General features: G+C 35.7%; 2 protein-coding genes across 24 annotated transcripts in view; both read right to left on the bottom strand.

Annotated features, from left to right (window-relative positions):
- Window positions 1-7,138, bottom strand: part of LOC125670876 (cell death-inducing p53-target protein 1-like) — a 37,820-nt gene extending 30,682 nt beyond the window's left edge. For 4 of the 23 annotated variants that reach the window (XM_048906313.2, XM_048906319.2, XM_048906317.2 and 1 more), the window contains exons 1-2: window positions 7,005-7,129; window positions 3-74 (exon numbers count right to left, since the gene is read on the bottom strand). In XM_048906313.2, coding sequence (XP_048762270.1) covers window positions 3-54 — 52 coding nt within the window. In that variant the 5' untranslated portion in view covers window positions 55-74; window positions 7,005-7,129. Of the gene's footprint in view, window positions 1-2; window positions 75-4,607; window positions 5,975-7,000 lie in introns of those variants that run through there. The other 19 variants (XM_048906316.2, XM_056163518.1, XM_056163515.1 and 16 more) reach the window with 8 other exon arrangements.
- A 20,718-nt stretch (window positions 7,139-27,856) lies between these two features.
- Window positions 27,857-68,733, bottom strand: LOC125669113 (pre-mRNA-splicing factor ISY1 homolog). Its single transcript, XM_056161437.1, has 9 exons — window positions 68,385-68,733; window positions 39,060-39,175; window positions 32,878-32,900; window positions 32,367-32,421; window positions 31,566-31,671; window positions 31,063-31,175; window positions 30,299-30,416; window positions 28,236-28,358; window positions 27,857-28,068 (listed from the first exon to the last, which is right to left on the bottom strand). Exons 1-9 carry the CDS (start codon window positions 68,731-68,733, stop codon window positions 27,857-27,859), a joined length of 1,215 nt encoding a protein of 404 aa, XP_056017412.1.
- Between the last annotated feature and the right edge of the window lie 3,356 nt (window positions 68,734-72,089).

Genomic DNA, 72,089 nt, shown 5'->3' with positions numbered 1-72,089 from the left:
ACCTGGTCCTTTTGTGGGGTTTCCAGGGTAGGGTGGAGGTGGTGCATCAGTCATGTTGATTTTGAACTGTTAACCTGAAATAGAAATTCTCAAAATGCATATATGATTATCACAAAACATTTTATTGTTATTGACTGATAAACAATGTTCAGTTACTGGTAAGATTAAGGCCTTATGTGGCCCCATTTTGAAAAGTCTGCATGGACAAAACTGAAATCATTACTTAGGCCAAGATAAATAGTGTGTTTCCTATTCCAGCCTGAAAAAAAATAGGGTAGGTACTGTATATACTCGCCTATAAGTCGGACTTTTGGGAGTCAATTTTTGGTCCAAAACTCTATGTCCGACTTATAGGCGCGTCCTAAGAAGATTGGTATTTTTCTAGGTGGCGTAATGTAGTGGGTTTTTTTTAAAACAACTCCGACGATTATCATGGACTACCACACAAATGATTATTGTTTACAAATATCTAGACATATTGTATTGTTTATGTATTTTAAAATTATGTATAAAGTACAAGTATTTACATATTTTTATCTTGTTTAAAATTATTTACATACCGGTAACTAATTACTGTCTTCCTTGGAAGACGGTATTCAGAGTTGAAGTGTTTTACAGTCTTCGGACTTTGCACTTCCTCTCTTTTTTCATTGGTAGAAAGTGCATGAAGTGAAAATTTTCAATTATTTCATTGGTTGAAATGCTCTTCAAGGCAAGGGAGATAATTTTCTGGTGTTCTAATTTTCGTACGACTTAACAATTTTTCAAGATTTTCAATCTTAAAAAAATCGACAAAACGAACAAAAGAAAAATGCAATTCATGAAATTGACACATTACTTTTTTAAAAGCAACTAATACAAAGCATTTCTATGGTTACTTCATTTACAGCAATGTTTTCATTTTTGCATACAAACAGAAAAACTCGCCGTTTTTTGTTTTGATTGCTTGTGTTTTGGGATAATTTTAATTGACAATCAGTGATTCCAATGCAACCATTTTTGTTTGTATTATCAGTGGCATTTGAGAACTTTGCTAATCTTAAGAAGGAATAGGATAGTAACATTTCATTACATATTATGTTGCTTAAAATTACCCCTGCTGTAAGTTTAGACTGTCTGTATCAGGTAAACTTAAAGTTTTTGTTTTTTTCAACACATCTGTTCTAAAACTATCCTATTCCTTCAGAATATTTTTTTTCCTTACAATTGCTCAAATTTGAATAACAATTATTAATCTTTTCCATCAAACTCTATGTATTTTATGATATAATTTTTGACAAAACTATTACAATATTCTCAGGTCTTTATCCTGGTTAATTTCTAAAGCAGTTGTACTGTACAATATGCAAGAATAATTTTTATGCAAATTTGAGTAATTTAAATCTTTTTAGTTTGTTTTGTTTCATAACTTTGTTAAAAAATAAATATTTTGATATACACACTGAAAATCTCAGTTTCATTTGATATAGAGGCTTTAATCAGTGCTAATACAGGGAACAGTGATTTTGATTTCCAGTACATATACCCTTCATAAATTTATACAAACTTTTATAATGGGAGTCAGGACACAGCTTTGTAGGCATGATGTCCGTGAGATTATTTATTTTAGCTCAAGTCAATAATGAAGACAAGGGAAATAATTCAACTTCGCTCTATAGAGTTGCTGCTAAAGACTGCAAGCTTTTTTAAAAAAGCTTTACTTGTACTTTCAATTCAACTAATCTATCGTTTATCGGTAAACTTGAATTACGAACCCGATTTAATATTGAAATATTCATATGTATACCGGCTGAAATATATTTCATAAAAGATTGAATATTGTTAACAGATAATTTAGATCATCACTCTTGACTCTTAAAAACTCTATTGTTGATACATTGAATTATACTGGAACCCCACAATAACCACTAAGTAAACACGGTGTCAGGTACTGGTAATTAGGAGACCATCATTGCATAGGTAATCAAGGGATCATTGTCCATAATAGATCAAGGGTTGCATTTAAACCCCAAACAGATATGGCTTGGATATTGAGCACCTCATAATTATTAATTTCTCAAAATATTTTTTGAAACATAGGTAAAAACACTAGAGCATTGACTTGAATTTGTCAACCGATTCTGACAAAAATTTGTACCGACTTATAAGCGGGTCAAAGGCAAATTCCTACAAAATAACCTTAAAAAATACAACCGACTTATAGGCGAGTATATACGGTACATGTAGGTAGGGTAAACATTTTATTTTATTTGAACATTTTATTGTTTAAAATTCAACTTTGACAATATGACATTTTATATTAGGATTAAAGCATATTGTGTACATGTAAAACCAGTCTTCGACTTTAACTGGTGGCCCGATGCCCGAGGCCAGTAAAATCGGGATCGGGCTTCTAAAAATATTTAACCCAGGAGTCCGGCGGGCCTGTAAATGTTTTATTGTCTGTGTTGTATATATTACAAATAAAGCGTGAGATTGACTCAGACTTTCGCATCGAAAAACGATCAACCATACTGCCTTTTCTGAAGTATAGGGAGGCACAGGCACTGGAAGTTAATGTAAATTTACATTAACTTCCAGTGCCCGTGTAGGGAGGCCCCGGGGCTTGTCCGTGAAATTCAAAACCTCACAAGCGTATTTCGCAATCACAACCATCAGATCCAAATAAAAAAAAACGGTCGTACAAGGAGAAAAGAGAACGAAAATCCATGCCCCATTGGACTGAGGGTGGGTCTTTGCTAAGATTTAATTCTGGAGAAAACAAAATGTTTTGTACGTGGTACAAAACAAAGTAGATTCTGAACATGAGCTGCTGATGTCATCTGCGAGATTAATATGTTGAAAAATAAAATAAGATATGTAATCTTTTTAATGTCAGTGGAATTTTCCTACAGTAGAACATACATGTATCTATAGTGTAGAATCAGCATGCCACACCTTGCAAATGCCAAGTGGTCAAATTAGAAAAAAAATATTTTGGGCCATTAAAATATTGTTCGGGCTTGCAAAATTATTATACTGGGAAGCCCGAAGGGCCTGTGCTTCACAAAGTTTTTCGTGAAGACTGTAAAACTATTTTGAGAAATGCATATTACACCGACATAGTTATGCAAAAGCTACCTGAACATTTTTTTTCTTAATATTGAAATGTTCGTCCTTTCGACATTAAAACCTAGAAGGCATCAATAGCTTTTGTGGTCGCCGATTCAGCTGCCACTAACAACCCTGCGTCTAATGTAGGGTCAACGTCGGTTCACATATAAACTCTAAATATTTCATTTCAAATCCAGCTAAATCACCAACAGAAATACTGCCCTGAACTTCATACGGCTCTGTGTTTTTGGAATGCGATTTATTTGGCTAACATAATATTGTAGTTTTGTAGTGTTTTGGCCAATCAGATGGCCCTTCATGATGCTTCTCAAAAATACTAAACAATGATTCATTGTTTTTACCGTTACTAGTCATAAAGTTTTTTCCCCTCTTGATGTTAGCATTGGGAAGTATATCGGTGTATAAATTTTCAGGGTCGGCTCATATATTTTAGGGACAATATATTATTTGCCTAGGACTTTATAGTATACCAGATCATGTCTACCTAAAAATGAATATCATTTCCCCTGACCAAACTGACCAGGTGGAAAATCAACAAGACTGAAGATTAAACATGATCATGATAAAAATCTTTCAATGGACTGAATTCCAAAGATTTTACTTTGATTTCAGAGAATAATAATAAAGAAAAAACACACATAGTATTTGAAATGATGATTAAAGTTTTCATGATTCATATGAGGAAAACATTGTTACCAATTATTCTGGAGACGGATGCTACCTTCTTTTGGTAAAATTCGACTAGGACAATGCCATTGAGAAATTGAAGTTCGCTTGAATCAGTAGACAGATTAATTGTTTGTGATAAACATAAGTGGTTTCCCAAAATCTATATGTCAATGTTTTTCCCAAAACAGATGGTCCTGGCCTTTAAATCAAAGATTTAAAAAATTCCTTGTTGACTGTGTTATATTTTCTGCTTTAAATGAATAAGTGGATTAAATGCCTAGACTTAAAGCCATATTGCAAGATGTAAAATACATTTTGGTCATCCGTATGCTAATTAATATGTTATCTCAAACTGTAACATCACATGCCTTAGCATTCCCCACCCACCCCCTGTCTCAAGTGGACCCTTTTCCAGTTCCATATGAAAGCCAACACATTACTGGGCATTTACCACCAAAGAAATTTCATAAATAATAGATACTATAATTAAGAGAATATTTCCATTTCTAATTTACCGTACTTTACTGAACATGATAATCACTTGGCAGGGATTTTTTTAGGGTCTGTAGAGGGCCGAAATAAGGCCCCATTCCCAATGCTAAAAAGCAGGTATTTTTCTCAATTTTTGCTTTGAAATTCCCAAACAATGAAAACTAAGCAAGCAGGGTAGTCTAATCAATTGTTCATAAATCCTCTTCACAGGCCCACAGAATACAATTTTTGCTTCAAAATTGTTAATGAAACTGAATTTTTTTGGCCCCTGCTTATCTGAATGAGGTATTAAGCTTTGATCAAATTGAAAGTCAAAAGGAGTCCAATTATACCTTAATGCACTCTGGATTGGTTTTCTCCCTATTTCTTTGTATGAAACATTTCTCCAATTTCAAGCAAATGTCACTGTTTTTCCCAATGGAAAAGGTCCAGGTCCTTGAAATCAAGACCTTAAAAAAACCTGCTTGAGACACGACAATGACCATTCATTTCATGTTTCCCTTGGTCCAACAGTCACATCGTTATAACATACATGTATATTAATCACATTAAATCAAAATGACAATAAGCCCAAAACTATGGAAACTGAACAAATTCATTTATTTTCCTTCAGACTAAAATGTCGCTTTTTCATTAATCTGATTGTACCACATGGTTGCCGTCCATATCACTGTGCCTGGCCGGTAAAACTTATAGTCGGCAATGTGGAGGAATAATAACCGAATCAAACATGTTTTTATCAATCATTTATGTTGTAAATCATACAGATCCCTGTTGAGGACCTCATCTACTCAGTACTGTTATAGAAAGTTAGTTTTAGATTAGAGTAGCAGCCCTTAGTGTGATGTCAAATTAGTTAACGTTTGTGTAAAATGTCTCGCTCGAGAAAACAATAGAAAGTGAACACAAAAATGCCGCAAGAATTTTTAAAAGACTAGGCCTACTCAACAGTAAAAGGCTAGATAGCAGATTTTGAAGAAATTTTATATCAATTGTGTGGACAAAATGATGGGACAATGACTTTTATATAATAAACAAAGAATTTACGAAACGTAGCTCAACGATGGATAGCGTTGAAAATTAATTTGCTTTTCACAGAAAATTTTAAATTGTGAAAGATAAAAGAATATGTGTGTACTGGCAGTAACAAATCATCACATGTTTACAGTTTGAAGGCTATTTTCAGCTGCAGAATGACGAGGGGGGCCATCAATCTTTTTATATCGGACACTGAAATATTGAAATTTCAATTTTTAGAATTTTTATCCATTTTCAACATGTCTCCTGTCCCGGGTTTACGTTAACTGGTCTTGGGAGCTGTCACAATAGGGGGCCAGTTAAGAGAAAAGCAGGCTTACGTAATCAGAGTTGTGATTTAAACCCGGGACAGGGGCATGTTGAAATTGATTAAAAGCAAGTAAGTTTTGATTTCCTTGTGACGGTTTTGTGCATTGCTGCTAAATGTTTGAAAAAAACTTGTCTATTGCGTAAATCCAGGCACATCTGAGTCGAAACGTCAGTCGAAGTACAAACCATCACCGACTCCAGCATTTACACGTTTTCCAGAATCAAAACATGAACGCTTTCGAAGAGAAGTCGATGAAGGTTATGCCTCTCGACTTCTCTAAAGAGAATACTATTATTACCAACAATACAATGTATTCGTTGCAGGTGTCTGTTTATTTTTAAGGCGTGACGTAATACCGAGCGAAGCTCAGACGGGCCGAAGGCCCGTCCGCGAAGCAAGGCTCTAAAGGTAACACGTATGTAAAAGAAAAAAGTCAAAATCAGCAAAAGAAAGAGATAATCTCTATATACGTTCACTGAAAATTTCGTGATCCATATGGGCGCCGCCATTTATTTTTTCATTACCTGCTTCAACAGTTATTCATGTTTTATTTTGAATGCCAATAATAGAAGACTCTGACGTGCAATTCGTAATTTAAACAGTCAGTTTGTTCAATGTGAATAGTACAAATATCATTGTAACAAGTTTTAGCAAATAAATACATATAAAACCGTAATACGACTAAATAGATGAACGAGTTCATGAGTTTCTTTAAATAAGAATATACGATAAAATTACGGTTACTTTTTTACCATTTTGAATTTATTGGTTAATTTTGTTTAGTTTTAACGGCCTTTTTCATTGCATACGGAATGTATTATTGTTGTTTATAATTGTTTGCTTTGAAAAAAAGAAAAAAGTCGAGGCTAAATGTGATGTCACAATGCACAGTTTACGTCGCCTTGCGTTTTATTTCCCGCGTTCAATGAATAGGCGGATCATGTAAAACTGCTGTCCCCATATAAACTCCTTTAATGAGATGTTACTGGGTGTTTAGCGCAAGGAAATTTCATTCAAATATGTATTTTTAAATGAATCATAATCACGGAATTATGATTACCACTCGGGAAACGGAGTTACGTACATGCTTCGCTCGGTCCAACGGTCACACCGTATACATATTACTTTATTTATCTGATAGGCCTAGTATACAGCAATTGCTATAAAATTCTACCAAATATCATTCTGAATACTTTTTTCATATACTGTTATTATATCATCACATGTAGGCCTACATGTCTCATGCTTGTGACGCAATGGCATTTAAATGTTCCGGGATTTCCATTCCGTAATTTCAGTTTTCGCTATGTGGGCTACAAAATTACAAACTAACAAACCGATTACACTATAGGCAGTTTGAAAACAAAAATAGTATACCTACAAATCGTTAGTGACGATCAAGTGTCCAAACTGTTTACCTCTGAAGCTGTCGAGATAAATACCGATTCCTAGTAGAAATTACTTCCGTTTTCGAGCCGTGTGCAAATTATTGACGTCATATTCTAAAGTTGCCAGTAGGCGGATCAAACGAAATTTTATAGTCGTGAGAGAGATAGCTGCAGAACTGTAGCTCTCTGGAAAAATATTTTGACATAACAGAGAGAGAGAGAGAGAGAGAGAGAGAGAGAGAGAGAGAGAGAGAGAGATCCTTTGTATGAAGATAACGATTGCTCTTACGAAAAATAATAATTAGGCTATTGACAATTTTAAAAGGTGTCCTTGCGACGATGAAAAGTGACGTGTATGATGAAAATGCGTATGGATATCAAATTAATGACAGCAAACTGATACGCTCATATCATTCATTTGGAAAAGAAAGGTCACATGAAATATCATCCAAATCATGACGCATCTTTTAAGATGTAGTAGTGTGCATAGCGACTCCACCTTCGTGTGACTTATCAATATTAATGGTTGACAGTAGAAAAACCGTATTAATTTAATCAATATTCAAAGAAAATGTGTATGTTGCCACCTATTTTAAAATAGTATCTATATACAACAGATTGATAAAAATAGATAAAAACTTGTTACAGTCAACAGTTTAGAAAAACTGCTTATTTATAAATATTTATAAATTAGATTGTGAATATTAGGGAAAACATTGTATCGTCGACTGACCAGTTTCGGTGACCTTAGTGATAAACCGCGATTTTCTCATTAATCACTTGGATTAAATAAATAAATAATACTCCTACCATTAAAGTAATTAAATTACTTTACTTTCATCCAAAAATTCCAACTCCTTTGGTACGTTAATTGAATATATTTTCGTAACAAAAAACATGTCACTTTGTGATCCTAAAACGGTGACGTCACCTATTTCGGTGACCATTGTTGATATAAGTTTGCCAAAAGTTTTTAACTGTTATTAAAACGTATATACAGGAGGAATGTGCAACTAAACGTCAATGAATAAAATAGCATAGAGTAGAATTCTAGACTTTTGGTATAGCCTACTTTATATCAATTTGAAGGTTTGCTTGAAAAAAGTAGTAAGTAAATGGGCTTATTTTGGGGTGCTTGTGTTGATTGTTTGCATACTCTCCTTCTAATGGTTCATTTTCGGGGGGGGGGGGGGGGGATTGAAGACGTACTATATATATGTTTGCAAACACTACGGCGAAATTGATGGTGCAATCTACACCCGGAAATGACAACGCGAACACGTAAACAAAAGGTCACCGATTCTGGTCAGTCACCGAAATAGGGCAGTCGACGATATATATATATATATATATATATATATATATATATATATAGACATATAGTTGAAGGAATACCAGTATAGGACTGATTTATTGCCCCTGACAACATTTTTTTAACATAAAAAGAAATAAACTTTTTTACGCTCATTAGATTACCATTAACTCCCACTTTATCCAGTGAATAAAATTCCTCTGAAAGATATATTTATATCATACGTAAAGTTTAATTTGATGAAGTTTTTGCAAAACCCTATGACATCACACGAGGATCGATCTACCTTAAAACATATTATCTAGACTATATACACATGTAAAAATTTATACAGAATGAGATACTGAGTAGCTGTGCTGAGATACTGTGGGCGTTGTTAAACAAAAGAAGAAAAAGAGAAAACATGATCACTCATCCGGGAAATGTACGTTTACGTCAGATGCAACATCCGGAAGTTTCAGTGAACCATGCATATGTAAATTTAGGGTAAATATATGGCATCTTAAACTGGATCTTTACCTTGTAAATACCACAGCATTCAGTAGGAGGGCTAAGCTGATACTAGTGTGTGACCTGTGGCTGTCACTGATACTAGAGTGTGACCTGTGGGTGTTACTGATACTAGAGTGTGATGTCACTGATACTAGAGTGTGACCTGTGGGTATCGCTGATACTAGTGTGACATGTGGGTGTCGCTGATACTAGTGTGACATGTGGGTGTCGCTGATACTAGTGTGACATGTGGGTGTCGCTGATACTAGTGTGACATGTGGGTGTCGCTGATACTAGAGTGTGATCCATGGATGTCCTTGATACTAGTGTGACCAGTGGGCGTCGCTGGTATTAGAGTGTGACCTGTGGGTGTCTCTGATACCAGTGTGACCTGTGGGTGTCGCTGATACTAGAGTCCAATTTGTGGGTGTCGCTAGTATTAGAGTGTGTCACTGATACTAAAGTGTGACCTGTGGGTGTCACTGATACTAGAGTCCGACCTGTGGGTGTTACTGATACTAAAGTGTGACCTGTGGGTGTCACTGATACTAGAGTGTGACCTGTGGGTGTCGCTGATACTAGTGTGACGTGTGGGTGTCACTGATACTAGTGTGACGTGTGGGTGTCGCTGATACTAGTGTGACCTGTGGGTGTCGCTGATACTAGTGTGACGTGTGGGTGTCGCTGATACTAGTGTGACGTGTGGGTGTCGCTGATACTAGTGTGACCTGTGGGTGTCGCTGATACTAGTGTGACCTGTGGGTGTCACTGATACTAGTGTGACGTGTGGGTGTTGCTGATACTAGTGTGACGTGTGGGTGTCGCTGATACTAGTGTGACGTGTGGGTGTCGCTGATACTAATGTGACGTGTGGGTGTCGCTGATACTAGTGTGACGTGTGGGTGTCGCTGATACTAGTGTGTGACGTGTGGGTGTTACTGATACTAGAGTGTGACCTGTGGGTGTCACTGATACTAGAGTGTGACATGTGGGTGTCGCTGATACTAGTGTGACGTGTGGGTGTCGCTGATACTAGAGTCCGACCTGTGGGTGTCACTGATACTAGAGTGTGACATGTGGGTGTCGCTGATACTAGAGAGGGTTTCAAACTCCCTTTGAATTTTTTTTTTGATCTGTCTCTGCAATGGGTTCTGCTAGGGTGGCTAGCAACTGTCAGTCTTAGAGATGTAGAGGAAGTGAAACTGGGGGGGGGGGGGGGGGGGGTGACTGACACCATTTTGCGAATGAATGATAATAAAAAAAAATTGAGTCGCTCATTCCCAGTTCTAGAGATTAAAGTTCACAAAAGACATTTAATGCCCATACTATTCTGAGTTTAAAAATAGAGAACTTTGTCTTAGATTGCACACTAGCACAATTGAAGTCCATATGGTTAAAGGACCAATTCGAGATTGAATTAATCTAAGGACTAATCACGAAAGATTAAACGAGATTAAAGTCCAAAACTATTTCTCTTTCACCCATGGAAAATCGAATAAAACAACTTGAAACATGCTTGAAAGCAACATTAAAGTTATCATATTGTGTTGAAGACAAACCATTCCATTTCATATATCATTACCTAGCTGAGTAACTCAGCAGGTTAGCACGTCGATTGATAAAAGAGAAAAATTAAACACGTCGATTGCTGAGCTGTAGATCGCGGGTTCCAGTCCAGCAATGGTTTCTAATATTTTTTCAGATTGCTTTCTACTAAAACTGCATTTTTTGTTGACTAAAAAAAATGAAATTTGAAAGTTTTCAATTTCAAAATATTGTTGTACATATCCTCCACTTTTCATCCATATCTGGTGTAGCATTTACTCCTTAAAACAAAAATGAGTACCATCTATCCTTCTGTGTTTAGTAAACCAGAAGGGATAAAAGAATTAGATAGATTACATGAGAAAATTGTTTTGGTTCCAGGTGACAAAGCTTGTAACAACATTTTCTTTGTTGTTATGGCTCATTATTACAACTGTATTACAGAAGAACTTGGCTTTAAATCAACATCTGGTAATCCAACTTATACTTAGAGTTCCCTTTCCAAAGACGGGATATCTTCAAAATCTTTAAAATTATGGAAAGACAAAGGGTTCAATATTCTATCTTTGTAATTATGTATTTGTTCTTCCTAAATGCGCCATCGGTTCAATGTAAATAGAAAAATGTTAATCGTTATCTTGACATTGGTAATGTATAACGGTATATTCGTCATTTGAATTGCGTAAGATGTAAATGTATGTTTGTGTAGATGCGTAACAAGTGAATGCATTATTTATTTAATGTAAATTTGAAATTGGATCTTCGTCATCCGTAGTTGAGCATTTTGCACATTGTAGTTTGTTAAGCCTATGCAAGTTGTGGTAAATGTGTTTTGGTAATCCGTCCGATGTTAGTTCGACATTCGCATTTAATTCAACATTTGTAAATTGCTCTACCATTATGACGACAGAGGGCGCGCGCTACATCGTATCTTTTGGGAAACAGACTATAGAATCATATACTAGGACCAGTTAACACTCGGGACTACTTGGGTGTCTAGCACACTCAACATTAACCGGTTGGCGCTAAAAGTCGTTGAAAATAAATGTGCTGCTGAAATAGTTTGATCAGAGACTTGATGTAAAACATTGTTGTAAGCATCAATATAGATGACTGGACTGATTTTTTCCATGATCCATGAGTTTACTTTAAACAAACAGTGTATGCCATTTAGTAACCATATACCACCAGGGACGTTACATTTATTTGTGCGAGACCAAAAACTCTTGTACATATTTGCTTTGATTGGGATTGATTTTCGTTTTCGCGCCCCTTCCCCACCATTTTTGCATTGCTGTCACTGAAATACGTAATTCACAATATTAAATAGTTAATATGTACATTGGGTAAGAATTCTAAAACACGCAAAAACTATTCTGGTTTAATAGGCGTCGGAAAGGGGGGGGGGGGCTAAACCAACAAAAAAGTTTCTACGTCGTTTGGGGGGGGGGGGGTATTATGTCTATCTTTGCAAAAAAAAGTGGGGGGGGGGAGGCTAAGCCCCTCCCTAGTCCCCCCCTCCCCGGTTCCGACGCCTATGGGTCTTATATTTGTAAACAAAGTGAATCAGTTATCATTTACCAGCTGTTTTCATTAAATGACAGCCAACCTTGAATGTAACATATTTAAAGTTTTTATGTAATAGACCAGTCGGGCTATTTTTCCATAATTTTTACTAGACCAGTAACCTGAGCCATGGCCTAGATTTGAATTTTACATTATTTCCACAAGCACTTGTTTCGTATCTGATCACCCCCTTCTTTTTCTCTCCATAAGATAGCTAACTCAAATTCAGACACCCCAATTTCTAAACTCCTATTTTTGTTAAAAATGTATCATTAATCAACATTACCGGGGGTATTTTGATATAGTTTAATTTGAGATACGTTTCTCTTGTCAAAAAAATTGTTCCAGTTGTCCTCTGTCAAGCCTCTTTATTGTAAACCACTCCTTTTGTCTGTTTAAAGCAGAGAAAGAAACATCTTTTTATTTCATAGTCTAGCTGTTAGAGGTTATTTATAAACCTTGTTGGTCACATATAGAGTCCTTGTACATATATGTAAATATACGCTTCCTAGACTCTAAATATTTAGAGGATGTAGAAGTACATTTGCACTTAATTTTTTACTCAAAGCAAACACGAGAATAGAGGGGAAACAACTGAAAATCCCATGATACAGTTAATTACACTAAAAAAGAGTAACAATCCATTTTTAGTGTAACAATTGCCCTGTTGGGGAATTGTGTCCAACCTTTTAAACAATCGTAGTGATGAACCATCGGAATATTTTTTCATGATTGATTATCAGTATAATCGGACGCACTATAATTGATTAATAATCAATTAATTTCAAGTATTAAATTTGTTCATTATTGAATGAAGAATGAATTGGTAAAAAAAATTTGGGGGTGATTTCTGAAATGCATTTTTGATGTATTTTTTATCATTGGATTCATTTATCAAATTAATACTTATGAATTAGTTACATTCACAGAAAATAAATCAAGAAAGCATGAATATAAATTACTTTAAGTTATATTTTGATTAATCGATTATCAAAAATTTTAATAGATTATCTATAATCGGGGGCCATTTCGATTAGATAATCGAATTATTCTATTAATCAGTACATCGTCGGAGAAGAAACTCTACTTATGATAAACAGAAGGAATGAAACTCATAGTAAAAATATGGTATGAATTTGCTTATCAAAATATCTTCCTTGCACAAATTGAAATAATTTACCTCGGACTTCGAAAGGCCGTGAAAATAATAGCTCCGAGGGAATGTCACATAAACTGGTCCTCCAATATGATTCTATAGTCTGTTTCCCAAAAGATTCGATGTAGCGCGTCATAATGGTAAAACAACGAACAAATGTTGAAATGCAGTGAACGAATGAGCAAATTCGAATATCGAACTATCATCGGACGGATTACCAAAAAATTTACTGTAACTCGCAACTGCAATGTGCAAATGCTCAAATACGGATGACGAAGATCTAATTTCAAATTTACATTGAATAAATAATGCTTTCACTTGTTACGCATCTACACAGACATTACATCCCTTTACATCTCACGCCATTCAAATAACAAATATACCGTTATGTACTACAAATGTCAAGATAACGATTAACATTTTTCTATTTTACATTGAACCAATGGCGCATTTAGTAACAACAAATACATAATTACAAAGATAGAATATTGAACTCTTTGGCTCTCCATATAAAATCACGTTTGAGTTATTTATAAACACATTTAATATGATGATATTTCAGTCAGTGAGTCGTACCTGTATAAATCTACTGGATCCCAACACATCACGAAAATTCTTACAAACACCATTGCAGGATACAGTAACTGTTCTACCAAGCCCCACCTTTATACTCCTCACGAATTTCTTAACTGTTGTGAAGGAGAAACTTCTAGAAACTATATTGTGCCGCAACATTTGTGAGAATCTGTGTAAATCAAATGTGAATTCTAAAGAGAACCCAAGAAATTTTAGTACATTTGAATTAAAAAACTTTTTTTAAAAAATCAACAGCATCAAAACGTACATTTTTTTTTAGACTTTACACTACCATTCCTCATGATGAATTTAAAACTGAATCTATTGACATCACAGACAGCTGCTTTTTCAATAAAACTTGAACTAAAAAATATTCTTATTTTATGATCAGTCACCCAAACAAAACTTACATATAAACACCATCCTTAATCTACAAACTATAGTACTCTGAAGTTGATGTTTAAAAGGTGCTGGAGATCCTCATTGACAATATATTTGGAGATCAGGCCTTCCTACAATCTCTTGGAATTCCTATTGGCACAAATTGCGCCCCTTTATTAGCTGCCCTTTTGGTATTTTTATGAGGCAGCTATTTTTCAAAAGTTTCTTTATGAAAAAATTAAATATTGCAGTGGCTTTCAATACGACATTTTGATACATCCACGATGTTTTGCTGTTAACAATATTCATTTATATGTCGATTATATTCCGATGAATTCGAAACAAAGGATGCCAAGGGGTTATCCACATCTATTTAATATATGAATAATTTACTGAACGTAGAAGTTAACGACAAAATAACAACTCAACTTTATGACAAACGGGATGACTTCAGTTTCTTCATCGTTCAATATTGATGTAGCAGTATTCCATCATCACCTGCTTGTGGTGATTATGTATCTCAAATGATTCGATACGCGATAACAATTTTTTTGTGTATGGTCAGTTTCTAAACCAAGACAGGCTACTGATGAACAAGTTTATGTTACAGGAGTTTTAATAGTTTTCGTTTCGAGTCAGCATTTCGCAATTATGGTCGTCATGCTGATCTTATTTATAGCCTGCCATTAGGTCGAATGCGGTCTGAATGGTTTCATACCAATTCTTTACATGCCGATATTTCCAGAAGTTCGTGTTTGCCCTGCTCTCAGTTTGTTTTGTAATCTTTATCAGATTTTTGAAATTGATTATTATTTGTTATTTTCACGTTTTCCATTGTCAGGGAAGAAAGTTATTCGGTGCTGCTATAGAACAACTGCCAATACACATGCATCTTTCAGTAAAAGTTTTTTATGAGTTTCTCGGGCGTTGAAAGAACAAATTGCGAAACTATTGCAAATAAAATTATTGAAAATTAATTAATTATGGAACTGTAAAGGACAGTATGCGATGGTGGTGAAAATATTGTTGGTTTTTGTCTATTTGACGTCCACATTCCTTCGAGAATTTTTCGTTCTTATTGAGATTTCACCAGCTGTAGCACCACACATCTAGATATACATGTGTACATGTATGAATCTATGTATATATATGCTTGGCGCTAAGGCCGTAAAATTAAGGGGTTTTAACGTGCCAACGCTTGTTGCGCTCCGGGACCTCCATTTTTAAGATCATATCACAAATAGTGTTGGTTCATTCTCACTTGTAAATGTCGAGCAGTCATTTCGTGCTTTTACGTCTTTTAAAAGTAGGTTTGACGCGGCCATGGCACGAGTAGGGATCGAACTCCGCGACAGGTTGAAAAATATGGTTGGCAAGATGTGGTTGTTCAGGCAACATGAAAGCAAGTTGTTCCATTGGAAAAATACGCTTATTGTATGCACGCTGTCTACATCTGAAATTCGAACAATGATTGATGTTATTCAACAGAAAACTATTTTATTCATTTATTCTGCCAATGCCGGAGAGCATTCCGACAATGCTAGAATAGGTATACAATCCCACAGAATAAAAGGCAAGGTAGTAGAAAAGTTATATCTATAGCTACTTGTAACCAGCTAGATCTACTAGTAACTGGCTATTTAAACAGAGAAAAGTTGGCTACCATTAGCTAACTACTAGTAACCAGTTACTTATAATGGGGAAAACTAGCTACTAATATAGCCAGCTACTACAATATTTATTTTATATTAATATTATTTCGGAAAACGGAAGCGTGGTTCCGATTTAATTTGATTGTGGGATAGTGCAATGATAGGACTACTTTAATTCCAAGAGATTTTTAAACATGACACGCCTAATGGTACGATCGCCGACCTTGAGTTGTAGACTAGGAACGGATTTTTGGTTTTGTTTTGTGGTAAAAATAATTAATTCCGTCTTGTACTGGTTCAGTTTCAGTAGGTTCGATATCACCCAAGATCCAATGTTTCCAATGCAGGCTTTAAGTCAAGCAAAGTAGTTTTCCCAATTTTCAGGGGGTCTGTTGGTCATAAAGACCCGTGTATCATCTGTGTAATAGAAATATTTCTATCTTTGCCGTTCACATATACTAGTAAAGTCTTGAGAAAATGCAATGTAACTTGGGTCTCAGAACAGATACTTGAGGAACGCCACGCGGCAAAATGACAGGAATCTGATTACTGAGTTCAATGGTAAATCACTAGTGTCTATTTTATAGGTATAATTTTGTAATGGTTAGGGGTATGTGTGTAAAACGCAATGAAGATCCCATTTAGTGGAATGACCTGACAACCCTTGGTATGGGCTAGCCAAAGAGTACATAAAGCGAAGCTTTGGGGAAGTCAGGGCCCCTACTGGACAGTCTGCACTATAAATCTACACCATCGTCGAAGTCAGTCATTCAGAAGCTAGCCATGCAAGAAGTCGGCGGACGAATCAGGAAGGAAGAAGTCAAAACAGTTATAAGCACCAGTGGCAAGTAATCCTAGGAAATTTATGTTAAGTTCCGGGTGTAGTAAATTTGAAGAAGATTGAGACACCCAGTTCTTCTCTATCAATAGGAACCTAGGGGAGAAACACGGTGCAAGAAGTAGCCCTTACCCAGTCTCAGCCTCTAGATAAGGGAAAAATTTAGTACGGTGTAATTTACCCTCAGATAGAGCGAACTTCATAATCATACCAATCATTAGCTCAGATAGAGTAAGAGGAAAACATCTATATCCCCTGTAAGGACCCGATCATACTCGTTACAATTTGATCCATCCAAAGACATTACACTAAAATCCATAGGATACGCGAAGGGTTTGAAATAATATTTCATGATCAAAGACATCAAAAGCTGTTGATTGCTGATAAGTCAAGAACAAGAACTGCGGATGATCGCTGATCTAATGTTGTTACGATGTCATTGTGGGTTTTCACGAGAGTTTCCGTAGAATGCCGAGCAGTGTATGTTGAGTGGAGTGGATATCTTAAGGAATTTGAGTCAAGATGAAAATCAATCTTGAATGCCAAAACTTTCTCTAAGATCTCGGAAATAAAATGTAAATTGGAAACTGGATGATAGTTTTTCAGTCTTTCTTTGGCGAGTCCAGATTTCTTGAAAAGAGGTTTTACATGCGCCTCCTTAAAGAGAGAAGGATTCACAATTTTGGTTGATCAGAGACAGTATTGGTACAAAGCACCTCTTGAGAACATTGGCGGGAATAGGGTCTTGGTCACATCATGAAAGGTGAAGATAACGAACGATGATCAATCTCATAACTCTTATAAGCAATGCAAAATATAGAGTTGGGCAAACACGGACCCCTGAACACACCAGGTGGGATCAGATGTCTAGGAGGAGTAAGAACCCCTGTTGACCGGTCACACCCGCCGTGAGCCCCACATCTTGAGCAGGTAAACGGAGTTATCCGTAATCTAAATCAGTGTGCCAAGAACGGCCTAACAATTGGTATGAAACACATCAGACAGCATTTGACCCAATGATACATGTGTAAGTTGTATTTGCAAATTAGATTGTTATAACGACCATAGAATTTAATTAATTGGTGCATTCATAATGATTGACCTAGCTTACATCTTTTTCCGTGGGTATGTTGAAAAGAAGTAAAATTCAGTTAGTCGTAACGACCATATGCGTCAAAAGAGTTTTGCTTGTATCAGAATTTGTTTCAGTTTTATCACTGTGTCGATGAACAAGTTCAAAAACAGGTTCGATAAATCCTTATCGGAAGAAGGTGTTGGTAGGGTACTGTATTTGTTTTTCCCTCATCAGAAAATTTGTGATCTTGATGAATTTCTTCAGATTTTTTCCACATTCTTCTAAATGTAACGAATGCACAGAGAAAATATTCCTGCATGATCCTTTCTCTTTGAAAAATAATGCGAATGTCATGCAATTTTTCCCCGCATAGCGTTCTATTATATGTTATATATCAATATAGCGTTTGGTGATTTTTATGTGATAATCGTACAGTCTTTACATGAAAATGTTACATTGAACCGTAGAAAATATGAAGGGGCAACAAATTTTGTATATTTGCAAGTTTGAAACACACAAAACTAATGAATAACATTGTATACAATTGTATAAGTTTCTGTTCTTAATTTTATTTTTTTTTTTTTTTTTTTTTTTTTTTTTTTTTATAATTCTTTATTTTCTTCTATTCTGTAATATCAACACAAGTGGCATATGCATCAATCTTCAAGTTACAGAAAAAAAAATTTATGAGAGAGAGAGAGAGAGAGAGAGAGAGAGAGAGAGAGAGAGAGAGAGAATATATCAAGAGGCTGTTTCAATTGAATAAAAGGTTCCATCCATTCCAGGTTGAGTCAAATTTTGATTTTTCACCATTTTTATAGAAGATGTATTTCAAGGTTCATAGTTCTTTTTCAAATGAGATATCGCTACTAATATACTTAATGTCTTTTCTGTACATCTCATGGTATATATATAGTACTTTAACCACAGAAAAAGTGTGTTTGAATATATTTGTTTGAATCAAGAAAACCCAGCAAAAAGTTTCTTTTTGTAATAGATAACTGTAGATTTGTATTTTCTTCAACATATGTTTCCAAAGTATCTAAAAAAGATTGAACATTTACACATTCCCAGAAGAGGTGTTCCAATGTTTCTTCTTCCAATTTATAAAATGTACAGCTTTTTGTATCCTTTCTCTTAATTTTATGCAGGAAAGTGTTTGTAGCCAAAATTCTATTAATAAGTCTATATTGGAACCATTGAAATTTTGAATTTTTTGTTAACTTAAATGGTAACTTATAAATTGTTCTCCATTCACTTTCTTCAAGTCCAAATAGAGTGTTCCATTTTGTTTTACAGATTGGTTCAGTATCGTTATAGTTCAATATATCATAAATTTTCTATAATGATCCTCTTTCAAATTAATTTGTAATCATAACTTGTCATTGGGTCGAATGCAGTTTGATTTGTTACATTGCCGTTTTTTTATATAATGCTACGTTTACATGATCAAAATAAAAGGTTCACAGCGAATATGACCCGTCAATATAGGGTATGCTTATTCCTCTTAGGCTCTGGCGTGTCTACGAGTCCATGTTTGCCCTACTCTTAATTTTGTATTCTTTATGGGATGAGAGAGATTGATCACTTTTCGTTATCTCCACTTTTTCTGGACACGGGAATATTCATCATCACAAGCCGCGACTGGGTAGGATACGTTTCAGCCCTGACTTGTCACGATGGGGGAATATCTAATAAAATACCTTCAGAACCCTGACGCACAAGGGTATAGCTTGTCAAATATGCAAGAATATTCATATAGTATAGACTATATGACTTTTGGGGATAGGGTGGGACTGCAATAAGGTTATCAAACAGAACAAGCATTTTCATTTAATTTAAATTCGATTGTGTTTAAATTACGACTCTGGGGCTAGAGCGAAACCACATTAGAGGTTCAAGGTTTTACTTAAGAATAGATTTGAAAAATCCATTAAAAATCTTTTCAAGTAGGATAAATGGACAGTGTTATGATATGAAAGACAAAGCGCCGAATTGCCGAGTCGGTGACTTAAGATAATCAATCATATAAAATTATACACATGGCCTAGCATCATAATAGAAACTACTGGAAAGTTCTATTATTTCTTACCAATATGCAAGAGGTTGTATGTCCTTAATCTACTACTACTTCGTACGTTTGATAAATGGATAGCATTTTGTCATTCACAGTAGCGTTTATCAATACCCACTCACAGAATGGGAAAGTCCTTCACTGACAGATGACTTGTTAAAAGCGAGGACGCGAAATGTTCTTAAAAAGGATTTTTTTTTTTTTACAAGTTCTACATGTAAGATGAAAAGAAGTATATATATATATATATATATATATATATATATATATATATATATATATATATTTCTTATAAGTCACAATTCATGATGAATGTACAAACAAATGGAGACCCCCCCCCCCCCAAAAAAAAAGCTAGAGCATTAAGGAAGTCAGCTATACATACTGAAAATATATTTTTTCCAGATGCTTTGTCTGATGTGTTATTCACAATACCAAGAAACCATGCAAGCAAAACACAAATATTGTGCGCGATGCCCGTTCTCCAAATACACCGTAAAGTATAGGGTAACAAAAACCCATACCACAACAAGATAATCAAACGACATTTATTCCTCTTGACCATCAATGGTTTGCACATAAAATTAATTTTTAGATCAGCATCCTGATTTGGAAAAAATGGGTCGGTTTAGTTGATTTCTTTTTTATCATTCTTAAAAATACCGATTGAACACTATACACCAATTGCTTTGTTGATGCGGATATGAGTACACAATCCATGGTTAACATTAAACTTTCTTCTACATTATCGCAATTTGTGTAGAATGTTTCTTTTGTTCAGTTGGTATTTCAATAATAACACTATGTATCTTGTGTTTTTGTTATATATATCCGGGGGCCCGTGTTTGCCCAACTCTCTATTTTGTATTGCTTATAGGAGTTATGAGATTACTAAAGTAGTTAATCATGAAATACTTGAACACATTGTTTGAGAATTTCCCATTTTTTCTATATACAATGTATGATCTTTCTAATAGCTTGGTATTTCGTATTAGCTGAATAATCATCTTCAATTAGTATTGATATTTTCATTTTTCCAATATCACGCCCCGCCCTTATTTTCGGATATTTTGAATTCTTTCAGTGTTCTGTGATCTGACGTTCTTATCCCATTCTATGAGTTCCAAGAATCCTTCTAATTGATACGATTTTAAACTGAATAAACAGATCGTTACTTACAAAGACAAAGTCTATTCTACAGTATCTGATTTGACAAACCATAAATCTTTCATATTTATACAATCTTTTAGAATAATAGCACTTCTATCAGTTGTATTGTTAACATTACAATCAAGATTCCCACATAAAACAATAAGATATTGATGAAGTGCACGTTTTCAATTTTATTCTAAAAAGTGTTTTCTACTCTATTCTTTGTTTGGTGCACAAATATTTACCAAAGTGAGATTTTGTTCGTTAATACTGACATTAACTAGCTGTTAATGGATTTATGGGTATCGCGTATTTCTACATTCAACTTTTTTCAATAAGAATATACACCTCTCCCAAACCTCGTATCTGAAAACGCATGAATAGATTTTTCAGTTCATCCATTATAACTATATCGCATGAAAATACAAGGATAAATTTTTCAGTGCATATATGAAAAGGTGGAGATAACGTCATCAATCTTATAACTCCTATAAATAATACAAAATTAAAGAGTAGGGCAAACACGAAGCCCTGGACATACCTGAGGTGGAATCAGGTGTCTAGGAGAAGTAATCATCCCCTGCCGACCGATCACATCCACCGTAAGCCCTATATCTTGATCAGCTAAATGGAATAATTCGTAGTCAAAATCAGTTTGAAAACAACGGCCTAACAATTGGTATGAAACACGTCAGACAGCATTTGACTCGATGACAAGTTGTATTGGTAAAATAGATTGTTAAAACGACCATACAATTTGATAAATGCCAATTTTAAGCGTAACATCAACTTAATTTATTTGTCAGTAGCCTGTCCATTTTAAAAGCTGGTCATGCGCTAGCTGCAGATCTGTAGCTCTCTGGGAAATTGTTGGGACAGACCAGAGAGCTTATAGAAAACCTTCCATTTATGGCGCAGAAATAAATGCACACTGTTGACCAAATATCGCTGTATTCTTGCATCGCCGTCTAAAATATTTAATGTCAAAAAATTTCTAACATATTTCCCCACTATACTCTTGTCCAACCATATCTTCAAATATTCATTAAAGCCTCCATCTTCGCAAGCCAAGTGTCCGATTCGCTTGCTCTCATCTCCCCTTTGGTGGATTTAGTAGCAACTGAACTTCCATCTAACGAATCGAGCGAGTTATCATTCTTGACGGGAAAAATCTAACCAATCAGATAACGCATTATAATTTCTGTTACATGTGTATGTTTACAAAATGGAGTTGACAGATGAGAACAATAAAAAAAAAATTCTTATTTAAGCGCATACTTGTTGTATGCCTATATCACCTTTGTGTTTAAGGCTTAAATCCAATCGGATCACACGCTCGTCCTTTTCCGTAACCGGTAAGAAGACTCGGACGTGGATCGGCGCAAGAATTGCATCAAATCATTTCTTCGCCGGAAACACGCCTGTGGATGAGGTTTAAAGGCCAGAACCGAATCCCTGTATAACGTGTTATCTCTATTTTCACCACAGATTCAGTTTTGGTATGATTAACGTCTTATTCACCCTAATATATAAACATAAGTGAAAAATGATAGTGGTAGAATACTTAAATATGTATAATATTTTAGATGCATTTGAAAGTTCGCGTTTCATATACTGTAACGTACGACTGTGATGGCAGAGTTACATTTTAGTACGTGTACACATGACAACAGACTCTAATGGCGTCGATCCACATACAAGGTTCATTTATGGTTACGGAAATAGCCGAGTAGTTACGATTGGCTTAAATCATGTATCAAAGAATGCTTTTAAGATTTCAACGTTCCAACTTTTGTTTTGATATCGTATTCAATTTTGCTGATCTGAGTTTGTTCAGTTTATTCCAGCACATACCGTCCTTTATATCATCATTTGGGTAAGGTACATGCTCGAGTATCTCTTGAAGTTGATCGTAAACCCCAAAACTTTCCGAAAATCGTCCGTCTTTGGTTTTTTAAAAGACAAAATACCATGGTAAAGGCTACAACATCGGCTAAACAGAAAGACTGCCATTACTCAAATGAAAATGTATGTATCGCACGATTTGAATGAATGTTTTGGAAAGTCAAAGCGTGATATTTTGAAGGCTTAGAAATGCGACTAAATCCGCCAAGGGGGAGATGAGAGTAAGCGAAGCGGACGCTTGGTTTGCGAAGATGTAAAGCCCCATCCGACCCGAGCTCTCCAATGATTTCGTTTTTTGTTGACGTAGCCATGTTAGTAGACATATTTAATTAATGTGCTTAACAAACCAATTACAAAGACCTTCCCCTAAGATATCATAATCAAATGTATGAGTGCAAAATCAAAATAACCTAAAAATTGAAGATGTAAACATATTCAATTAATGTGCGTAACGAACCAACACGCAACTTCCGAGATATCAGCTCTTCTGTAATAAAGGTACGTTCAGTGCTCTATTGAACGCTTGGGTGCATGGTAATTTGTATCATTGTTGTGAGGTTTTTCCTTTGATGACTAATACACTACAGAAAGTGTGTTCCATCTCAAGGTAAAATTATTATTAGGAGGATGCAGAGAGAGAGAGAGAGAGAGAGAGAGAGAGAGAGAGAGAGAGAGAGAGTTAAACATACTATGTTTATAAAAACTGATGAAAGTTAATACTATATATTTACACTTGCCAACGTACTTCCTTATATGACTGTACTAATGAAATTGACATTCAATTTCTTGTAATAGAAAATTGGTCACGTGATCAGTCTTTTCTTGCGTATGAATACAATCACCGCTTCAAAAGTAAGTTACTGTACTTTTACTTGGCTTCTTGCTTATGCAATGCTGTGGGGGATTTTGACACCCCCCTTTCGCCACGAATTTGAATAATAGAAATAGCGTGAGTAAGATTCCAGATTGGCAACCAAAAAGGTTGAGTATTTTGGCTAATACTTGACTTTCACGCATACTCCTTCGTAAACCCTGGATACGCCACTGCAATGACATCATAACAGAAACAAACGCAGCACATTTCTGTTTTATAAATTGATGAAATCCTTGTAAACAAACAAGGATTTCATCAATTTATAAAACAGAAACATTAAACATACCGTTCTGTTGTTTCATTTTAAACAGTTTTAAATACCGTCTGCAACTATGCCTATTCCTAAATTGCAACTTCTGCATTGTGAATTTATAAAATAAAGTTCTATGATATTGGAAGAGAAAAATATGTAGGCAGATTTATAAGCCTATTTATTTTATGATGATTATAACTTAACCTGTTGTTTCCTTGCAACTGCCATCACGGCTATGACTCTGCATGATCATAAGCGAGGCTGGTTTCGAGGCTCGTAAAATTATGTTCATGTCAGGGTACCGGTGCGAGTTTTCATTAAAATCCTACAACAGAAATCTCTCAAGTGAACAAAAACTCTGTCAGTTCGTTTTTATTTTCTCTTACACATACTGAAGGTAAATAAAAGAAGTAACCTACCTGCACTTCGTCTAAATATGTCCTACTGTCTCGAAGCGTCTCCTGCATGGCTACAACCGCGAGTCCTAACGATGAACATGCCGTTGTTTCTTTCCAAAAACCTGACTAAGAGCTTAGCGTTAACTTGACCCATCATATCCTCCATCACTTCTCTCAGATCCTTTGAATTTCTGTCGAAATCTGTGTTCAAGAATTGCGTTTTCAACTTAGTAGGCTAGCCCAACGGCAATTTCTCCATCGCTGATCGCGACCATCACGGATGTAGTTTACTCCGCTCTTCTTATCTTCATTTCAGTTAACTTTACGCTCTAAATTACCTTTATTTTACACCTGTTTCGTCTTTCTTAACCTTTTTAATTATATATCTATATCTTATATTCTCTTTGATATTGTTCCTAATTTTCTATTTGATAAAACTTTAACGAACTATATTTTGTGTTCTACGATCGTTATTTCGGTCGTCTGCTACATAATCATGGAAGTTAGGTAAGAACAGAGTCTCGATCATCCAGACGCTTGTCTTAATTTATCAGACGAACGAGGCGGTGCGAATTGATGATCAAGACTAGTAAGAACACAAATCAAAATAGAAAATATAAATATAAGAAATAAAATATCATTTTTGAGTGTTATTGGGATATGACATGAAGTTGGTCCGTGATCAAATCTACTATACTATACTAATGATATATACTATACTAATAATATACTACTATACTAAGTCTATTATAATGCCCTTCATAGAATTTGATCATGTGACTAACTTCATGTCATATCCCAATAACATTCAAAAATGATATCTTATTTCTTAGATAATACACTAGTAAACCCTATCCGAATCCTGTGAGCGCCGGGAAAATCCACTTTGACCTTCTTTGCGTGAATATATCAAACACTTTCCTCACATCTTATATCGAAATGCCTGGTGATCTCCTTATGTATTCATATCTCAGGTTAATTAATTGACAAACTTTCACGATACTACATAAAAAGATCCAGTTCACGTGCTGCCCGTGAATAGCTTGATGAAATGACCTCTTATTGAATTTATAGTCCTCTAATCATATAATGCATCGCTATGTAAAGGTTATAGGGAAAAGGTTCTTGACATTATTATAAAATTCACAATGTTGGTTCCCCGTACCCGAGAAATACTCCTTACATTAATTAAATTTGATGAAAAATGGTTATGAACTTTCAGTGATTATGTTTAAATTCCAAAATAAGACCACGGTGACCTACTTTTGGGTCATGATGCACATCCCCCCATCCAAAGATGCATTAATTGACCAAGTCTGATGGTCGTACGCCTCATGGTATGATCCAGACACAATTTGAATATGTATTAGGCAGGCATATAAAAAAAATCACACTGAATCTACTGTTTCCGTGCATTGCTAATGGATGTCTTTCCCTTGATCCTAATTTCATAGTCCATAGAAATAAAAAAGAATTACATTTCAATTATTATGATGATATTGTTTTATTTTCATGCTGAATTTTAATGTACAGTCATGTTATAATACAAAAGTATAGAATGAAAAATATATGACTGATGAGATGTACAGTGACAAAATGAATTGGAATTGTCTCTCATCTTAAAATTTGCATAAAACATCAAAGAAGCAAACATGAAGCATAAAACATCAATGGATCAAAATCAGCATAAAACATCTATATCATATATGACTGATGAGATGTACAGTGACAAAATGAATTGGAATTGTCTCTCATCTTAAAATTTGCATAAAACATCAAAGAAGCAAACATGAAGCATAAAACATCAATGGATCAAAATCAGCATAAAACATCTATATCATACAGTGCAACAATACATTAAATTAAGTTGGACATAAGATTTCACTTTAGAAGTAATCACTGACAAGGTTGTGTATGAAGTGACCACTACGATGAAATAATAAATGTAGCTATGAAGTGACCACTACGATGAAATAATTCAATGTAGCTATGAAGTGACCACTACCGTAGTAATAATGAGAAGCATTTTCCGGTTGTCGTAAATCTCATAATATAATGACGAACCTCATAATGAAAGACACCTTAATGGCATATAATTATGACACATTATATAAATGTTAAACCATTTCATATAAACACAAAACCACTGTATAACGATAAAGAATAGCAGGATATAACAGATCCACAGCACATGATTAAACATCTACACCATATGATATCAGAACTGCTTATAATAACAGATAAACAGCATATGATATCAGAATTGCTTATAATAACAGATAAACACCATATGATATCAGAACTGCTTATAATAACAGATAAACAGCATATGATATCAGAACTGCTTATAATAACAGATAAACAGCATATGATATCAGAACTGCTTATAATAACAGATAAACACCATATGATATCAGAACTGCTTATAATAACAGATAAACACCATATGATATCAGAACTGCCTATAATCACAGATAAACACCATATGATATCAGAACTGCTTATAATAACAGATAAACACCATATGATATCAGAACTGCCTATAATCACAGATAAACACCATATGATATCAGAACTGCTTATAATAACAGATAAACACCATATGATATTAGAACTGCCTATAATCACAGATAAACACCATATGATATCAGAACTGCTTATAATAACAGATAAACACCATATGATATCAGAACTGCCTATAATCACAGATAAACACCATATGATATCAGAACTGCTTATAATAACAGATAAACACCATATGATATCAGAACTGCCTATAATCACAGATAAACACCATATGATATCAGAACTGCCTATAATCACAGATAAACACCATATGATATCAGAACTGCTTATAATAACAGATAAACAGCATATGATATCAGAACTGCCTATAATCACAGATAAACACCATATGATATCAGAACTGCTTATAATAACAGATAAACACCATATGATATCAGAACTGCCTATAATCACAGATAAACAGCATATGATATCAGAACTGCACACAGTACCTGGTAATAGATCCACACACGTAATTAAAAGTCAACGTTATATTATAAAAAAAATCACAGCGCATAATATTGAATATCAACAGCACATAATATTAAAGGCATACATGTAGCATATAACCACAGCAAATAATTATAAAACCACAGCAGATAATTACATGACCACAACACAATTACATGACCACAGCACATAATTATAAAACCACAGCAAATGATTATAAAACCACAGCATATAGATATGAAACCATAATATATACCTCTGAAAACACATCATTTAATTAAATAAATTAACAGCTATGGCGTTCCATAGATAGGAAACTACTCTCACTTAACACTCAGAGGAGAGACATTTCACTCTATGTTCCAAGTGATAGATAAGATTGATAAGTCATCATGTGTGACTTTAAACATAATAGAAAAAAATGAAATAAACAACTTTTAAAACAATTCTTAATCAAGTGATGCTAAAAGCAGGCATATTTATGTGGCTGTGTATGACTACTTTATAATTCCTTTTTTCAGCATCAGAGAGAAGTAGCTTGCAGCTACATGAATACATCTGTACATATCTCTACGCTCACATTAACAAATGCATGCATCCTGATATAATGGTTCCTCCTCCTCCTCCTCCACCTCTTTCACTTCCTCCTCCTCTTTCACTTCCTCCTCCTCTTTCACTTCCTCCTCCTTTTCCTCCACCTCTTCTCCCTCCTCCATTTCTGTGTCCTCAGGGACGTCTCCTCGAGCAATGTCGTCTTCTCTTTCTTCCAATTCTTCACCATTCTGGACCATTACTGAAAAATTCAAACTTAATATTTTTCAAACATCTGCACTTCATACAAATTATCTCCCATGATGTTGCAGATCACAAACAGGTTGAGAGAATTGAATTTCTTTTTTCAAGCTTAACTTGTTGTATATCTTTAGACATAAAATATACCAAGCTCTAATAGAGTATTACCTCTTTCCTCCATCTCTTCTTCCAAGGAAACAATGAGACCATCACCTTCATCCTTGCAACCATAGCAATCAGCATCTACGTCATTCATCAACCTGAGTAGTCTCTTCTTGAGAGGAGGGGGTGCTGCAAAACAGTAAACAAATCAAATGTCATGTAGATATTCTTATAAATATAATTTGTTTTTCTTAAAGACATCTCTTCTTCCAAGGAAACAATGAGATCATCACCTTCATTCCTGCAACCGCAATAATCATCATCCACAAACGTCAACCTGAGTTGTCTCTTCTTGAGAGGAGGTGGTGCTGCAAATAGTAAACAAATCAAATGTCATGCAGATATTCTTATATATATAATTTGTTTTTCTTAAAAACAAATGTCTCCCAAGATCCAATTGAAAGTGCTCCAAATTACACCCCCTCTCCCGTCATGTACGACATGGTATGGAGCAGAAAGTATTTACAGGAACTTAGACATTTTAAACGGTACTTTGTGCATTTAGGAAAAAGAAGGAGAAAAGATTCAACATCGCTCTGACCACATCGTCGGAAACCCACGGTCGGTCGCACTACGTTTACCTCCCGTGGGACACAATGCCGATATTTTCGTATAACTCATTAAAATGGATGACCTTACGTGCCCCATCGAGGAGCAATGGGAATCGCCGTTATTATTCCCAGAACTCAAAGTGTCAGCAGTGATGGTGGCGCCCATGAAAGTGTGTGTGTGTGTAAACTGTGGTTTGTTGTGTGCCACTATCAAAGATATATGGACGAAAACTCCAGATTTGGCACCCAAAATGGCTGATTATGTGGGCTAATACTTCACTTTCACTTTAGCACCCCCTCCCTCTTTTCGAAAATCCTGGATCCGCCACTGGTATGTTTATTATCATCCCTGCTACATAGCCCGTGAATAAAAGCAGTCACGCATGATACAATTTAAAAATTAGATGCAAATTTAAAATATGGCCTTACAATCCCGTTCACATGTCATGTTGTAATTATGATAGGTGAGGCATCGATTTTGTTTACAAGAGAGATATCTAAAGAAGGTAATAATTACTGGTTCAAATTGTGCCGACAGCACAACTGGAACAAATTACGGCAGTAACTTCAACATACCTATAGACCTATAAACCGATGAAATACGAAATCCGTTTAAAAAACACATTGCTCACGTATGATGAATAAAAGTGGCGAGATTACGAGTGTTGAACATGTAAACCTGTACATAGACTACATAGACTCATACGCAGTACTTAGTAAACGCTTGGTAACACAGGCTTTCCCCTCCCCAGACACAAATACCCCATCCGCTTCAATAATATAGATAAAGCATCTCGCTATAAAGCTTTGTAACTTGTCCAACTTAAACGTAGTCAAAATCTTCGCTTCGAAAGCATGTTTTTCTATGCTCCCGAACACTGTAATTAAGGGTCTTTTTCATTGGTTGAATATCGCAATAAGGAATGGTAAAGCGACCAATCGCATATAGAAGCCGAGACACACTTTCCAGCGAAAATATCAGCGTTTTGCCCCACGGGAGGTAAACGTAGTGCGACCGACCGTGGGTTTCCGACGACGCAGTGACCAATGTCATTGTTGTATTTGATTACATATATTGTGTTCACAAGCTATTCTATACCCTCCACCCCTTTCAGATCCACTATAGGAGAACAAGTGGATCATTCTGTTTCGACAATATGCACAATCTGCAAAGTTTCAAGTCTATTGGATAAGCTATATAGGAGAAGTGTTCACAAGCTATTTTACATCCTCCACCCCTCTTAGATCCACTATAACTTTTATGAAAATAATTGGGTCCTTATGATCCAGCAATATGCACATCTACAAATGGGAACGAAGCAATGAAAATTGTTACAAGCCGCCATACAGGAGGAGAACCGTTCACAAGATTTTCTTGGACAGAAAGTACAAAAATAATTACCCCCCCCCCCCCCCGGAAGTGTGAAGACATAATAATGCTGTAAATCCATTCCTTGAAATAATAAAGCAAGGTATGGATATACAGCATTGTGGGTGTTTTCTTTGAGAAATTCTTACCTTCTTGTTGAAATAATTCCCTGACGCTAGGCAGATCTTTAGTGGCACCAAAATATTTATATCCCTTGTTTCCGGGTACTTCTTTCCCTTCATGTTCCATTGTATTGGATCCAATTTCCTAATTAAAAATAAATTCATCATATCAGATTCTTAGAGATATAATTTTTTTCTATCAAAAAGTTCGTTCTCACTTAACATGAATAATACTATAGTTTTTACATCTGCTTTGCACTTAGAAATTCATATCATCTCCCGATTAGTATTATACTCTATTACCAAGGCTGAATATTCACACATTTTCAATCGGTTGGTTGCTTGTTTTACGTTCCGTTGAGGATTTTTCACTTATATTGTGACGTCACTAGTGAAGTACCACACAAGACATGCTTTTCACTTATGGCCGAAGCAGTGCGGCTTCTTTAACGGGCCAACGCTTGCCGCAACACAGGACCAACACTTGTATGGTCATATCCAAAAGGCCCGTGACTCTCACTTTAAAATGCCGAGTGCTTAGTGAAAGAGTAATCAAACTGAATACGTATATCTAACGTCTTAGGTTTGACGCAGTCATGGCCATAAGTTAAACTCGAACCCCCACCCCCAGCCGGTTACCAAACAAACGCTCTAACACTGGTTCATCATGTTAAACTTAGATTTTAATCTTAAAACCTGCATAATGATTGTGAATGACAGTTAAGATATTTTCCACACTAATATCTACGTTTACACATTTTCTATACTTACATAGTAAACAAAAACCTTACCTCGTAGTCAGGTCCCCCCAGAACCTTGATCTGTTCATCCCAATACCCCCTCTCAAGGAGAAGTGTGTTAATCTCATCGTTCAGATCTCTCAGTTTGAATTCTCCAAGACCAGCTAAAAAGTACATCAGAAATTTCACTACAGTGGGCGAACATCTCTATCTAGCCTAATCATGTACATAAAAAGCTACATCCACAATCTCTAAATCCGAGATCGTTAACATGGTAAGCAGGGCCTTCAATAAGGTGTCAATCCTCCAGCACATAAAGCTTGCTCCCTGAGTATGTATTTAGCTGTTTCAAATTTCAATTCATCGCTTAAATGCTTACTTCTTAAAAGCCCTGATTTGACTTTTCAATGACTCGCATTACAATGATTCACAATATTCACATTACAATGTTTCACATTACAACGAGATTCACATTACAATGACTCACAATATTCATATTATAATGTAATATGTTATGGTAAATTGACCATTTTTTAATCTTTTTCTCTACACACCATCCTGAATCTGCTCTATCTTCATGGAGATTTCTTCGATGATTTCTCGCCTCCATTCCTCTGCTCTTATTAAGTCCTCACGGTCTATTGCAAGGCAAGGTCTCTCCTACAAATGAAAGTATAATAAAATATAAAAAGATGTGTTTGTGAAAGAGACAGTCCAGAGAAAAACCAAGACCGAATACCCCCTCTCCTTTTAATTATTATTTAGCAATGGTTGGTTGTATGCCTTCAGCAATAAAGAATATACATGTATATGCGTAATGTAATTTGCAAAGGAGCATTTACTTCTATCAAATTGAAATACGCTGGAAATGCATTAAAACTTGATATGTTTGTCAATAGTGAAACACTATATAGCCCCGACAGTGGTATCCCACATATAACTTTAACAGTTTGTTATAACGGATTATTATGGAAAGGTAGATGAGAAAAAACAATAGGCTTCCCACCCTTTTCATCCTGATGATATTAAACATGTTTAAAAAAAAAATTCACAATTCTATATTCATGTAACATCGTTATACATACAGATAATTTTGTTGTTTTCTTATTTTATTTTATTTTTTGTTTTTTTTTTGTTTGTTTGTTAAATTTAGATTATTTTATTCAGCATGTATAGAGAAACAATTATTAGCATTTTTTTTTTATATTGTAGGAGTGTATGAGAGAAATTTTGAAAATTCAATAATGTTTGATGAGGGAAAACAGGACTGTTATTTTCTGAATTTGTCTCCTCAAAAAAATTTGCAAGATATTTTTATGAAAGGTAACATAATATTTCAGGTTCCGAGGACTTGCCTGTTCCTTGGACATTTCTTCCAGATAAGCCGATATCCATCTGGCAATGGGGGTCCTACAATGAACAAATACAACAGAATGAGTAAACAAAACAATGGACTTTCTTCAAACTCCGACTCAGTGTCAGGAACTTACATGTAAATGATATACGTGTTTTTATGCAGAAACTAAGAAACTGATGAACAGATCCTCTAAAGATTCTGACTCTGTACTATGAAGATAATCTATAAGCTGTTTTAATTCACAAGACGCCTGTGGTGTGAAATCAACAATCCCACTTTTATCTCTGAACGTGTATTACTAATGCATATATATATAATATATTTAAAGACTCTCTTCGTGAAATGATGGTAAATGGAGATTTTATATTCTTGTGTAATACGGGGAAAATATACAGTACATTACTATCTTCACTGTATACTTACATATTTACAGTAATTAATCATTTAAAGTATATCTTCATTGACTAACTTTACTGGTAGATTTTTTTAAATGTCTATTTTATACTTACATAGCTTTCTCACTACTTGTGGCCTGAAAAAGAGAACAGGAAAAGATTTCAGTTAGCAGAATCGAATAAGAAGTATGTGTTCTAAAATCAATAGGGGTCATCTGCATTTTAGGATGTACCATTGTACCTAGTTTGATGTTTGTCAAGCAAAAGGGGTTTCAAGATATTTTGAGCGGACAATATCTTCCTATATGAAGTATATATGGATTGAAACTTGACCATGTGACTTCAAAATCGGTAGAGGTCATCTACTCCTTAGTATGTACCAGTGCATGTTAGTTTTGATGTCAAGCGAAGGGTTTCCAAGATAATAAACGGACAGTATATTTTTATGCCCAGTTTGATCCTTGACCTTTGACCACGTGACCTCAAAATTGATATGTCATCTACGTCTTAAGTTTACCAAGTTTGATGTATGTCAAGCAAAGAGTTTTCAAGATATTGTGCAGACAATTTCTTGTGTCCAACATAGATTGACCTTTGATATTTTGATCTGAAAATCATTATAGAGTTCCTTTTCTACCCTTAACCAATCCAGGTATGAAATATCACTATCAAGTGAACAGTTCTCAAGATATTGAGAGGACAGCATGCCTTACGACCTACAGGTGCAAAGCAATATGTCCCTCTTCTTTTAAGGGAGGGGAGGGGATAACAGTAACGAAGGTCCCGTGTCGTGGTAGGCGTTGGCACTAAAAGAAACCTCATTGTTACGACACTGAGCGTTCAGCATAAGTCTAAATAGGTACTTCACCCACTGTTGCGATTGCTACTGTTGGCGACTGATGACCAAATGTGATTGAAAATTTCTCGAAGGGACGTACGTGTAACATAAACAATCAAAGATTTTTAGGAGCTTTCTCAATGAAAAATATAGGGTTTTGGGTGTTTATCAGTTTAACTTTAAAACTGGCATAGGAGAACATAAATAAATGAAAATAATCAAGAATAAATAAACAGAGATTTTTTTTTTTACATGCAACACAACACATGTTAGTTTATCCAAGGAGATCCCATGCCTTGCCGCTCATATTGCCTTTTTTCTTGGGGGGAGGGGGGGGGGGTTGTTACATCACTTCATTAGTGTAAAGTGTTATAACTTCCATTATGTAGGCCTATATCATTCTTTGCTAAGTTCATTTCCTTTGTTGATTTTTAACAAGTAAATAATAGACATGTTCTTGAGAAATATAGAAAAGTATAAACATTTAGAAATAATATTTTCAATTTTCAACAGTGCAATTCAACTACATATTCATATCCATATAACTTTTTAGAATCACATGGAAATAAATAGGAAAAATCTTCTCAAGAACCCCAAGACTACATCTACGTGTAACTTTCGACTTGTAGATTAAATATATTTGTTTTTAAATTGAAACGTTTATTATTAAATGATGATTAAAGTTAAGGGGATCAAATTCACATGACTGGTACAAGTTGACCTTTTTCAAGAGTTATCTACCCTTTTTGAAAATTGAGGGAAATTTATTTTCTAAAAATATGTGCGGTAAATGATTAATTATATTTCATATTTTCATAAACAGAAAATGTATGTAACTTTTTACCAAGATATTTGATTAATCATTTACCACACACATATTTAGAAAATCATATTTTCTCTCTCTTATTTTCACAAAGGGCACATAACTCTTTAAAAAATGCAATAAGGTCAGTTTCTAATCACTTACTAGTCATGTGAATTTTATCAAACGAAGACTCGAATAGTTTTACATATATGTTTACAAACAAACCAGTGAAACATCTTCATTTTTAGACGGTGGCTATTTATATAACCTTATGCTGCCGCTGCAGTGGGTGTTCATGATAATACACGGGGATCCTAATGGCGGAAATTTGCAGGCAGAAAATCAAGAATTTTTAGTTTATTTTAGTATCAAAATTAAACTTGTATCTGTAGCGGATTTAAGGGGAGCGCAGCCGGCGCCCTCCCCCCCCCCCCCCTCGTAAAATTTTAAAATAAATCATGGTCTCTTGTTTAGTAAAATGCAAACGATATAAAAAGCAATAATTTCTTTCACTCTCAGAGCAATAACCAAAAAAGCCCCTAAAATTTGCGTCATTTTATTAATTTCCCTTTATAAAAAAAATTATAGAAAATATTACTACATAGGAGACATTTATTTGAAGCCCTATAAAATCTGTAAAATCCAGGAGCTTCCGGGGATTCACTGGACCCACTAGGGGCCTCAAGGCCCTTGTCTCATAAAGTTGCCCCCCCTCCCACCGCAATTTCTCGATCCGCCCCTGTGTATTTTTAAAAGCCTTTCCAACATGTGCTATATTCGCGAATATAATCCCCAATTACTAAGTTACATTTCTCGATTCATACATATTCATAAGATAACGACGTTGTCATCAACAAGAATACTGCACATACACTGGCGGAGTGTTTCTTGTGTTTTTACTTTTACCAGAAAAATGATAGTTTGGAGTCTAACTTTTGTTCAATTTATGCATTGTTTTTATTCGTGTCGTTTTTCGCCTAAAGTGAAGCGGCTCCTACTTGTTTCCAAATAAATAAATTCTCTCGATGCTAAAAACGTTCACCATGTAATTATTCTTCCTGTAATTAGTAGATTATTTTTCTAATTTTACAGATTCGTTTTGACTTTTTTCATCCTCCTTGATCGAGTCAACTTTAGATATCTTTTTGATAACTCCCAATATTCTATTAGTTTGAAAATTATAGTGAATGAGAATTGCAAGATTTCGGAAAATTATTGAATAACGCAATGTATGACAGTAGTTTAAACAAATTAAAGAACTTGAATAGGTACCAGACTTTAATGAAAAGGTGAAGATTTTTTTTTTATTTAATTAAACGGTATACGTATGAATAAATAATTAAATTGCATTGAAATTTTACCAGCGTACTCTAATAAATTTAGTATTACCCTTTATAAAGCACCACCTTAATTTTTTGGGGGTGAACTCTTTTAAAAACAGTATATTTTGATCAATAAGTGGGAAAAAATGCGGTGGGTGGGTGGGTGGGTGTTCGTGAATCAATTATCAATATATGAAGAAAAACATACCATAATGTTTTAGAATTCTTGTAGATTCTATTGTAGGCAAGATCACAGGTATAGGATTTCAAAACGTCGGACGTATGGTAGATCTCTTGTAGCTTCTATTGCAGTCAGCAGCACAACTATAGACTTTCAGAACTTCCAAAATGTTACGGCTCTATATATAGGGTATCTAAAGATGTTTGCGCAAGACTTAAACAATTAGTTTCACTACTCAATTCATTACCGATTAATGGTAATTAATCTGCCATGATTTTTCACACTATTGTCAAAATCGCGGGATCAGCGTTCCCCCGGGGTGTTGTCCCTAATTATAAAATTTTGAGTTGTCACCTTCATGTAGTACTCAAATCACCCGGACTAAGATCAAATACATACCGCCGGTCAATCAAAGATGAGACAATAGATCGGGCCCGGACTAACGGACAACGGAGTACCCGAGAGGGGGTGTGTATAGAACATCAGGCGTACCCGCCCCTTTTATTTACAGCAAAATAATTTTGGATAGTTTGTTTTACGTAGAAGTCGATAATTACCTAAACATCAGAAATAAATTAATCACAGCTAAATCTCGGGGAAAATGTCTTTAAAAAAATCACTTCTGTACAAAACTTGTGAAACTTTTATTTCACTAAGCGGCCCCACATGGAGCATATTAGTACAAAAAAGTGTATTCAATAATAAACAAAAATGAACACAACAGGAATTTAATATCATATGAATATGGGCATTACTGTCTTAATACATTTGGCAAGGATTATCATAGGAAATATATCTTCAAAAAGCTACATATATCTCGCTCGTTTTGAATTACAATTTCAAATGTGCTTATGAACGTAAAATTTGGGATTACAAAAAACGCGGACTTTGATAGGTTAAATTTAATGATGAAGAAAGTAATTGGTCAAATATTATATGTGATGCATATATATAATATATATATATATATATATCTGTGTGTGTGTGTGTGTATGTGTGTGTGTGTGTGTGTGTGTTACAAACGCTGCTGTAAATTTCACAAATAATTTCCTTTCGTGTGTACGTGATTATATAACAATCGGTATAAAACACGTCAGACAGCATTTAACCCATTGATAGGTTGTATTGGCAAACTAGATCATAGTAACGACCATAGAAGTTTGCGAAATGCTGACTTTAATCGAGACTGTTGAATCCTCTGTACTATCAACTTGTTTGTCAGTAGCTTGACCATACGCAGAACAAGCTCTTGTGTATCGAATCAGTTGAGAGATATAAAATGCTATACGAAGTATAGGAGTTCTTTTCATGTTTGCCATCAAATTAAGCAACATTCAATTTGTGAAATAGTGGTCGCGTTTTGCAAGGAAAAGGTATTCTGGTTCCTTTTCGTTCTGAGAAATACCAATTTTTCGAGGTAACGTAAGCCAGCCTCGTACGTCGGGGTACAGCACCAATGGCGCCCATTGTTAATTATTACCATCTGCAAAATCACTTTGTTTTTAATATTAGAGATCATTAAAACAACGAACACCAAAAACTTTTAATTTTCGTGGAATACAACTTTAAAAAAAATATCTAAGAGGGTCACTTGGAAAAATCATTGGCTTTCTATAAAATATTAATCAAAATGATTTGCGGGATTCTATTAATTCGTGAGATTGCTTGGTTTTTTATTAGCAGGAAATAAACAAATACATGAGTTGACGCAATTTATTATGCAATTAACAATTCAAGAGATGGCAATTTGCAAGTTATGGAATGATTTAAGGCTTTAAAGAGATGATGCATGTAATTCTTGAAACATTGTGAATAGTATTTGTTTTGACAACATGAAATTAATTTTTAGGCACCTGAGTAATCTCCTAATTGTTATCAATCAGCGGCCGCTGTCGTGCGATCACATTGAACATTGATCATGCCGGGACGGGGTTAATTGATTGATTGTATCTTGCTTAACGTCTCACTCGAGAATTTTTCATTCATATGGAGACGTCACCAAGACCGGTGAAGGCCTATGCTCGGCGCTTGAGCAGTGAGGGTTCTTTAGCGTGCCATACCTACTGTGACACGGGTCATCCGTTTTTAAGGTCATCTCCGAGGATCCGTGACATTCACACCTGATGCCGAGCGTTTGACGATGGAACTATCACTACCTGTTTTTAACGACTTAGGTGTGTCGCGACCGGGATTGGAACCCCAGGCCTTCCGCATGCGGGGTGAACGCTCTAACCTCTCGGTCACCGCGGCGGTATTCGGACACTGAGAACCGGGTCAAAGATTTTACTTTGTAAAATGTCGTTTTGGGATGAGTGCATAATATTCACTCTCAGCGATGGTATGCGATGTTCACATCAGAAATAAAGAACAATCATCTTAGTGATAATCTGTTGTTGTTGTTTATTAGTCAAAAGCAAATACAGCTTATAGACATATAGTATACAATGTAATAAATCTAAAATCATATAAAAGTCAAGAAAGAATAAAAATTGTGCTTATACATTGGTATTTCTAATTTCAAAGGAATTCTTAAAAAAATTAAAGACAGAGGGTCTGATATAATAATACTTTTTCAAAAATTTGATTCTTAAATGACTGTAATAGGTACACTTAAAGAAAAAATTAAACTAATCTTCTACATCTAAGGTACATAAAGGACATAGACGTCTTTCTAAAGGAACATTTTTGTATCTACCGGTTTCAATAACTAACCAGGGAGACGATAATCTTAACTGACATATAAACTTTTTATAATGCATAGGAATTCTTTTAGTTAAGTAGGATTGTAAAGTAAAATGGCCAATCAAATGTTTATAAATTCTACATTTTGAGGAAGAGTTGATTTCAGAAAGTATTTGCTTGTTTACAATTATCAAAAATGCGTTGCTTAGCAACTGCAAACATGTATTGTGGCTTCAAAGTACATTGATTTAACCATAGGTTCATCAATCCAACATTTGACAAAATACCTTTAACATTTACTACCCAATTTTTACAGTTTTGTTTACTACTCATTTCATCACACATATTGTCACAACATGATTTCAAGATACAATTTTTTGTTGATAAAAACTTTAACCAATATTTTAAAATTCGTAATTTTCTCACACATTGCAATGGTAATCTACCCAAATAACAATAAATCATTACATTAGGAGTAGCACTTTTCACACCCAGTATGCTTTTACAAACATCCATGTGAACTTTTTCGATATCAGGAGCTGAATGAGCACCCCACACTTCACATCCATAATTTGCAATGCTCCCTACATATGTATCAAATAAGAATATTAGTGTTGTGAAATTCAAGCTCATATTAGAACATTTTCTTTTTAGAGAAAATAAAGCTTTCTTACATTGTAATGATAACTGTTTTTGTGTGACATAAAATTTTCCATTAAAATTCAACAATAATCCAAGATAAATAAAATTTATTTACTACTTCAATTTGTTCATTATCATAGAGCCATTTATCGTCTGATCGTAAAATACCCCCGTTTCTAAAAACCAATACTTTTGTTTTTTCAATATTAACCGTTAAAGACCATTTTTCAGTGTAAATTTCCAATTAATTCAACATAAGTTGCAAGTCAGAGGCCGATTCAGCTAATATAACCATATCATCTGCATACATTAATTCTGATTATTTTATCCTCGTATCAAAATAATCTCTATTAATTTACGATATAGCATGTGTATTTTTGTCATACCGGCCTCATCAATTCATGATATTAAGCGGAATAAGCTAAGGTACAATTTAAGGTAAACACAGCCAATCCCTTAATGAGTTGTCTAACCTCATCTGCCCTACGCTTCCTTTTCCGGCATCATCGACAAACATCAGCAGCCAAAAATCCACCCACCCACCCTCTTAATATTTTAATGCTTTACATGATATTTTGCACGTGTATTGTAGTAATCTGCGCATAGCATTTTTATCTTTACAGATTCATCTCCTCTGGTATTTCAGCAATATACACAAACCAGGGAAGAAAATGCCCTTGGCATTTCTTTACCGCCTTCTTCGTCGCATTGTTGGGTGTGCTGCGGACCAGGGGAGATAAAAAGGAATATTTGGATCTCATCTGGCCTGTTGTTCCTCCCCCATCTGTCTGTTACGACGGAGGGCTGTCAGTGTGCGAAGCTGGTCGCCATTCTAAGTCAGTGAATTTGTCTACGGTACAAAGTAAAATATGGATTGGAGAATCACTAGCCTCAGCACGGCTTGGTTTCTCTCTCCACCTCTTTTAAATGGAGGGGAGACTGTGTCTGGAGTGCCTTGTGTGGTACGAGGAAGTACCGGCACTATTACCCAGCAGCAATCCCCCGGAGGAACAGGGACATCAGGTAGGTCCAAAACCATTATGTCATACACGCATTTGGACTTAACGGCGCCTGTGTGTACCTGTGTGTACCACGGGGCCACCAGTTTGCCCGTTCTACATTGTTATGTCGGTAGCCGGTTATCTCCCCTGGTTCGGATTTGCAATGCAGCCATACCATCCACTCTCCCAATTAGACACTCAGACTATTGTGTGTGCTTGTTATGACATTGTGTGAAATGTGACGCGTCAGCTGACTTGTTACAACTGTATTATGTAAATATGGGATTTGTTTGCTGCTATCTACATGTATAGTGAAAACCTCAATAAAATTTTGTCCACCATATACATCTTGTGTTTCTTGGGGCAGTTTCGGGGAACTAGTGGTCATTTGTTCCTATTATACATACGAGGAGCAAGCCAGTTTTCTGTTAAATTAATAGAAATAAAGATAATTCTTGTAGCTCTATGGAAGCATTGCCCTTAAGCAAAAATTCCTTCTCACAGTCGTTTAAGTACAAAGAAAAAGGTAGGGGAGAAATTATCTCCCCTTGTAAAACGCCAATATTATTTACAAAGAAATCTGATAAATTTCCTTTTAACAGAACACATGACTTAATATTATTGTATAATGATCGAAGAATCTTAAGAGGCTTGCCTCTAATACCTAGCATAGAAATTTCGTTCCACAATTTAGCTCTGTCTACCGAATCAAACGCCCGTTTAAAATCTATAAAACAGCAGTAGAGCCTCTTTTTCTTAGAAAGATATTTGGACGTAGTTTCTGTACCAAAACGTTTGATAATCTGACTTGTAAATCTTCTAACGTCGTCTACGCCATTGAGTGTAACCTGTGTGGCTTAATTTATGTGGGAGAAACCAAGGGTTCACTTAATAAAAGAATATCGGGGCACAGATTTCAAATTAATAATGGTGGTAACCAACTTCTTTACAATAATTTTAATGCACCGGACCACTCCATCTTGTCCATGAGGGTAAGGATTTTAGAAAAAATTTACCATCACACAAACAATCCTACATTAAGCACCCCCTTTCGTAGACAACGAGAAGATCACTGGATCAGGACCCTAGGCACTGCATTTCCATATGGATGCAATGATAATGTATATGATGTGGGAAATTTGACTAGTCCACAAGGAAATAACGTTAATGTGATGGGACTCTTTCCCAATACCCAAAGACGAAAACGCAGTCACGGACATCGTTCATATAAAAGACCAAGTATAAATGATGTCACGTTTGATTCACTTTTGCCTCACGTCAACAGACAATTGGGTCCACATCATATTCGTACAAAACTTTTCTCTATCCCATTGAGGGTTTTACATACGTTATTGGAAGAAGCTGTGGCTAGTCTATACTTGGATTTTTCAACACCTGAATATAGACTGAACTCTATGATTATGGATGTTGCCTACCACAGGCTCTATAAACCAGCACGGACCATGGATGATATTCCTTCCAAATCATGCCGTCAGTTCCTTAAGCTCAAATTTACAAACAAAGGAATAGATGCCGTCAACATAAGCGACATTCTTCGTCATAAAAGGGTTCAGTCGTGTATTCCTACTTATTTCAAGTTCAAGTCTACACCCTGTATTTCCTACAGCTATACTTCTACTATTGCATCCAAACTTTTTAATTATAAACAAACTTTGCAGTGCTTAGATATAGACCATCTTATACGTAATCCACCAACATGTTCTTGTTCTTCATCTTCTTTCAACTACAGTCCAGCTGGACATGTCATTACTTGTGATGTTGATATAGTTGAAAATGAGGACCTCAAATCACTTATCCTTAAAGGTCCTAAATACAGAGAACCTCGGTCTTTTAATTGGTGACAGAACTTCATCTCTATTATGAGTTCTGTCGAAGATTATGCCAGACGATGGGCTAAATATGAAAAAGAAGAACTTGATACACTGTCAGAATGGGTTAAAAGCATAAGAGGGATATTAAAATCCCGCATTAGACACATGAAAACAAAAGTACGTACCATCTATCCTTCTGTGTTTAGTAAACCAGAAGTGATAAAAGAATTAGATAGGTTACATGAGGAATATGTTTTGGTTCCAGATGACAAAGCTAGTAACAACATTGTCTTTGTTTGTAAGGCTCATTATTACAACTGTATTTTAAACGAACTTGGCATTAATTCCACTTTTGGTAATCATACTTATACTCCAACTGCCCTTTCAAAAACGAAATTCTTCAAAACCATGCTTCAGTTTTAGACACATTTAATATTCCAGTCAATGGGTCGAATGAATATGAGTTACCGTACCTATACTGGATTCCTAAACTACATAAAAACCCTTACAAACAAAGATACATTGCTGGATCTAGTAAGTGCTCTACTAAGCCCCTATCTTTGCTCCTCACGAAAATGTTAACAGCTGTGAAGGAGAAACTTCAAACTTGCTGTGCGACTACATATGCCAGAAGTGGTGTTAATCAAATGTGGATTCTAAAAAATTCTAAAGAACTTTTAGTAAACTTGAAATCACAGAATTTTCCCCAAATCAATAGCATTAAAACCTATGACTTTTCAACACTATACACGACCATTCCTCACGATAAATTAAAGACTAGACTTTTTGACATCATAAACAGTTGCTTCTTCAACAAAAACGGAAAACGGAAATATTCATATCTAGTGATCAGTCATTAAAAACTTACTTTGTTAAACACCACTCTGATTCCACGCACAAGTACTCTGAAGTTGAAATAAAAAATATGCTAGAGTTCTTCATTGACAATATCTTCATGGTCTTTGGTGATCAGGTCTTCCAACAGTTTGTTGGAATTCCCATGGGCACGAATTGTGCTCCTTTGTTAGCTGACCTGTTTTTATATTCATATGAAGTAGAATTTATTCAAAAACTTCTACGTGAGAAGAAAAAATCTCTCGCTGTGACCTTCAATTCGACTTTTAGATATATCGATGACGTTTTGTCTATTAACAATGATAGCTTTCATTCATATGTCGATTTGATATATCCCTGTGAGCTCGAAATAAAGGACACCACAGAGTCGTCCACTTCTGCTTCATACTTAGATATTTTATTGAAAGTAGACATTAACGGCAAACTGACAACTCAACTGTATGACAAACGGGATGATTTCAGCTTCTCCATCGTCAACTTCCCACATTTATGTAGCAATATTCCATTATCACCTGCATATGGTGTTTATATATCTCAACTGATTCGATATGCAAGAGCTTGTTCTGGGTATAGTCAGTTTTTAAATCGAGATAAGCTACTGACAAACAAGTTGATGGTACAGGGATTTCAACAGTCTCGATTGAAGTCAGCATTTCGCAAATTCTATGGTCGTTATAACGATCTAGTTCGTCAATACAACCTCGCATTGGGTCAAATGCTGTCTGACGTGTTTCATACCGATTGTTAAGCCGTTCTTGGCACACTGATTTGACTGCGGATAACTCCGTTTACCTGATCAGGATATGGGGCTCACGGCGGGTGTGACCGGTCAACAGAGGATGCTTACTCCTCCTAGGCACCTGATCCCACCTCTGGTGTGTCCAGGGGTCCGTGTTTGCCCAACTATCTATTTTGTATTGCTTGTAGGAGTTATGAGATTGATCACTGTTCGTTTTCTTCACTTTGCATTTATCAATTACAGTTTGCAAGGCAACAGTTCCTAAAGAAGGTCTAAAACCGAATTGAGCGTCAGAGATGACATCATTATGTTCCACCCAAACCATAAGTCTTTTATTCAAACTTGAAGTAAATAGTTTAGTTAAACAGCTCACCAAGCTATTTCCCCCTGTAATTCGCTGGGTCAGTAGTACTTCCCTTTTTGTATATAGTAACAATAAGCGATGTGTATAATATGTTAGGAAAATATCCAGTAGAAAACATTGCATTAAATATGGTATGTAAAAACGGTAACATAATGTCTTTAAACACAACAAAATACTCATTTATAATACATTCCTTTCCGTGACTTTTACCCGTCTTTAAACTTTCAATAGCATCCTCAATTTCTTCTAAACTAATTTCCTCTTCTAATTCTTCAAAAAATAACATTATTTAAACTGTCTTCATGAGTGAGGTTTACATCAGAAGCCAAATATTTAAAATGCTCATGTAAATCCTCTAGTGAAACATTTACTTTGTTTGCTTTCTTTTTTGCAAATTTTGAGAAAAACAATTTTGGATTTGCCTTCCTACTACTTTCTAGCATATTGCCCTCTTCATACAAATGTTTTCTTTTACATCTCTTCGTGCTTTGTTTTAACCAAAGTTTGAGTGTTATAAGTGATTTTCCATACACACGACCGTTTTTATCATCAGAAGTTTCTGAGATAATTAAAATCAACGAGTTTCGAAGGTCATGGGCCAACCTCTAGGTACCGATTTCCAAGCACGGGTATTTTGCAACATTGATGTGCACGGATTCATAAATTATATTTACGTCAATTTTTTTTTTTTAAAAGTTTAAATGTATACTCCTGTTATTTGTAGTGTTATCTGCAGCTTAATTCAATATTAATTATACCGCTTTGATATTGGTGTGCAATGTATATATTTTAAATGTTAACATACTGAAACAACTTTAAGTACCTTAACCTGATTATATTATTCACAAGTAACATTGGTGCAAGCACCAAATTTATTGGCCGGAAAGATTATGGGAAGTGTAAATAACTAAATATTTCAAGAAAAGGTGTTCCAAAGAATTCTTTTGTTGAAGGAGGTATGCTACACCAGAGAAATTTGATATGGATGAACAGTGGAGGATATGTACATGTACAACAATATTGTGAAATTAAAAACTTTCAATTTACAATGCAGTTTTAGTAGAAAGCAATCTGAAAAAAATCTAAAATCCCTGCTGGACTTGAACCCGCGATCTACAGTTCAGCAGTCGGAAAAACTTTTCTGCGCCTTCATAGATTTTAAACAAGCATTTGATACGGTTTGGAGATTTGGATTATGGCATAAAGTATTGAAAAATGGGATTAAGGGAAAATGCTTCAATTACATTAAAAATATGTACGAAGGTATTAAGTCTATGGTGAATCTAAATGGTACAACTACAGATTGCTTTAACTGTAACATTGGGGTCCGCCACGGGGAGAATTTGTCACCTTTTCTCTTTTCCTTATATATCAATGACCTGGAACAGTTTTTGCTGGATAAAAGCAGTGTTGGTTTGCAAAGTGTAACAAGTATACTTGAAGATGAATTATATGTATATCTGAAACTTTTTATTTTGTTATATGCTGACGATACTGTTATTATGGCTGAAACAGATGTAGATTTACAAAATGCTGTAATTTAAAAAAGTTTTTATTTGTATTGTTCACGATGGAAACTGAATGTAAATGTTAACAAAACTAAGATTTTTATTTTTTCAAAAGGTCAAATACCGACTAAGACATTTTATTACAATGGTAATGCCATAGAAACTGTAAAAGAAGTATCTAGGAATTATATTTTCTCAGTCAGGCTCTTTCTGTAAAGCAAAAACACATTTATCGGATTTGTTAATATGTTTAACACATCCTTTTGTATGTATGTTAAAATACTCTTGTCATTTATTTCCTCAATAAATGACCATTCTAATTCCTGACAAAGGTGTTACGATTCATTCTTATAATGGAGCGATATTTGTGCCAAACGGAGTATCACCCTATCAGCCATACATAAAAACATATTTATGAAAATAAAATTTTTATGTTGGTGATATTTTTTCTTCATTTGAATTTGGCGCCTATTGAATGTACAGTTTTATCTATGTTGTGTGCACATGTGTATGGGAATAGCGTCAGTCGCCATTTTGTACTTGTTGATGATAGATGTGGAGCAGAAGTCTTTCCATCACCCTCCCCTCCTCCATCATATAAATTTTTATTTGTTCGCGGCGGTAATAGCCCCATCTTTGGCATTTTTTAGAACTTGGCAATTTTTATTTGTTCTATTATGTACTATCAAAGCATTGTCGTCATATTTATTGAATTGTGTTTTATTTGTGAGATTTGTTAATTTGTTTAACACATCTCTTTGTATATATGCTATCATAGGCAGCATTGTCATCATATTTATGTATTGCTTTTTATTTGTCGGATTTGTTAATCTGTTTAACACATCCTTTTGTATATATGTTATAATACTCTTGTCATTTATTTCCTCAATAAATGACCATTCTAATTCCTGACAAAGGTGTTACGATTCATTCTTATAATGGATATATATATTTGTGCCAAACGGAGCATCACCCTGCCAGCTATACATAAAACACATTTATGTGAACAAGCACAAAGAGCGATATACGGTGTTTTGAAATTTGGGGTTATGAAAATTTTGATATTATTGAACGTATAAATTGGCGAAACTGGGCGTATTCCATTATATATAAATACTTTTACGAGAATGATTTCTTTTTGGACTAATCTACTGACTTGTACAGAAAACAAAATTTTCTGTGTACTGAATAAATTTTGACGTCTGCAACATGCTATAAAAGGTATTAGCAATTCCCGGATAAACTGTATTCACAAAATCCTGTCTTCATGTGGTGTCCCAAATGTATGGGACGGGCACGATTCGTTAGACCAAACTATGATCCTTGCTATTGTTAAACAACGTTTAAGCGATCGTCAATTCATACAAAAATGGGAAAGTGATTATCAATAATTCATCAAAAGGCTACATTTATAGAATTTTTAAGTCCCACTTTGGTCGTGAAAAATACCTTGTAAATTTATCTACTAAAATTAGAAAAATATTTATCAAAATCAGAACCTCGAATCATCGACTCCCGGTAGAGACAGGCATGCAGGTGGGCAAATATTCCTGTGAATCAAAGATTGTTGTACACTTTGTATTCATTCATTCATACTTTATTTCCTCCCTGAGGAGATTATTAAGAAAATACATTTACATCAATATAATTACAAATACATGTACATACAAAGAAAGAAAGAAAATGGAAAAACACATTATATACACAATATAACCAAAAATAGAAAAGAATAGGATATTCTTAGTTGTACACCTCAATAGATGAGTACATATGGTAACAGCTGTCCCTTTTAAAGCCAAAGCATATTTAATATAGATATAATTACTGCAGTGAGCATCTGTAGTATAGGGCTGAAGTGCTGCGCACCAATTTAAAGTTCAGCAGACGGAATGATGTGGCGTCCATCTTATTTAAAGGTGTAGATATTTGGCCACCAAGAAGAACAAGGTACCATTCAAATTCCGAGAGCCCACAGAGTTCTGCACACAGTTCGACACTGAAGTTATTAGCGATGGCGTTCCACCACTGTTCTCGTATGCTGGCGGTACTTGGACGCAAACAAGACGAGTGACAGAAAACATCCGTGAACGAATTACCACATAAATGACGGAAATGAACAAGGCCATTTACATGCATACCTGTATATATTTTGCATATGAATTTGCAAAGTTCAATGTTATCTAATTTCCAAATTGCGGCAGGTTTTATATCTGAAAATATTTGTCTGAATAAATGGAAATCCGGACTGTTCATCCTCAATTGCCGCTGGTCTTGGTGATACATTGATACAGTATTTCTGGATATCCTTTTCCTAGATAACTTATCGGGGAAGAATCCGTTGTCAACCCATGTACTTATATAATTGGTAAGATTGTATGTTTGCAAGGTTTGAATGATATCTGGAATAAAACCATATTGGACCTCTGAAAGGTTTTGCCAGTAAGAAAATAATCGGGTCAAGAATATTTTCTTTGGTAGAGTGTTTATGTCCATTCGACAGAGCCTTCCTAAGAACAGTAGTTTTCTTGTATATATTTCTGCGCTGATGGGCAATACATCAAAAAGTGATTCATATATATCGGATCTGCATAATTTTGGTAAATTTAGAGATTTTTTGCACACTAAATGTTGAAAAATACTAAGGTTTTGACGGTCTGAACAGGTTATATTATTCCAGAGTTCGCATCCATAAAGTACTGTAGGCATAACGATTGTTTTATATAAATGAGATACAGTCATTGGGTTGAGAAAATGGGATCCTATGTCAGATAGTGCAAAAAAGGATTTTCTGCCCTTTTCGCAGGCTCTTCCTATTCTTTGAGAAAGTATGTGAACATGATTATGTTTGTGTCTCTCTTCCCTGTATCTCTTTTCCCTTTGGAATGTATCACATGTACTTGACCTCATGTACCATGTATTGTTAATTTGAGTGAATAAAGACACTTGAACTTGAAACTTGAACCTGACGTGCTAACCCACTGACCGACTCAGCTAAGTGATGATTTTTGTAATTAATACAATGATGGTAAAGATTTACAAAGCAGACCGCCAAGTAGGGGCCCTGCTACACTAGGTTTGTTGCGGCGAGGCGACGATGGTGGTCGACCCTTGGGTCCCCTGGGAACGGGGACGGGTCTTCTTGAAGATCCGGGTATGGTTGGGTCCTCCAGAAGGTGGTGGATGGGTCCATCTCCTCTTCCTAGAGTCGATCGCCCACGGATCCCCACAGTATAGTCGGGGAAGGGCTTCTTGAAGATAGCTTGCTATTCTTCATCTATGGCCGATCGACCCTCGGATCTCCCTCGTAAAATCGGGGAGACGGGTCTTCTTGAAGACTGTGTTGAGGACGGGTCAAAGGAGGTCGGAATGGAGCCCTCTACTGGATCCAGTGCAGAAACCCACCATCTTTGTGCTTCAATTTGTGTAAATAATTTAGATAGTCGCCTAAACTTACTTATGTATTGGCCGAAAGCAGAAGGATAGTTGTGTGTGCAAATGTATTTATGATCCTTAGCTCAAAAGCACTAGCCAAGTGGACTGCACTCGTTTTTGGCTCAAAGCAGGCAAATCAGAACAAGTTTGAGAATATAAAATGTCATTTCTTTAGTAAATGACGAAAAGTATATACAGTACAGGGGGTCATTAAAACCAAGTAAAAATTAAGATCATATGCTGCAAATGACTAGATGACCCCCTGTTAAATACATCTATAAAATTAACATTGAGAAAAAGAACAAATATACACAAAATAAAGACATCCGATAGGGGGTCTAACAAGATGACCACCCCCCCCCCCCATTGCATACACACATGTAAAAAGACTAGCATAAAATATTGCCTGCCCACAAAAAAGGGTGGGTAGAAAGTGTTCAACGTGAAGTTGACCAATTTCGCGCGTCCATGGTTTTATGAGAAAGCCACGGAAGACACGTTAAACCACTGTCTTTAAGAGATAGTTGGCCTCTAGCACCGATGCGTTATTGTAAAAACTAGATGTGTTTGTGAAACACAAATGTCCCCTATAATGGCCAATTCTAAAGATGGCCAATGTCACAAGGACAAATATCTTGGTACCAGTAGAAAGATCTTGTCACAAGAAATCCTCATGTGCAATATGAAAGCTCTAATATAAATTTACCATTTAGAAGTTATGACGAATGTCAAATATTTTAAAAGTAGGTCAAACTCTAAGGTCAAGGGTCAAACATTTTGGTACCCACGGAAAGGTCTTGTCACAAGGAATACTCATGTGAAATATCAAAGCTCTAGCACTTACTATTCAAAAGTAATGAGCAAGGTTAAAGTTTTCAAAAGGTAGGTCAAACTCCAAGGTCAAAATGTTGGTACCCACGGAAAGGTCTTGCCACAAGGAATACTCATGTGAAATATCAAAGCTTTAGCACTTACTGTTCAAATGTTATTAGCAAGGTTAAAGTTTCAGACAGAATGACAGACAGGACAAAAACAATATGCCCCGATCTTTGATCTCAGGGGCATAAAAATACTTAATAAAGTTTAAGTGTATATGTGTAAGCTATAATACAGAGAGCTTTATACCCTATTAAGGAGCATACGCTTATTGATAATAAAGGGAATAGGATTCTGAAGAATCCTATATTTAATCCAGAATATGCCTGGATATTAAAATAAATAGATAACAGACCTAATTGGGAAGTTGTAATATTAGGGACTTATACATGTAGTGTTTGAGGGTTGGCTGTAATTTGTGTTATTGTAACTAAAGACATGCATGTGTATGTATATATATATATATATATATATATATATATATATATATATATATATATATATATACACACACACACACACACACACACACACACACACACAGTATATATGAAAAGGAATTAGTTGAGGGGGTATATTATTTGAGTAAAGGTATAATGTCCTCTAATTATAGAATACATCGCTATGCAAAGGTTATAGCGCAAAGGTTCATATAGATTTTCTTGACATCGTCATCTTAATCCCTTATATCAGTAACCACTCTGTGCGATGGTTTCACAGCATATGTATATATTGTTATTGAATTTCTTTTTTGAAAAATATGCAAAACGGCGTACAACCTCAATCAATCTTTAAAAATTATACAACGTATTTTAAAGGTTTGCACGAATGACCTGCTAAACAGCAGTTTATTACAGTCGAATAACCTGCTTATTGTATCTCATTTCCCCCCAGAATTCCAATTTCACGCAAGCGCACTTGAAGTTCAACCTACTTTAATTGATCAGCCCGCGTAATTAGTCCGCCCGCGGACTGACTAATCAAAAACAAGAGGATTACCATGACGCGCCAAAATGTCACAGCAGGACGGCCATTTAAATGTTCTAAGATTTTGGTATACTCAGCCTGGTTGTATTTTGGATATTTTTCTTTCAACATTTTTAAACAGTTAAAATACAAAAACAACGGGGTGTACATATAATTCTTCTATGAATTTTGAATATTTTCAATTCGGAACCAGTGATGATAAAAATCTTTATCAGTCCTTTAAAATTTCAAACATGAATAATGGAATCCAGATACGTGTTGTGAGCCACCTGAATTCGCGGCTTTTTCCCATTCTAAAAATATATCATTCCAATATTCCACGAAATAAAACTCCAATGCTTTGGTGCATTTTATAACCATTCCTATTTCGTATCAATCTAATGAATCACCATAGAACACGAACAAACGAAGCCCAGATGGTAGAAAAAATGCTCATCTAGAAAAATGACTTGATTTATTCATAATTATGTAGCAGAAATAGCTTGTTCCAGGACAATTTAGTGTCAATCTTATTCATTTAAGAGTCTCTTTAGAACACCGAGGGCGCGAAAAATAGGACAATATTAAGGACGCAACTCCACAGCCATGACACATTGTAAACCAGGTTTCAGGAGCCTCACTGTGGTTGTTGTAACCATCACTCCTTAATTGCATAATTTGATCATTAAAAAAAACCCGGGTCTATCCTCAACGAATAAAAGTGTCGTCAATAGTTATACAAAGTACTTTAACTGCAATCATTTGATCCTGAAATTTGTGTATTTTGACAAAATCTAAGATAAGTTGGATTAAGGCTTATTTCATGGGAAAGGATTTTTAAAAAGATTTTTTTAATAGAACTCAGCAGTGATATTACGCAAAGTGCACTCGCTTTCTGTTTCTGCCGCTTAGAACATCACCACCAGTTTCTCCATGTGTTGTATATCTTTGCACTTTCGTTTTCATTGGTGCAAGTACATGTAACAGAGATTCGTTTGTTCTTCCCTGCGTCGGATGTTATCGATTGATGCATGTTTTCACCACAAAGAACATATTTCGTGTCGATTTCATATTAAACACCTTTAGCTTCTGGGTGCAGTCATTCGATGTGTTTTCTTTTTATATCTATTATCTAAAACTTATGATAGGATACTGCAGACATGCTAATCGCAATCCTTTTGATGATTGATGAACGAACTTTTAGCGAACTCGCCACTTTTCTTTCAAATAAATCTCTGTAGTACAGTGTGAGAAATATCGTATGGCGTGACTCAAAAATAGTTTAACGTAACACGCAGCGAGCTGATGTTACTGATTTGTTGATTGAATTTTATATATCTGCTGAATAACAATGTCGTACCAAAATACCTACATGAAAAATGTGAAGATAACGCACAATGATCGATTCTTTAAAGAATGTAAAATTGAAAGCAGGGCAAAAAGGATCCCTAGAAACACCAGAGATGAGAAATGTGCCTAAGAGGAGGAAGTATCTCCTGTTGACCGGTTACATTCGCCGCCAGGTAAACGCCAGGTAAAAGGAGTAATCTATAGTCAAAATTAGCATGTAAAGGACATTCTAGCAATCGGCATGAAGCACGTCAGGCAGAATTCGACCTAATGCAGGCACATAGAACAGATGTGGGGGATCTCCGCCCCTTACCCTCAATACTATTTGTTATTTTGATATCCAAATAAAGATACATCAGGCGACCCCCCCCCCCCCCCCCCAATACACTAATTTTGGTAGTAGTGGTGAATGAGAAGAATGTAAGGTTGAAAATTATTAATTGAACCGACGTAGAGAAAGATAAGCGCTCGCCCCCTGCTTCATGAATATGGAAATGTGACAATGGAGAAGCTGAAGTCATCCTGTTTGTCATAGAATTGAGTTGTTATAGTGTGCCATTCCCTTCTAAGTTCAGTAAAACATCCAGATATGAAATAGGTGTCGAACAGTCTGTCGAGTTAAAGACAATAGCGAGACACGTCTTCTTCTTATGTAGATGTCTTCTAAAAATAAATTTTGCCTCATAAGAATGCAAAAAATTAAATCAGACTTTTGGAAGATCTTACCTTCAAAGACTATACAGATATTGTAGATAAGGAAGTCCATAATATTGAAATGTTTAATTCATTTTTTTTTTTTTTACAGTTAACGCGCTGATAATATGTACCAGAGTACAATCACAAGACACTTCAGTCAAACTCCCCGTCGAGGCCTCATTACGTCACCTACGAATAAGCAAACGAACTCTGGCGGAAGTTTGACGCTTCAATTTGTTTGCACATTGGTGCGTATTACCAACACCATACATAAGTATCGGATGTAAGAAATGTTCTATTCATACAAAAAACATTACATGAATAGGATTGAACAGCAGGCGCAATGCCTATTATTGTTCTCTCCTCAAGTCAAGGTACAAGTCCTAAACCGTATTGAAATATACATTGTTTTCATATTATAAGGATCTATACGAATTTCATTTGTTAATTAAGCAAAAGAATATCAAATTACTAAAGTTACTCTAGATATCAAACGTAAAAACAAGAGCAGCATGAACAGTGGGGTAAATTTTCTTTTGAAAGTTTTCTTTTGTAAGAAATTGTGAAACGAATTTTAAACCGAAAAAAAAAAATTCATTATCTAATGCGCCTCATGTAAAAACAAATCTGTATGCACTATTTGCTTTTGTCTAATCTTCACAAACCATTTTCATCGCTCCCTTTGTGGTTTCGTCATTTTACAAAAACAACAAACAACCGGAAGTGTTAGAAAGATGGCTATTGTCAGAGAGAGACACGAAATCATTCCTCCAGAGATTGCAGAAACGCAATTCGCAAAATTAATAATCATAAATCTTGACAGGGAAGTTGAAGTTGGAAACACTTACACACATCACGAGTCATTAATGTGTGAAAAGAAGGTTTCTTTAAGCTTAATAGCATCGACATTACCCCCAACATAAGTCAAACCAGCTTGATTTCTATAACGTTCGAATCCAGTTTCCATCCTTATAAAATGTCAGTATCATGTTACACATAAAATTTTATTTTTAATTTGCGAAAAGAAAAAAAACCCCGATCACCTCGAATCTAAAACTGTATCTTCTAATCATTTCATAAAAACAATTAATGAAATTTCCAGTAGATTATTGTTTTCTAAATGTTTTAAGGCACAAATAATACTTGAAGTATTTTCTTTAAACATCAATGTAGAACACGCCAGGGTTTTTTTTTTTTCTACACGGGGGGACATGGACATGAACAAAATTGGTGACTTCACAGTTAATTTCTTGAAAGGCTTTACCACAGGGGCTAAGCCCGTTTTGGGCCCGAACTCTGTGATACCATAAATATAGAAAGGAGTCTAACTCTGACACAGATAAAAAAAACTAACCACTCGCTTCAAATGCCTAAAAAATCTTAAACTAGGTAAGCTATGCGTAATGTGTCGTTTTCCTTGCATAGATTAATGTTTTAACTACTTGCATGCCAAATTTCAAGTCACTGGTTCTTAAAATAACAAAGATATACGTCATCGTTCTCTCGATTTCACTTGTTTATTTTTACTAGGACATTTACCGGTCCAGGTCACGGAGTCGTTTCTTGCCTATGACAGCAGCGAAATTCAGACTAGTATGGAAGATTTCGGACCTGTCAATTAAAATTTCACATCAATTATACGCTACTTCCTTCCTCATATTTTAATAATGTTCTTCGTGTAGACGTTACACGACTTATTTTTCCTCAGCGGCATCAACTGTTGACAAGACCTGCCATTTTAATGAATACACTAAATACCCGATAGACTTAAAATCCCAAATACCTTAAAACTGATCAAAACATTATTCTTGTGATATTGCACTTAGAGAAGAAAAATGAACATTATTTCTTTGCTTTTTTAATTTTTTGTTTTTGTTTATTCTATTTCATTTAGATTATCATTACCCACTCCCCCCTTCTTTAAAGTTTTAGACATTTCGGGTATTTAGTGTATTCATTAAAATGGCAGATCTTGTCAACAGTTGATGCTGCTAAGGAAAAATAAGTCGTGTAACGTCTACACGAAGAACATTATTAAAATATGAGGAAGGAAGTAGCGTATAATTGATGTGAAATTTTAATTGACAGGTCCGAAATCTTCCATACTAGTCTGAATTTCGCTGCTGTCATAGGCAAGAAACGACTCCGTGACCTGGACCGGTAAATGTCCTAGTAAAAATAAACAAGTGAAATCGAGAGAACGATGACGTATATCTTTGTTATTTTAAGAACCAGTGACTTGAAATTTGGCATGCAAGTAGTTAAAACATTAATCTATGCAAGGAAAACGACAAATTACGCATAGCTTACCTAGTTTAAGATTTTTTAGGCATTTGAAGCGAGTGGTTAGTTTTTTTTATCTGTGTCAGAGTTAGATCCCTTTCTATATTTATGACATCACAGAGTTCGGGTCCAAAACGGGCTTAGCCCCTGTGGCTTTAACTATACCTACATGTACGTAATTGGTAATGGCTGAATTGTTTATTTGCAGTTTGAGATCCATTGTAATACAGTAAAATAACTTGCATGTATTTTCATATAGAGTAATATTTTCTCTGTTTGAGCAAAACTAATACTTCATGTGCTTTTGATTTCGTGGCTAAAAGGGTGCGTAGTGATTTTCCATGTAATTCAGTGTTGAGTTCATACTCATGCCACGAAATAGAAAAAAGTTAAAACTTCAGCTAAAATTAGTGTTTTCACGCTACTGATGTAGAATCATGATCCTCATTGATAATTCTATTTTGAGATTGCTGTATAAATTAACATCAACAGGTCGTGTACTGAAGTCCTACATTAATGGTGATGACGCGGGGAATTCCATCATAAATCACGAATTATAGAAAACGTAATTACGTTACTCATTAACTGAGCAATATTTTTAGATCAAAAATATATATTTAATGAATGTGCTTAAATTTTCAATTCTTCCAACCAAAAAAAAAAAAAAAAAAAATTGGAAGGAACTAAAAATGGTATCAATCTTGCCAACAACTTGTCAGTAATTTTATTACAGACTTGTAAGTCAATTCTTCGTATATAATGTTTATAGATTTTGTTTCATGTTTCTTCCTTTCTTTTTGCTTCATTATAGATATATTATGCTTAGAACACCCCCTGTCTTCCAGCTATTCTATAACCAGTCCTCAGTAAGTACTAGTGTACGATGTGAACTGAAATTCACCCGGATTACAGAAGCTCGATAGTAATATAATGTAGTTACATGCATTCGACATGACAGAGTTAAAGATAATTATCTTTGTCGATGTCGTGTTCTGTAATAGAATAGAATTAGTTGTTGATTTTGATTATGAACACGGAATTTGAGATGAATGGACATGTTTTAACCATATTCCCCCAGAAAATAATTATTTCCCTCGAGCTGGTGTAGTTTGTGTTAAAAGAAATGATGCACGCAAAAATGATTTTCTGGATAACGAGGAAATGCACGTATAGGTCCCATATCAATTTCTAAGGAATCCCTTAACAATGAGAGAAGCACAAAAGGAGCTGAAAGAAACAACTAAAATATTCCAGAATTTGAAACAAGAAGTATGTACCACAATTTCTTATTACTGTAAGAGAGAATTTGTCCCGATATGAAACCCGCAATGTCGTGAAATGTCCTATAATTATTTGCTGATATCTATAAATGTTTACATTTCCAAAGTTCTCAACCAACTGTAGTGATAACCATTACCTCATGAATGCGATGCTGATGTGAACAATGCGGGTATGAATCTTGATAAATACTAGTGTAGCGCGTGTATTTTAACGACTGGGAAAATGCGACAGAAATGAAAGTAGAATGTAAATATAGGGCATAAATTTCAGTTTTCAAAATACATCAGGGTATGAACTGCAACGCTTAGTGCCACCATACTTTTTATGAAGCGCTAATGCGCTTCATGAAGTTTGCCGGTGTTATAGAGCCAGACTTCCCCCCAGAGCCAGCCTTGCCCCCCGCGGAAGTCTGGCTCTAGAGTGAGCCTTCCCCCGGTAGTCTCGCTCTAAAGTGAGCTTCCCCCCAGCAGACTTGTTCTAGAGTAAACCTTACCCCGAGGGGGAAGACTCACTCTAAATCCATAACACCCTCTTGAAGTCTCGCTCTAGAAGGACACCCCTGCTTTCATCCCCTCCTGCGCAAACTATGAAATAAATTTTAGTTTATCAGACAGGGAATTACCTATTTACCTACCTACCAGGCTTCCGGGGAGAAGTCTCATTGTGGGGGAAGGCTCACTCTACAATACCGGCGTCAAGCATCGCAGTTCATACCCTTGTGTATTTTTTACATTCCTAGTCACATTTGCGTCATGTTTCTTATGGAAAATGCATAATGATTGTATGATTGATCGAAAATCTTTAACGTCCCTCACGATAATATTTCACTCATATGGAGACGTCACCATTATCGGTGAAGGGCTGCAAAATTTAGGCCTAAGCTCGGCGCTATGGTCATTGAGCAGGGAGGGATCTTTATCGTGCCATACCTACTGTGACACGGGGTCTCGGTTTCCGAAGGACCGCCCCATTTAGTCGCCTTTTACGACAATCAAGGGGTACTGAGGACTTATTCTAACCCGGATCTCCACGGAAATAAATAAATGCAAAATGAAGGTTACACGCATTAAGGGGTAGATAATTATGTAGATGCATTGCACTTAACTGCTTACTTGAGAAAAATTGATTTTCATGTAAAATCTATCATTGGCGATCTAATGTTAACAATTCTTATATGTGAAAAGGTCAAATTATTGCGTCTCTTAATCAAAACGAATACAAACTGTATATATTCTTTATCTTTAATAGTTTGCTTGGACAATCACACTGGGGATAGAGGGGTTGGAGGGGTGGGGTGTAATATTTTCTATTTCATCTAAAATATTAAGTGTTTAATTGTTTGACTTTATATACATGAATATGTTAAAAACGATTATATTTTACTTACCACTGTGTTAAGAGTTTGTAATCATTTACTATTTTCTTACTGTTTGAATCCGAACTCTTCATGACAAAGAAACTTTTACTGCAAATTTTACAGTAATACAGCGAAACCTGTCTAATCCGACATGCACTGGGAGACATTAAGTACAGTGAAACCTGTCTAATCTGACATGCACTGGGAGAAAAATTCTGTTTTGTCGGAATACACAAGGTGTCGAAATAAACAGTGTAAAACAATGACAATAATAATTGTTGGAAGGATTACACAGGTGCTGGATTGGACATGTTTCACTGTAGTTGCTGATAGAGAGTAATAAATGCATTACGACAAATACCCTAATTAATCTTTGTAACATAAAAGCACCGAAGATATACTCTAGGTACATGCAGTGGAATCACAATAAAAAGGATCCTGTTTTACGGTATAAGTATCATTATGTCCTAGTTATATGAAAATAATAATTCAGAAACACGATCAACTGAGACTAAATTGGTGCTTGTCTCTCTAAACTAAAACTCTCATCACTAGTCATTAAATGATACATTAAAGGACACATCTCATGTTTCCAACGCACACAAAATGCAATTTGTCTTTCTTATGCATATAGTAATTAATTCTAATAGTTAGTTCGCCGGAATAGTGCGATAATTAGGCACAATACGGATTTGAATATAAGAAATTTGGTTAATCAGGTAGTCACGTGGTATAGTGACGTCACATGCAACGCCCTTCGATCACCTGATTGTGTATCTTTAAAAACTAAACTTTTATTCACTATTATTCACTATGGACACCATATATTTCGATGTTGACAAATTTCCCGTACATGTATATGTTTTAGCTACATGTACCAGTGCATACATACTCAAGAATGTAGCGAGGAAAGCGAGTATGAAATCGGCAAGTTTACATAGGTCGCTGTCCATACTATATAGATGATGAGCAGGGTGTTCCAGAATATCTGATACCATTTTCTTTACTTTCGTTAACTTTCGATTATTTTTTTTCTAACAAAAATGTTTTATACACAACAAAATTCACAAACATACATACAATAAATACTGAGTGAGTGTTATCTAATTTAAAGAAGACAAACTTCAAAGAATATGCTCTAAATGATGTCCTTTTTGAGAAGTGTATAACAATGTCAAGTCGATGCGCAAAATTCCTGACAAAAGCAACGCACATCTCATCTGAAATCTCCTGCATTTCTTTCCAAATTGAGACTCGAGTTCTGTTACAAAGCTTTGTTGTGGTTTATACACAAGATCTTGAAGATGTCCCCATACAAAGAAATCCAGAGGGTTAGGTCAGGGGAATGAGGGGGTCAGACATTTGGGTTTTTTGAAAAGAAATGAAGTTTCCATCAAATGTTCGATACAGCCAATCGGTGACAACTCGGGTAGTGTGTGGAGTCGACCCGTTCTGTCAAAACCAGATTTATGCCTTCTCTGATTAAAATTGTAAGATTGTTTTCTTCAAAACTTCAAGGTAACATATGCTGCTCAATGTCTGCATATCGCCATCTTTATTTTCAAATAAGAAAGGTCCGAATACTCCTGTTGAACTCAAAGCAGCCTAAACTTACTTTTTCACCATGTAAAGGTTTCTCAAGATGCAAATTTTATTTCACACTATCCCAGTAACACGCATTTTTCTTATTTACGATCCCATTTAGGTAGAAATGTGCTTCATCAGAAAATCACGTATCATAAACAATTTTAGTGTTGTTCTTCATCCATTTTGCAAACACTCGTGTAATTGTAAGACGTCTTTCATTATCACTTTGCTCCAGATAATGTACAATAAGTATTACGGTTTCAAATGGAGAATAAATTTTAGGATTCTGTGCACGCTTGATCTGCTGCATGATACTCAGTCACTTACATCATTTAATAATTTCCCCACAAATTTTTTTTATGACTCTTCGTACCTCCGGTATGCAGGTGCCCTCTTTCCCTTCTGACTTTGATCTGCTTGTATTGAAGTACATGTTGTAGTGTTCGCATCCTGATTTCCCAAATCTTTTCAGTATTCGAAGAATTTGTTGCTTGCTGAGTTGTGTTTTATTCCCTTTCTATCATCATTTTCATCACTATTGCTACAGACTATTTGATAATACAGCTACAAACAGAACAAGCCTGTTGTCTTGAAACATTCATCTTGCATGAAATTCATTTTGACCATATAAATCGGATGCAATTTGGTGACAAAATATGCAGAAAAGTGCATATTTTCCCCAACTATTTAGCAGAATGTTTTTATAAAATCATTTATAATTGAGCCACAATTTACAAGTTTTGGCCAATTATTGTTTACATTGCATGATTCTAAAATGATACATGTATTAGATATCCCGGCACAGCCTGTATGTATGAATTTGCTGTTACCATTTAAACACCTAACTCCAGCGTAGTCGATGAACAAGTCATCTTTATTAGTATTTCAATTCGAAGCAGGTTGTCATGTACAATGGGCAATGACAACAGAACACTGAACAAACAGTTATTTGACATCTAATGATAGGGGGAAACACTTAAACCCAACGATTATTAGATATTTCATTTTACAGAAGTTGTTTATACTGCTTGTAAGCATACGTTCATACCCTCAAATACATTGTACATGTAATGTATCGTGTACGCATGGTACTTAGTAAAGATCTCGAAGGCAAAAACAAATGGAACGGTATTTGGAAATGTAAATACATGTACATGTTTATAGAAATATCTTCTAGAAAATCAAGACTAATCTCGCAAATGGTCTTGTACAGTAAAATGCACAGAACCAACCTAATTTGTCAAACAAAGGATTTGAGAATAGTAATACAAACGTACGCTCCATGTACTAGGAACTCTTGGGCGCATTCCTCTGAACGACAGTGATTTACCCCCTCAACCTAAACCATGCACCTTTCATTAGTTCTCTTCCTCAACAATCTTAACTCTGTACCGGCTCAATCTGAACATCGTACCTTCTTCATCTCAACTATCTACATCATTAATATCTCTGTTTCGAAGTCCCAGTTTCGTGTGCGCAAGTTTTGGCATGTATGCCGAATTTTGTCATTAGATATAAAAATGCAGAAAACAAATTCAAAATGTTGTTAAAGTCAAAATTAAAATCGAAACTAAACTGATGCTTAATTCATTAACAGATTGAATTTGGAATAGCAGGGAGCTGTCTCGGCAAACTTGCTTGCTACAGACGCTAGCTCTGCAACTCAAATTCTGTTTCTAAGCTCTAAAATTAAGAAACGATGCTCAGCAAATCATTGTGATAAAAATAGACAACTTTATAAAGTTGGAAACTCCACACTCCATAGGTTCAGCATATTGTAAATTATCAAGGATTCCATCCGGCGATACGTATCGTTTTTAATGATATGAACGTGATAAATTTAGCAAATATTTCAGCATTAAATGCACTATGATGTATTCGGTTTGAAAATATGAATGATGCTTTTCCGCCATTGAAACTTCATAGAAACTTCGGTGGCCTAGAGGTTAAAGCGTTCGCCCCGGATGCGGAAGGCCAGGGTTCGAATCTCGGTCGCGACAGACCGAAGTCGTTAAAACAGGTAGTGACAGTTCCATCGCCAAACGCTCGGCATCAGGTGTGAATGTCACGGGTCCTCGGAGATGACCTTAAAAACGGATGTCCCGTGTCACAGTAGGTGTGGCACGCTAAAGAACCCTCACTGCTCAATGGCCATAAGCGCCGAGCATAGGCCTAAATTTGAAGCCCTTCACCGGTCTTGGTAACCAGGGCCGTAAATTAACCTTTAATTTGGAGGAGGCAGGAAATTAGGCGGGGGTCTGGGGGCCGCCCACGCTGAGCACATTTTGTGCACACTGAACACGTTTCGTGCAAAATCCTTGATTCTAGGGCCTTCTAAGATGTTACTTGACTAATTCATTCTAAAAGAAAGATTTGGAATGCTTTTTAAGGGAGGTATCATGTTCTTAGTTATTGGAAACAACATAAATTCTAATGAACTTTAAATTTTATTTTTTTTTGGTTCAAAAGTTGGAGGAGGCAGCTGCCTCCTCCGCCTCCATGTAATTTACGGCCCTGGTAACGTTTCCATTTGAGTGAAAAATTCTCGAGAGAGACGTTAATGAAGATACAATCAATCAATCAATAGTGTAACATTCCCTCAGTTTACCAATAATCTCGGTAGCATCCCCGTGCACATCCGATTTCAGTAGTATCCCCGTGCACATCCGATTTCAGTAGTATCCCCGTGCACATCCGATTTCAGTAGTATTCTCGCGTTCATCAGTTGTAAATCGTAAATGTAGATGTGAATGTTAACCAAACACGTACGACTATGGAACGCCAACACTGCCTTATATGGATAATATTAATGCTAGATAATACTTCTTCATCTTGTGATGATAGTTTGCGTCTGTATGATGATACTTTAACATTACATGCTGATACTTTAACATTACATGATGATACTTTATCATTACATGCTGATACTTTAACATTACATGATGATACTTTATCATTAAATGCTGATAATTTAACATTACATGATGATACTTTATCATTAAATGCTGATAATTTTACATTATATGATGGTACTTTAACGTTACATGCTGATACTTCATTATATAAGCAGATAATTTAAATTAGGCTATTTATGTTTAGGAATGATGACATGAAATAATCAATAATGACTTGCTTATTCATTTCGCTTTGGTAGTGCAAAACTTATACGGTACGAGTGCGTATGTTCACACATTGTACTTTCGCTTTGGTAGTGTGTATTTTCACACATTGTACTTTCGCTTTAGTAGTGTGCATCTTCACACATTGTGCTTTCAATTTTCATTGCGTTTTAAACTGTGTAGAAGGCAGTTGATAAAATGGGGTGACCTGGAATCATACTAAAATGGGGTGACCCCAGTTCCTGCTTGAGGCTACGAATTCATTATCTACCCAGAGTTCCGTGCGCTACTCGCACTATACCTCTGTCAACGGTAAATTTACGGAAATCGTGTAAAAGTTTCTAATATCAAACATTTATGATTTGGATTAAATATCTAGTCATTATGAAATGCTTTTGGTGCAATTATATTGATGCTTACTGTAAATTCTTTAAACTCGCTGTTTTCTGATCCTAAATTTGGAACTACTTCGTAATAGAATCTGAATATAGGACATTCACGTGATAGGCTGTAAGAATACAACAATACTTGTAAAATAAGAGACAAATAGCTAAATGGTAAAATATACTTAACAAAGTGTCTGTGGGATATGAAAAGAGCCTGATATATCACCTATTGCTAGAACTTTTAAAGGGAAATGAAACGAGAATGACTGTTTATATCATGTGATTATATTGTCACGTGATTCCAAGCGTTCATAGAGGTGTAAGTGAAGCTTCCTTAACGCGCCCTCTGGTGAGAGAATGGATACGAATTATCTTTCTGCGGATGTAACGTGTTTGAAGTTTTAGCGTATCACGATCTCGATGCTTAACCTATTTTTAGAACCACCACATAATGATAAAGTACCATCATATATTAAATGAAGTATCAGCATGCAATGTTAAAGCATCTTCATATGATGAAGTATCAGTATGTAATCCGTGGGGATCCGGTTTAGAATAGGTCCTCAGTACCCTTTGCTTGTCGTACATATGTGAAAGGCGACAGAATGGGGCGGTCCTTCGGATGAGACCGCAAAAACCCAGGCCCCATGTCACAACAGGTCTTGCACGATAAAGATCCCTCCCTGCTCAAAGGCTGTAAGCGCCGAGCACAGGTCTATATTTTGCAGCCCTTCAAGGGTTGGCGTAAGTGCTCCCATATGCACATAAATGAGCAATATGGCCGTCATGCTGGCCCTGTCTGAGATCATTTTGTGGTAATATCTACCTGCCTGAGTTTGTTGACACTGTGGAGGTAGGTGAAACAATCACAATGACTTTGCAGTCTGCTTTTGTACAAGAATGAAAGGTGAAGATAACGAACAGTGATCAATCTCATAATTCCTATAGGAGTTCTACGAAGAGGCTTACTTTTACAATCGACGGCTGACTTTTACAATTCAAAGGGACCAACTCCAAATATGAAAAATTTGGGAGTTGTATTTGCAAAATTCAAAGACTTTACCGCAATCTTTTGCTGTATATATATTGTTTAACGTACTACTCGATCATTTTTCACACATATGGGGTCGTGGTAGCTCAATAGTAGAGCGTTCGCTTCATAACCAGGAGGTCGTGAATTCAAACCCCGCTTGTGCCAATCCAACCTAGGATTGATTGATTTAATATTGTTTAACGAGAATTTTTCACTCAGATGGCATGACTTGCTCCTTCGCCAAACGCTTTGCATTTAGAACTGAGAATCACGGGTCGTTCAGGTATGACCTTAAAAACGGAGGTCCCATGCCGCGGCATGCGTTGGCACGATAAATAACCCTCACTACTACGGCGCTGAGCGCTAAACATAGACCGGATCTACATTTGTGGTACTTCACCCACAAATGGAGACCTCTCAATAATGAGTAAAAAATCCAGAGAGGGACGTAAAAGCAACCAACCAATCATATAGAGATGACACTATTTCCGGTGAAGGACTGCAAAATGTAGACCAATGCTCGGAGCTCACAACAGGTGTGGCACGATAAAGATCCCTCTCTGCAAAAAGGCCGAGCATAGGCCTAAATTTTGCAGCCCTTCACCAACAATGGTGATGTCTCCATACGAGTGAAAAATTCTCGAATGGGACGTTAAATGATATACAACAACTGATTGCCGTAAAAGTTTTGAATTTTGCAAATACCACTCTCAATTTTATCATATTTGGAGTTGGCCCCTTTAAATTGTGAAAGTCAGTCGTGGATTGTAAAAGCAAACCTATTCGTAAACCCCAATAGCAATACAAAATAGATAGTTGGGCAAACAGGGACCCTTGGACACACCAGAGGTGGGATCAGGTGCCTAGGAGAAGTAAGCATCCCCTGTCGACCGGTCACACTCGCCGTAAGCCTTATATCCTGATCAGGTAAACGGAGTTATTCGTAGTCAAAATCAGTGTGCCAAGAATGGCGTAACAATCGGTATGAAACACGTCAGATAGCATTTGACCCAATGATAGGTTGTATTGAAGAACTAGATCGTTAGAACGACCATATAATTTGCGAAATGCTGACTTCAATCGAGACTTTTGAAACCCCTGTACCATCAACTTAGTTTGCCTCGATTTAAAAACTGACCATACGCAGAACAAGCTCTTGTGTGTCGAATCAGTTGAGAGATATAAACACCATATGCAGTAACAAATTCATCGCTTCATTGTTATATTTCTGTAGCAGAGACAATTTTTATGCCTCTGATGGGATTTGGAAAGTACCATAGGTCACGATGTACTAATTCTGCTGAAAAGCAAACTATTTCTTACGCTTCTTAAGGGAGAAGTTGTGACCAAATCTAAAAGCTGTACATGTATCCGTTACGGTAAAAAGTCCGGAAAACATTACCTTGGACAGCCAGCGAGCCAGACGGACGGACAGCGCCATAACATAATACGTCCTGTCTAAAGTCGGGTGTTTAAAATGGGGGTTTTGTTATATGCAAGGTGAAGATAACGAACAGTGATCAATCTCATAACTCCTACAAGCAATACAAAATAGATAGTTGGGCAAACACGGACCCCTGGACATACCAGAGGTGGGATCAGGTACCTAGGAGGAGTAAGCATCCCCTGTTGACCGGTCACACCCGCCGTGAGCCCCATATCCTGATCAGGTAAACGGAGTTATCCGCAGTCAAATCAGTGTGCCAAGAACGGCTTAACAATCGGTATGAAACACGTCAGACAGCATTTGACCCAATGCGAGGTTGTATTGACGAACTAGATCGTTATAACGACCATAGAATTTGCGAAATGCTGACTTCAATCGAGACTGTTGAAATCCCTTTACCATCAACTTGTTTGTCAGTAGCTTACCTTTTACCTGCTTCACTGTTAGAGTACATGCACATATAAAGTTTGCAGAATTTTCAAGATATTATAAAATTCGTATAGGCCTAGACATGTCCAGAAATTAAAACTTTTCTTGAGTAACAGTTAATTTGTATTCCAGGCTGATGACATTTATGATTGATATGCCTTTGATGTAACAAACTAAATGCATTATTACATGTAGCCCTACATTTGAATGATAACAAAATATGATATTATCATGATTTGGTAATGGGAGAGAGGTTAAAATCCCAATTTTCCAAGTGGAACGTTTCTGTAGAGTTTAATGAAGGTCATTAGAAATTGAATATATACACAAGAAAGGTATGAGTCTACAAGACCCTTTGGGTTCCGACCCCTTGTTATTAAGTGCAATCAATAAAATAATAGATGATCTGTATAATTTATCTTCTGTTCAAACTTCACTCCTTGTTGGTATGTATAATCCATGAAAGTCCATGACGCTGAAAATATTAATTTGAGAAACCGAAAATTCTGTTCAACACATATATAAAACATGTATATCATGATTAATGCTAAACATGTACAGAAATACATACAAAGAAACAAAAATTTAACAAACGCCAGCTTTAAAGGTCAAGATTTTCTACACAAGAATTTTTCAAGTATGAACATTAGGGTGGGAGGTTTTTTTAAGTTAAATTTCTGGCACCTTGCAGCTTTTTTGTTCAGCAGGAAAAGGAAGTTACACTTGAGCATGCCCAGTCGCATAAGTATAAAATACTACGAGTTATCGTTCTTGCTATAGTGAAATAATATGTGCTCAAACTTACCTAGTATCTTCAAATCGATATGGTAGCATATAACAAACGACCCAAAGCATTAGAAATACCACCTTGACCCAGGGGACCTGGAAATAACAGTGCCCCATGGAGGTGGCATCCTATGCAAAATTCTGCCAAATGAACCACAATACAAATTTTGTGGGTCATCCGCCAACCAAACTAGGCGGTCAATTTTGCATACCTAACTTTAATATCCATTTTACACTCCACATATAATCATACACAAATCATTTGCAAACATACACCTTAAAAGTTGGCCGTGACAAGACTTAACTAGCTAGTATGAGAGGAATAAAACCTATCAGAGCGGACCAAAACACCACTAGAGCATTTCCTAATGGATTTACAAATATGTGATGACCCAAGTCTGACAAGTGTACATCATCTTTGCAGAAAAGGGATATATGCCTATTTGAAATATCTGGATATTTAATGAAGGCCTCGCGTACATTCTTTACAACAAATGTAGCAAGAACTGAATTAATTCTAGTTCTGCAATTTTCTCCATCTTTATTGGAAAGACACAAGGTCCAATTGCTTCATGGTAAAATATGAGACCAAATAACAGTTATCATCCTTGGTATTAATTGTGAAATATTAACCACAGTAAACTTCATGTACATTTGTAAGCCCTTCAAAGTAGTATGTGGGTTGCCAATATTATTGCCACCCAATGTATTACGAGGATTGTTTTTGGTTTCATTTTTATTCATACCGCTTAAATAGAGGTGTGTGGCCCCATTATTAATCATTGAGCATTGCTGAAACTGAAATTGAGTCAATGGTTTGGAGTTGAAATGAACAAAGAATTTATCGGACAAAATTGTCTGCCGCATTGCAAGAAATTTTTGCCGTAATGTAAACAAAATTAATGACTGGGCATGTATTGGCACTTTTACTAATGAACCCTTATGCATTTGATCAGTCTTGGAACGTTTATTAAGGAGACTAGCATGGTTTTCTAACAACTCAAAACAATCCGATTGAAGGTCAAGCACTTCACCGACTCCAAGTAAGGCAAAAAATGCTAACAAATATGCACATAGAAATAATGTTGCCTCATATAATGAATGTGATACATGTGGCAAGGTATTTATGATATGAAACAATAGCTGCAAGGTTATAATTGCAGTGGTGCGGGCCTAGACTGGGGGATTCATTGACATTGTTATTCTGGACAGACATACAATTCAGAGAAGGGTGTGATCCATTACATTTCACACAAATATGCAAAAATCTACAATTGTCTTTTTCACATACATCCTGAAAGTTGTAAGAGTAAAATTTAAAATGTTTAGGGGAATTCTGATTATTGTTTTGTACCGTGGGTTGCATATAAAACAGCCACAGTTCGGCGTCAACAGAACCCCAACTGAGATTAGAATTAATTGATTTTTTCAGCCTAAATTGGATGTCATAATCCCTCCAACCAAAGGAATTGGGTGAATGCTCTGCACCTTTTCTAATTGTCGCCATGTAACGAAACAAATTTATAGCTTGTGCGGAGTGCTTGGCACAATGAATAGAGGCAAAAATTAAAAAGGCATCAGTCCATTGTGGAATGGACCCAATTTTTTCATCTTTGTACTTAAGTTTAACCTGAATTAAGCCGTCATGATAAACAATGTGATGCTGACTATCTGAAACTGGTTCTTTGATTAACGATTTGTTTCGAGCAACATACTCATTATTCCAAATTTTTTCTTTCAATGTCTGAGATACATGAGCTCCAAGCGTTGATGCTACACTCTGGAAAGGTGTAGGCATATCCATATCAACCTGATAATTTATACCTGATGCAGTGCTAGCTGCTGGTACATGTAACTTTGGCTCCACTGCCTGCTGGGTGGGTACAGACTGTAAAGCAGGGGTTGGGGCATCTGCGATATCATAAACAGGCTGCAGGGGTACTGATTGGGCTAGCGATCCATGGCTGACTATGTAACTTCTTCCTGAAACTGAGGTAGCTGCCTCTGAAGTAAGACTGGCGATTGACGTGGGAATGATAGGGTCAAAGGACGATGTGGAAGCCTGGGTGGTCACTGTGGTAACTACTACACTATGATCAAGGAATGTCCTTGCCGGTGGTCGGGCATATGGGCTCTTCGCCTTAGATGCTCTCGTTTTATTAGCTCTCAACATGGCTTTATCCTCGTGATGCTTCAGATCAGGTTTTTTAGTTAAATGTCTGGTACCTTGTAGCTTTCTTGTTCAGCAGGAAAAGGAAGTTACACTTGAGCATGCCCAGTCGCATAAGTATAAAATACTACGAGTTATCGTTCTTGCAATAATGAAACAATATGTGCTCAAAATAACCTAGTTTATCCTGAGTAGATAAACTTTATTATCACTTCATTCTCTTATTCTTTGGTGGTTTTTTATCCTTTGAATATAATTTACTTTACTCAGATCGATACATAACATTTAAAATTCTATAGAATGTAGACCTTTTATAATATTTATCACATACCTATTTTTTCAATTTTAAGTTTCATAAATACAAATAAAAATTATCGAATCAGTCTTTATCAAATTTTTCGAATTTTCTTTCTGTTACATTAGAGATCGGGCTAAAAATTTCCATCATCTTCGTTGACAACATAGATATATGTATTCATACACATGTATTACTGCAGACGATCAGGATATATTCAAAATCATGAGGAAATGATGAATATTTCTTTCCACCATAAAATTGATTTTAAATCTACCTTCACAGAGAGAAGAGTTTTAAAAAAGTCCGACGTAAATCGCAATCCTAAGTGCAACGACCAAGCCAGGTTTTGTGAAACGCTCGTATACGTGCGCGTCAAAGTGATCGTAAACATAATCGTACCTTTACGATCTACATGTACGATCGGTTAGTGAAATGGCCGCCGTCACGGTAGCTCAGTGGTAGAGCGTTCGCTTCGTAACCGGGAGGTCGTGAGTTGGAGCCCCGCTCGTGCCATGGCCACATCAAACCTAAGCCATAGGAAGTGATTGCTCCTTCGTTAAACGCTCAAATCATGTCCATGTCCCTTTAAAGAACTTTCACTGCTACGGCCCTGAGCGCTAAGCATAGGTCTAAATTTGTGGTACTTCACCTACATCTGGCGACGTCTCATTATGAATGAATAATTCTCGACGGGACGTGAAACAAACCAACAATCAATCAATAGTATTCATCTGATCTCAGTAATATCCTCGTGTACTTACGGTCGCGGTAGTTGCTTTAAAGTTCATGGGTTCAAGTATTGACCTAAGACGTACAAATTGCAGTTGTGTAGAAAAGGACAAGGGTAAAGTGCGTTAACCTAGTCCAAGATGGTGACAAGCAAATACGCCTCCACTTTTCTCTTTAAAATATTGATATTTTCTATCTTCAGTTCTTAATTCATTTTTTACCAAATAAATAGGTAGTGTTAGTTCTAAATGGCTATCTGGAGATTTTATTTAAATTGCACATATTTCTCAAGAAAACCCGTCTCGAAGTTTTGCTACAGACAAATCGCACAAAGTTTTTTCGCGATTAGGGTAAATTTATTCATCCTACATTCAAAACGCAATGTTTTTATTTTATACTTCTTTTTGTAATTCATACAGAATTGTAAAAGCTTTTTTAAAAGACAGTTTATGCGAACTGCGTTCGATAGACGTAAATGTACGTAGAGGTCACACCGACTGCAAACATTTTTATGCATCCTCCTTACCAAAACACAAGAAAATTCCAATGTTGTTGAAAGTGTATTTATTGATCAAATACCTTTGATCAACAATTCAACATGTATAATAGAGACAAAATTAGCAGATCACGTGACTATAAATTCAACAAATTCTACTCGTTTTTTGGGTGTTTTTTTTTTTTTTTTTTTTTTTTTTTTTTGCAAAATGCTCTTCATCCCTGTTTTTATCAGTTGTTGACAGTTTTTCTTCGATTCTGTTTCACATCTTGAGGCATTTCAGGTTGTTGTTTTCTATAACATATTGATCTGTAGATGTTTGAAAGTATATTTTTGCCGCATCCAAATCAATTGTGCACTGTTAAGTCTGATATGTTATTATCGGCCGCCAGGAGGCGGGCGATTATACGTTATGGTTCCGTGATTTACTGCGGGCCTACAATATAAACTTATTTATATATATCCAAGGCCCTCATCGTTTTTTGATTATTCTATTGAATCAAATTACAATAGTTACATATATTCAATCACGATTTTGATAAATAGCAGTAATAATTTTCAATATACGGAATCCGTTAACTCGTACTATTTATTTTCACACTGCATGAGAACTCAGTTTTATGGTTTTATATCAAGTAACCAGAGTTTGGAGTATTTACTTTCACTTTGTTGTGTGCTGTATTTAATTCATTTTTTCTATACTCATACATGTACGTTACTTTTAAAAACATAATATTCCAATTTTCATTAAAAAGTGACTTTTTTTTATAGTTAAATACATTCTACATATGAGTATTCTTTTCATTTCTTTAAAGATGAAAATTAATTCAATCGGATTTTATCTGATGCAATGGGATATCATCTGAAATGTGAGCAATACCCTTAGCCTGCCAGAATGAACTATATGTTGAAGGACTAATGCAAGGGGAAATTAAGATTCAATATAAAAATATGAAGGTTTCTAAATGGTTTGCTTTACATATAGTTTTGCTGGTTAATAGTGTACATATGTACCTCCCAGGCACCTGATCCCACTTTTGATATTGCCAGGGGTCCGTGTTTGCCCTACTCTTAATTTCGTATACCTTATGGTATTTTTATACCCCCCGCAACAAGTTGTGGGGGGGGGGGGGTATACTGGAATCGGGTTGTACGTCCGTCCGTCTGTAGACGCAATGGTTTCCGGGCTCTAAAGCATTATCCTTTCCACCTACTGTCACCATATCATATATATGGACTACCCATGGGATGAAAATGTTCCCTATCGATTTTGGGGTCAAAGGTCAAGGACACTGGACATCGAAGTAGCAATATGGTTTCCGGGCTCTAAAGCGTTATCCTTTCCACCTACAGTCACCATATCATACATATGGACTACCCATGGGATGAAGATGTTCCCTATCGATTTTGGGGTCAAAAGGTCAAAGGTCACGCGCACTGGACATCGAAGTAGCAATATGGTTTCCATTTAAATTCTTTAACGGCTTTTTTCATCGCATGGAGATGCTTTGTTCCTAGTTTATACCTATTAACAACACCCTTTGGGAGATTGGGGTAAGCGGGGGTATTCTTAGTGAGCATTGCTCACAGTACATCTTGTTTAAATTGATCAATGTTCGTTATTCTAAGTTTTCACTTAACATATATTTGATAGTTACCAAGTAGTCGCGGCCGGATTCGATGCGTGCGTCAATAAGTTTTCTTGATAAGATCTGCTTTAGTTTGCCATTGTGTTCACTTAAAAATTGCCGACACAGGGAGAATCTATTTCTTGCCATGTTTAAGGACATACAAGGGAGAATCTAATTCTTGTAACATACACAACAATTCTGACAT

The sequence above is a fragment of the Ostrea edulis genome, chromosome 4 (assembly GCF_947568905.1).
Source record: "Ostrea edulis chromosome 4, xbOstEdul1.1, whole genome shotgun sequence".
NCBI lineage: Eukaryota > Metazoa > Mollusca > Bivalvia > Ostreida > Ostreidae > Ostrea > Ostrea edulis.
The sequence above is the reverse complement of the archived record's forward strand: the minus strand, read 5'-3'. Positions and strand labels throughout refer to the sequence as shown.

Excerpts from the sequence above, each read along its gene's own strand:
- LOC125669113 (XM_056161437.1), bottom strand. The coding sequence starts at position 68,733 with ATGTTGAGAGCTAATAAAACGAGAGCATCTAAGGCGAAGAGCCCATAT. Across the intron at positions 32,422-32,877 it reads ACAAGTAGTGAGAAAGCTAT|GACCCCCATTGCCAGATGGA; the intron begins GTAAGTATAAAA and ends TGTTCATTGTAG. Across the intron at positions 31,176-31,565 it reads GATAGAGCAGATTCAGGATG|CTGGTCTTGGAGAATTCAAA; the intron begins GTGTGTAGAGAA and ends TGTACTTTTTAG.